General features: G+C 39.9%; 5 protein-coding genes, 2 long non-coding RNA genes and 1 pseudogene across 8 annotated transcripts; 1 reads left to right on the forward strand and 7 right to left on the reverse strand.

Annotated features, from left to right (window-relative positions):
* Nucleotides 1–17,404: 17,404 nt before the first annotated feature.
* Nucleotides 17,405–18,868, reverse strand: LOC147482711 (uncharacterized). The gene is made up of 2 exons (XM_086579392.1): nt 17,957–18,868; nt 17,405–17,902 (listed from the first exon to the last, which is right to left on the reverse strand). Exons 1-2 carry the CDS (start codon nt 18,866–18,868, stop codon nt 17,405–17,407), a joined length of 1,410 nt encoding a protein of 469 aa, XP_086435518.1.
* Nucleotides 18,869–20,491: 1,623 nt separating this feature from the next.
* LOC147482712 (uncharacterized) lies at nt 20,492–22,637 on the reverse strand. The gene is made up of 3 exons (XR_015205667.1): nt 22,572–22,637; nt 21,100–21,547; nt 20,492–20,833 (listed from the first exon to the last, which is right to left on the reverse strand). It is a non-coding gene; the product is annotated as an uncharacterized LOC147482712 (long non-coding RNA).
* Nucleotides 22,638–23,115: 478 nt separating this feature from the next.
* LOC147482713 (uncharacterized) lies at nt 23,116–23,440 on the reverse strand. The gene is made up of 2 exons (XR_015206386.1): nt 23,329–23,440; nt 23,116–23,214 (listed from the first exon to the last, which is right to left on the reverse strand). It is a non-coding gene; the product is annotated as an uncharacterized LOC147482713 (long non-coding RNA).
* Nucleotides 23,441–27,425: 3,985 nt separating this feature from the next.
* On the reverse strand, nt 27,426–28,507 carry LOC147482714 (uncharacterized). Of its 2 annotated transcripts, none has more exons than XM_086581156.1 (2): nt 28,227–28,507; nt 27,426–27,702 (listed from the first exon to the last, which is right to left on the reverse strand). In XM_086581156.1, exons 1-2 carry the CDS (start codon nt 28,482–28,484, stop codon nt 27,535–27,537), a joined length of 426 nt encoding a protein of 141 aa, XP_086437282.1. In that variant the 5' UTR covers nt 28,485–28,507; the 3' UTR covers nt 27,426–27,534. The 2 variants fall into 2 exon arrangements, 1 of the variants encoding a protein (XP_086437282.1); XR_015206640.1 differs by lacking the exon at nt 28,227–28,507 and adding an exon at nt 27,785–27,989 and having other exon boundaries at nt 27,564–27,702.
* A 106-nt stretch (nt 28,508–28,613) lies between these two features.
* Nucleotides 28,614–30,036, reverse strand: LOC147482715 (uncharacterized; annotated as a pseudogene).
* A 277-nt stretch (nt 30,037–30,313) lies between these two features.
* Nucleotides 30,314–33,169, reverse strand: LOC147482716 (uncharacterized). The gene is made up of 6 exons (XM_086579394.1): nt 32,289–33,169; nt 31,399–31,783; nt 31,063–31,321; nt 30,941–30,963; nt 30,686–30,861; nt 30,314–30,605 (listed from the first exon to the last, which is right to left on the reverse strand). Exons 1-6 carry the CDS (start codon nt 33,167–33,169, stop codon nt 30,314–30,316), a joined length of 2,016 nt encoding a protein of 671 aa, XP_086435520.1.
* Nucleotides 33,170–35,543: 2,374 nt separating this feature from the next.
* LOC147482717 (uncharacterized) lies at nt 35,544–37,148 on the reverse strand. Its single transcript, XM_086579395.1, has one exon. It carries the CDS (start codon nt 37,146–37,148, stop codon nt 35,544–35,546), a length of 1,605 nt encoding a protein of 534 aa, XP_086435521.1.
* Nucleotides 37,149–61,502: 24,354 nt separating this feature from the next.
* LOC147482718 (uncharacterized) lies at nt 61,503–62,013 on the forward strand. Its single transcript, XM_086579396.1, has 2 exons — nt 61,503–61,596; nt 61,685–62,013. Exons 1-2 carry the CDS (start codon nt 61,503–61,505, stop codon nt 62,011–62,013), a joined length of 423 nt encoding a protein of 140 aa, XP_086435522.1.
* Nucleotides 62,014–71,756: the final 9,743 nt, after the last annotated feature.

Consider the following 71,756-nt stretch of genomic DNA (forward strand, 5'->3'; position numbering starts at 1 on the left):
GAATTCTTCTTCGATTTCGTCTACTACCAGGGAGTCATTGTTAAAGTCGGAATTTCGAAGGAAAGGAATTTGTTAATCTGTTTCTCCGGAAACATGTTTTTGAAGTAATCTTGAGCTAAGCTCTCGATCATGCTAACCTCGCCATTTGTAGATGAATCGATCGCGGTCCTCGTTTTGAAAACATTTACCTCAACAGAAAGATGGCCAAAGGACAAGGACATCGAACCATCGCGGCAGTTTATAAGCGCATTGGCAATAGCCAAGAAGGGACGCCCTAAAATGATAGGTACAGAGTCGTTAGTGACTTCTGTGTCGAGGATAACGAAGTCGGCTGGGTAGTAAAAATTTTGGACTTTAACCCAAGACGTTTTCAACCACACCCTTAGGATACTTAATAGACCGATCGCCTAATTGTAATGTCATTTTAGTAGGTTGCATCTCCTCTAGACCTATTTGTTTATACAAATAAAACGGAGTAAGTTAACACTAGCCCCCGTGTCTAGTAAGCGCGGGTCGTCGTGTGAGAATCTCCTAAGGTGCATTGTACAGTGGATGACCAAGGGTCCTTGTACTTAACAATTCCATTATTTTCGGATAAAGTTGGGAACTGTTCAGTTAGAAAGGCATCTTTAGGTATGTTGGTCTTACGCCTAGTAGTGCACAACTCCTTAAGAAACTTAGCGTGGTTAGGTAGCTTTTTTATAGCTTCGAGAAAAGGAAGGTTTATCGTTAGATTTTTGAAAACGTTCCTAATCTCCTCAAAGTTAGTATCCTTGGTTAGCATGACTAATTTCTGAGGGAACGGTGGTTTCGCTCTATATTTAGCGTATGGCTTGACTTGATGTGTAACCTTGGCTTTCTGTTTCTTAGGTTGTGGTTTAACTGGTACCTCTACAGTGGTAGGTTCGGGTTTCAATTTCGTATCTAGTTCGATATCGGTGTAGGGAGTATTGATGGGGTAACTATAGGCATAGTTACTTTGTTATCAACCACTCTTCCAGAGCGAGAGTGGTGATGGCATTTAGCTCACCTACGGTTGTAGTTTCGTACTAGTATTACCGTTTACCTCAAAGGTCGTGGTTTGCCGTTCTAGGGTTGGGTATCGCTTTGGCCTCGAAACACTTTGGTTGGGCTTTCTCTTGGGCTAACTGTTGGTTTAAATTATTAACGGATTGTAGAATGTGTTGGTTAGATTGAGCCATGGTTTGGAAAAGTTGTTGGCTCACTTGTATGAAGGTGTCAAGACGATCCGGTTGTGTGGGTATAGTAGTCACGGGTGGTGGACCGAACTATCTCGTTGATTATTTATGGGCTGATTGTGATAGTTATTATTTACCGGAACGATACCTCTATTAGCATTATAATTATTATAACTACATTGACCTTGTGCTTGACTTTGTCGAGGTTGGCGCTTTGGTTGTTATAATTATTATAATTACCCCGATCCGCCCCTTGTTGTGGTGGAGCTTGGTTATAACCGTAAGGCGTTGGCCTAACATATTGATTATCACACCGTAGGTGTGACTTGTTGGTTATTTCTCCAACCGAAGTTGGGATTTTGTCTCCAAGGGGCGTTAGGTTCACTATTAATGGAACAAGAATGTTCATAGGCTATAGGAGGGCGAGGGAGTCGGGATGCTCGGGACTCAAACGAAACTACATGGATTTGAATTTACATTCATGACGGGGATAGGCTTTTGTTGTACGAAATGGCCTCTACCTTTTTTGTGAGGGATTCAATTAGAGTTTTAAGCTCAGGATCTAATTTAACCTCAAACATACTGGTAGCCTTAACTGTTGAGAAGAACTAGCGAGCGGGAGTAATCGCCACTACCCCCAATTATTATTACGCTTTAGTCCGATCTTCCAAAAATTTATATGCCCTCGAGGCTCCTTTACTTAGGAAACTACCCCATTCATTATGTCTAGGACTTCTTTATGGTGGTGTAGAAGTCCTTTGAAAAGGCACGAACTAACGTGTCTTTTGCTAGGTGATGGTGTGGACACTCTATAAGGAGATCGGTGAAACGATTCCAAGCCTCTGAAAATGATTCATGAGGATTAAGCCGAAGAAGTGAATCTTGGAAAGCATTTCATCCGTCTTAAGGGGTGGGTAAAAATGTTCCATAAACAGTGAACAAGTTTGGCCCACGAGTCCATTGAGAATTAGGCTTGGGCGCTTAACCAAGACGCGCCTTTATCGCCTAAGGTGAAAGGGAATACCCTCAATTTAATTTGTTCCGCACCAACCGTAGGATGGTGGAATGTTGTAAGGACTTGTTCAATCCTACTCATGAAAAACGGGTAACAAATTAAATATATTTGGGGGGATGCGGAAATCCCCCACTGGGTCTGCTAGAACGATGCAAGATTTAGGGCTATCGCCAAGGCTTTATAAAAGTCGAGAGAGGAGTCTCTTTCTTCACCATAATATCAGGTGGTGTGTGTGAAATAGTAGCTAGAGGTGTAGTGGGTGGGAAACTAGATAGACTTGTTTGTTGACGTAGCCGTGTAATTATGTTAGTTGTTTTTCTTCGACCAGACCTTAATCTCATGCAAGACTAAGTCGAACTTAACTAAACATGCAACACTCCAAACAATTCTGATATACTAGTAGAAACCTCTAACTAGAGATGCGAGGTGTAGAAGAAAGGAATACCTGACAAGGTCCTTGCTTCGGCTTTATGAATAACGCCTTTGTTCTGGCGTGTTCGGTGTATATAACAAGTTAAAACACTGAAAAACTTGAAAAATTGAAGTTCGAAACAAACCTGTGGAAATCCGGCAAATTTCAGCTTAGCTGGCGCTCTCATAGAAGCGTGATGCGGCTCCTTGTTCCGATGACTTAGCGCTGGTCGCTTCGGTATGGGGCTGGTCGTGCTCTATGTTCCAAGAACTTAGCTGGTCGCTCGATCGAAGTGGTCGGTCAGCCATTATATTTTAAGCGGAACTTTTCAATGCTAAACGGACAACCACAGTATGAATCAAACAAGGGTGGGTGGGTTTAATGGGACTTAAAAGTGACTAATTATACTATGAAAACAATGCTAAAGGGAAACTAAGATGGCAGCGGCGCCATTTGATAAATGGGAAAAATTGAATAGCTTACCTACGAAATGAACGATGAACTTAAAACGTAAGTAAACTAAAACTATTTATGATCCTATATGCTTATCAAAGATTTCTCTACTCTCAATTCTATCGAATATAGTGGAGTAGGAAGTTCGTTCCACTCCTAGTTCTCTAGCATGGAATGTTTCCTAATCTAATTAATCGGTCTTAAGTCTAATGAGAGCTTTACGAAGGGTGTTATACTACGATACAATATGAAATTGATTATTTGAATTTAACTACGAATGCTATGGAAATACGATTGTTTTTGAATCTAGATAAAGGATTAGAGGGGAATTGAATCCACCTCGAATCCAACTTAATAACCTAGTATAGATTCTTGTATCTCGATTCTCACGTTCTACGGCAAGAATTGAAGTTCTAATCCCTAGTGTTCATGGCATTTCTACCAAATACTAAACTATGTGTGAGGTCGTCCACCCATTTTCATGGGCGAATCCGACCTTCTAGATTGGAATAGATTCTACAATGCTTCTACACTATACCACTAAGTTTTCATCAAGGCTTCATCAACCCCTCTAATGGAGGTTTTAGCCTTGAATCATTCCGCAATCATTCCCATATGAATTTAAACTAAACATATTATCAAAATTCTAACTTTACTAATCTAAATTAAACAATAATTGAAATCTAATTAATTAACTAAGAATGAAATAAGAACAAGAATTTAAACTAGATCTATAAATGCAAATGACAAAAATCGAAATTGAATAATAATAACTATTTTATTTATCTAATTAAATGACGAACAATCATTCAAGGAATTAAATAAAAACAAGATGAAAACCGATTAAATTAAACTAATTAAATCTAAGGAAAACTAGATCTAGAATTAATTAATGGAGGCTACTAATCTAATCTTTAATCTAGGTCTAACTATCTACCATTAACAAAGAGTGAAGCTTTGGTTTTTATACATTCAGATCCAAAAATCATGCATGGGCTTGGAGCCATGTTTTGGGCAAGAAAATCAGGCCCAAAACCCAATTCTTTCAGTCCAAAAATGCCTCTTCAGCTGCAGTTGGCTTCAATAGACTTTTCGTCTACTTCTACTCCTCTGATTGGGTCAAGGCTTGAACCATTGGAAAGCTCTTTCCGAGCCGGTCGTTATGACATAAGGTAGGCCCCATTCCAAGGTCTGAGTCCAAAGATACGGCCTTCGGAAGTTCTGCTGACTTGTGTGCTGTTTCTGCCCGCGTCAACTTTTCAGCTTTTGACCGGGCTTTAGAAAGGCTTTATCTTCTTGAATCTTGGCCTTTAATCACGAAACTCCTTAGTAACCGACCTTTGCTCCTTTATCTCGCTAAAGTGGCACATTTCTGCACATAATGGACTTTGAAGCCTGAAATGCATAAAAACACGTAATCAGTGTTAACTCTTAATTATTATTCACATAATTGGTCTAAAAGTATGATTATTAAGGGGTTAAAACTACAGTTTTGGGCTCTTATCACGCACTAGAGTAGCGAAACTTGAGCGGAAAAATCAGAGTATTTTTGTCTTGACATTTATGTGAGGACCTACTTAAGGACGCTATTCCGAGTTTTCAGAAATGAACCTGCTAGTGCATTTCATAGTAGTACTCATTATATATATGTTTATTCGTAGATGATTGATTATTATGCATATATTAGCTTAGGTTTCGACTTGATTATTCTGTATTCATTGCTAGTGAGATGTATAGATAATTGAGACATAAATAAAGAAACAATAGTTTTATTTCTTAGTCATTGTAGTATAGATGAAGTTTGTGAGTACCTTCACTGGAAAACTCTCATGAGGCTATAACTTATCCACTAGGAAATTCATAGTGGTTTAAGGCCTTGTTGCATAGGGGTCAATGCAATCGCACTCGGCGAAACGAGAGTAGTTAGAACTCCATTTTTGGTCACTTATTCTAATTTCTCATATTTGCTTGAGGACAATCAAAATGCTGTTTGGGGGTGGTTTGATAAGAGCCCAAAACTGTAGTTTAAACCCCCTAACAATAATACTTTTAGACCAATTATGTGAGTAATAAATAAGAGTTAATGCTGATAACGTGCTTTTATGTATTTCAGGCATTAGAGCCAATTATGTCCAGAAATGTGTTACTTTTTCGAGATAAAGGAGTAAGGGTTGGTTGCTAAGAAGTTCTGTGATTAAAGGCCAAGATTCAAGGAGAAAAAGCCTTTTTAAAGCCCGGTCAAAGCTGAAAAGTCAAAGTCAACGCGAGAAGAAACAGAGCACAAAATTTAGTAGAACTTCCAAAGGACGTATCTTTGGACTCAGACCTCGAAATTGGGCCTACCTTATGTTAAAACTACCGGCTCGGAAAGATATTTCCAATGGTTCAAACCTTGACCCAATCACATGAGCAGAAGTGGACTAAAAGTCTTTTGAAGCAAAATCCAGCTGAAAAGGCCTCTATGGACTGAAGAAATTGGGTTTTGGGCTCGATTTTCCAGCCCAAAACATGTCTCCTCAGCCCATGCACAAAAATGTAGATCTTGTCTCCTCTTTTTCAACACACAAGACTTAATTCTTAAGCAAGTAGAAAATTAGGGAGGAAGTAGCCATTAGAGAATAGTTTAGATCTAGATTTAGTCTCCATTTAATTAATTAGTTTTTTATCTTGTTTTAAATCCAGTTATTGAATTATTATTATTGCTATTCATTAGATCAATGAAGTTAATTAGTTCTTGATAATCTAGTTTCATTTTCATTAAATCAATATAGTTTCAATTCATAGATTTAGTTATTTATCATTATTAGTTTCAATTAAATCTAGCAAATTTAGATTTCCATTCGAGTTGAAATAAGCAAAGTTATAATATTTATATCATGTCTTGCTTAAATTTATATAATAATGACAGCATAATGATTCTAGGCTAAACCTCCATTAGAGGGGGTTGAAGAAGCCTTGATGAAGCTTGATTTTTGTTAAGCGTAAAATAGTCATGATTTCCCATTCCATTCTAGAAAACAATTAGTTCACCATGAGAATGGGTTTGATTGTTTCACATGCTAGATGTTAGTTTGTAGAGATTACCATGAACAACTAGGGATTAGGAAGAACTAATTGTTATGCGAAAGCATACAAATTTAGATTACGATGATTCTTCGTTAGTAAATTAAGTCGAGTTAAGGTGGACTCAATCCCCCTTAATTCCTTATCATAGTATCAATTTAGCATTTCGTAGTTGAATTATCGTATCTCGTTAGTATAATTTGCATCGTAGTATAATTCTATCGTATATACTCTCATTAACTTTGGATAGATCGATAATCTTTGAAAATGCCAATTCTAAAGAACTAGGAGTGGAACAAATCTTCTACTCCAACTCTATTGCGATAACATCGATAGTAGAAATCTTTGATGACACAAGTTAAGTCTTAGTTTTAGTTTTACTTGCGTTTGAGTTTCGTTACTTATTCGTGGGTAAAACTAGCGTTTTCCTTTTTATCACCCACCACATTGTGTCCTAATATAACCAATGGAGCACGGTTCGTTGATTCTGTTTCAAAGAGCACTGAAGAACAATGTGGTTCCAGTTTCCGAGTTTGCCATGTGATATAGTGGCCTTCAATAATTGTTTGATGGTATCAAATGGTGACTCCTGAAAATGCATCTCCGGGTTCGTCATTGGAATTTGAAGGATGTCGGAAATGATTTATGTAGTTAATTCAAAACGTTGGCCATGGGCATGGAAATAGAATTTACCATGGTCAGGTCTGCTAAATTGGTAGAACATGAAAACTAATTCTCTAGAATAAATAGCTACCGAATGATATAGAAGAGGCATCTGTCCTCAACGTACAATTTCTGTGTCAAAATATGGAGCAAACAAGCCTTCATGAAAAAATTTCAAATAATTTTTCTCGAGCACTATTTTTCTGGGTCGATCCATTTGAAAATATAACTGAGGGTAGAAAAGTGAAGAATGAGAGAAATGAAGATGGCTGAAAGGAAGAGATTTATTGCCAAGATATGAACATTTACGGATCAGGATGACAAGTGCAGTTAGATCCAGAATTAATATGTGGAAAAACACAGATAAAACATGTGCTCTTGTCGTATCACATTTATATGGTAGCATGTTCAAATGAAAAATTCCCTGGTGGGTCTTTTAACTTAAGATTCCCAAGACGATTAAGAGGTGTTAATAAGGATTAGAGAATACGGAGGAAGGTTTCACAGGGCAGTTAGACCAACACATATTTTATATCTTGAGTTGTCAAATAGGGCATGTAAAATCACGTCTCTAAGACTGTTATCATGGTATGCAAAGATATAGAACATACAGAGGAAGGGGCCACAGGGTAGTTAGACCTATACGTATATTCTGAATTTATGTAGCAAACCTCAGTAATAGAAGCTGGTTAGAGCTTATAGAGTGGTGGGTGGGACATAATGAGTTGAGATTGTGTGTGTGTGTGTGTGTGTGTGTGTGTGTGTGTGTGTGTGTGTGTGTGTGTTTTGTTTATTAGGAAGTAAAAATACAAATTATACATACAAACATATCATAGGCAATTTCTCCATTTAATACGTAAACCGTACAAATGTGTGAGAATTATTTAACACACCACGCTAATGTACAAAAACATTAAACAAAAGGAAAGATGTACGCTACATAGATCTAGATATTTTGAAGGATGTTATGCATAATCAAAAGTATGACAACGATAAACACCCCTATCATGAAAACCTTGAATACATCGCCATGTTGCTGCTTTTCAAATTTTTCGATCTGATTGATCATGCGATAAAAGAGTAGAGTGTGGAAGAATTAATTTTTGGAAAGGTAGAGAATGGGATGAGTGAAGTAATGGGAGGGGGGTCGATATTTATAGGGAGAGATAGGACCGTTGGGGAAAGCGTGCGGAATAGTAGAGAGCACGTGGGCTAAAAATCTCAAGCACGTGCAGTGGATCGGGTCAAAATTTTTGGTCAAAGCCCAAAAAACATGCTGAATAGTAGTGATCGCGTGGGCAAAAAACTCAAGTATGTGACTTGGATCTCATTTATTTTATTTTATTAGGAACTATATACAAATGTACGAGGGGAGATTAACGTGTTAGCAACACTGGACGGCCAGAAGACTCTCCACATAAAATCCTAGGCAACTGTCATGTCGGCTCTGGAGCGAACCCAATCCAGCCAGACTGTGGCTTAACCTTTATGTTTTGGGGGACTAGGGTGCAGGACGGTACCATCCTTGACTGTGTGAGGGTCGCAACGGTATAATAATATTACTCTTATTACATATGGTATAGCCTCAAACTACCCTGAGAGGAAATCAAATAGCAAACATCTAGGGGTTGGTCTAGCGAAATCCATTGCCCGTGTTCCGAGTAGGCAACATCCGATGTTGAACACGAATCTCTTTTTGCACAGTGCTAGTGCAAAGGTGAATTGTAAAAGACATGAGTATATATATGTTGAGTCTTTTAATGTCAGATCCTCAAGACGAATCGAGTCTTTTAACGTCAAATCCTCAAGACGATTCCCAACCCGTGGGAGATCAAAATGGCGCGGCGATGAAGTTTATCCTGCTCAGTTGGTGTTAGACAAAAGTATACCTTATACCGGCTAGTATTAGATAGGAAGTCAAGACCTGGATAGAAAGGTGTTTGACAATGCATACACCACCCCATCCTTCGCGCACGTTGTTTTCGAGCAAAAGTACTACGACCATTACCTATTCATGATAAGTGAGACTTAAACTAAATGATTAGCTGAAGTTCGCGAGGCAGAAAGTAGAAAAGGGAAGAGAAGGAAGGAGGGGAAATTTTTGGTACCCATCGTTTACCAGATGGCATATTTGCTCGATTATTAGAAAACATTTATACTCAGGTCTGAAATAGAGTTGTTGTGGACTACGGTTCCGACGCGTGCAACCACACACTCCAGGTGATATGAGAGAAGAATAAAAGAAAAGAGGGCCCAACTACCAAAATGGTGTACTCCCTTTTTAAAACACATGAAATGAAGTACACAAGCAAATCTATCAGTCGGTGTAGACTGGATCTTGTAGAGGAGTCTTGTCGACATCTGGAGACCGTAACTCGTGGTAATGTTTGAGACGTTGACCATTTACTTGAAATTCGTTGTTATCATTTAAATTTTTCAAAGAGATTATCCCATAAGGGGTTACAGCAGGGACAATGAAAGGACCAGACCATTGTGTTTTCAATTTTCTTGAAAAAATATCTAATCTGGAGTTGTAAAGCAAAACTTTTTGACCAATTTTGAAATCTTTCCGCAAAATGTTCTTGTCGTGCACTCTTTTCATGTTGGCTTTATAGGATTTCGAGAGATCATATGCATCACTCCGAATTTCCTCAAGCTCATTAATTTGCAATTTCCTCTTTTTGCCTGCCACATTAATTGATATTATAATTGAGGCTTTTGATGACCCATAGAGCGCGATGCTCAAGTTCAACTAGCAGATGACAAAGTTTTTCAAAAGCGAGATGGTAATGAGACATCCCTATAGGTGTCTTAAAGGCCGTTCTATATGCCCACAAGGCATCGGATAATCGGAGAGACCAGTCTTTCCTAGATGGATTAACTATTTTATCTAGAATGGACTTTATCTTTCTATTAGATATTTCCACTTGGCCACTGGTCTGAGGATGATACGGAGTTACCACCTTGTGGGTAACTCCGTATTTCTTTACTAATGACTCAAAATTTTTATTACAAAAATGTTTTCCTCCATCACTGATGATAGCTCTGGGGATACCAAAACTTGAGAAAATATTTTCTTTTACGAAACATACGACAGTCTTATGGTCATTAGCACGACATGCTATTGCCTCAATCCATTTTGATATGTAGTCACCAATTTCTAGGATGTAGAGAAATCCATGAGAATTTGGGAAAGGGCCCATAAAATCGATGCCCCAGGCATAAAAAATTTCCACAATTAGAATTGGATTTAAGGGCATCATATTGCGTTGGGTAATGTGGCTCAGCTACTGGAAGCGAATGCATGCTTTGCAATACTCATGTACATCTCGAAAAAGTGTGGGCCAGTAAAACCCACATTGGAGAACCTTTGCCGCAGTTTTCTTACCATTAAAATGACCACCACAAGATTGTTCATGACAGAAGGATAGAATGTCATTGTGTTCTCAGTCGGGAATGTAACGGCGTATGAGTTGGTCTGAACAATACTTGAAAAGGTAGGGGGTCATCCCATAAATAATATTTCACAGTGGATAAGAACTTTTTTCAGTCAGCACGAGACCAAGAGGAAAGGACTTCCTCGGTAACAAGGTAGTTTACTATATCAGCATACCAAGGAGACGAAAAGATTGAGTACAAGTGCTCATCAGGGAAGGAATAATAGATGAGGTCTGAGTCGGTATCAACATCACTGACGATCCGTGATAAATGGTCGGCAACAATATTCTTGCAACTTTTTTTATCTCTAATTTCCAAAGTAAACTCTTGCAAGAGAAGGATCCATCAGATTAATCTCTATTTCACATCCTTTTTTGCTAGTAGGTAACGAAATGTCGCATCGTCAGTGTAAACAATTGTCAAAGATCCAACTAGGTATGGACAAAACTTATACAATGCATATACCACAGCTTAGGAACTCTTTCTCAGTTATGGTATAATTACGTTGAGCTTCATTAAGAGTTTTACTAGCGTAGTAAATGACAATGGGTTTGTCATTTCGACGTTGGCCTAGGACAACTCCAATAGCATAGTCGCTAGCGCCACACATGAGTTCAAATGGTTTAGACCAATCTGGTGGTTGGATGATAAGAGCAGTAGTCAGGGCAGTTTTCAGAGTCTCAAAAGCTTGTTTGCAATTGAAATTGAAATCGAATATTGCATCCTTAATGAGGAGATTGGTTAAAGGTCTAGCAACCTTTGAGAAATTTTGAATGAATCTCTTGTAGAATCCAGCGTGGCCTAAGAAGGCACGGATGTCACGAACTGTTCGTGGAATAGGAAGAGATGAAATTTTATCAAATTTTGCTTTATCAACCTCTATTCCATCTTTTGAAACAATAAGTCCTAGAAGATTCCTTTGGTAACCATAAAATGACATTTTTCCCAGTTAAGGACTAGATTTTTCTCTTCACAACGTTGAAAAACCTGGGAAAGATTTGATAGGCATCTATCAAAAGAGTTACCATATATGGAGAAATCATCCATGAAAACTTCCGTAAAACGTTAAACCATATCACTGAAAATGTGAAGCATACAACGTTGGAATGTACCAGGGGCATTACAAAGGCCGAAAGGCATTCTTTTATATGCAAAGGTGCCAAAGGGACAAGTGAATGTTATTTTTTCTTGATCAGCCAAATCGATGACAATTTGAAAATAGGCTGAATATCCATCAAGAAAATAGTAATATGCATGACCTGCTAAACGTTCAAGCAGCTGGTCGATGAAGGGAAGAGGGAAATGATCTTTTTGTGTCATCGCATTAAGTTTGCGATAGTCAATGCAAATTCTCCATTTCACTGGGATGAGAGTAGAGATGCATTCATCCTTTTTATTTCGCACAACTGTAATGCCAGACTTTTTGGGGACACGTGAACTGAACTCACCTAAACACTATCAGAGATAGGGTATATAATACTAACATCAAGTAATCTTAAAACTTCCTCCCATACCACATCCTTCATGGTGGGGTTCAGACGACGTTGCGGTTCACGCAACGTCTTATCCTTCTTAAAGATGCATGTGATAGGTGCACACACTAGGGTTACTTGATGTCATCTAAAGACCATCCAAGCGCAGGACGGTGTTCTTGAATGACATCAATTAAATGGCCTTCCTGATCGGCAGTCAACTTGGATGAAATGATAATTGGGTGATTGCCATCTAGATCCGATCCATATGTACGTACTTCAAATCCGAAGGAAGAGGCTTTAAATCCGAAGTGGGAGGAGTGGGAATCAAAGATTCTTGTGGAAAGTTGTCTTCAACAAAGAAGACGGGTTGAGGTTGTTCAAAATTGTCAGACAACGCTATAGTAGGGTCAAATAGTGGTATTGACTCTAATAACGTGGTGACGTCTTTAGTGTATGAGTCAACATCAAATTCTAAAACACCAAAAGAAAGAAATTGGTGCACTTCATCGTTAGGATTTTTTTTTGTTAAATACCCTTACATGAGACTATCAACTATGCTAATCTCACCATCAATGTTAGCATCTGGAATTTGTTTCACTAACTTGAAAACATTTACCTCGATAGAAAGATTTCCGAAGGACATGGTCATGGAACCATCCCTACAGTTTATGAGGGCATTTGCAGTTGCAAGGAAAGGATGTCCTAAGATGATATGAATGGAGTCACAGGCAACTTCTGTGTCTAGAATGACAAAATTGAAGGGATAGTAAAAGTCTTGGACTTTTATGAGGATATTTTCCACAATGCCTTTGGGATACTTGATGGAGTAATCGGCTAACTGCAGAGTCATGGTGGTAGGTTTTAGTTCATGTAGACCTAGTTGTTTGAATAGGTAATATGGAAGTAAGTTTACACTTGCGCCTAGGTCTAGTAATGCAGTAAAAGTATATTTGTCTCCCAATGTGCATGGAACGGTGGGTCTGCTTGGGTCATTGTATTTGACAATACCATTCGTTACCGTGATGCATGGAACGCTTGTTGAGGAACATTGATTCTCTTTTTGGTGGTGCACTTATCTTTCAAAAACTTTGCATGTTTTGGCAATTGTTTGAGGACCTCGAGAAATGGTAAGCTTATGGTCAAATTTTTGAACGTTTCTCGAATCTCATCAAAAATTTTATTAGGTTTGTTCTTTGCCAAACGTGCAGGAAACGGTGCCTTTGGTCATAATTTGGCATACTGATCAGCTTGATTGTTACCCAGTATTATGGATGGTGACTTGGTTATAAGTGCTACGACCTGTGTAGGTTCAACATCAGAAACAGGTACATTGGGAGATTCAGCAGTGTTTGGGTGATCCTCTGGCATACATATTTGATTATCTACTATTTTGCCAGAACGAAGAGTAGTGACTGTAACTACAAGAATTACACCCTAAGAAATTACTAGTCTCCTTCTCTTACTCTTCTCTCATCCTTTTTTTTTTCTCCTTTTTCTTTCTCTCTCTTTGTCCTTATACTTTTCTTCTTTCTAACCGCTCTCTCTTGTTCGTCCATCCACCCTGATCCTACGTGCATCAACTTGCCACCTGTCCCACAACATACACCGCAGTTCTCGGCAGTTAGGGTTCCGTGGCTCCTATCCGATGCACCCTGTAGTATCTTCATTACTCTGACTACTGCCCACTTACCACCCCTGCCATTCCCCGCAGTTCTCGACGGGTATGGTGCCGCGGCTCAGATCTGCAGCACCCGGTCTTCTTTTCACTATTCTGTATATGGACCCTTCGCCACCAAAGATGTCACATGTCACGAATTTGGCCCCTACAGATGCCCTCTCTCGGTCCTATTGGTAGTCCGCAGACAACCGATGGGGCCGAGACCTAACGATCTCAAAGCATGGTTTATCTCCATTATTTTAAGATGTTCCATCTGTTGAATGACACGTGTTCCATCATTATTGTCGCGTGAGAATGACAAATGCGCCGTACAAAATCTGACCTCTCGATTCTCGAGGCCCACGTGTCCCATTCCCCTGGTCCCTCTTTTTGCAATTACTCTTTTGCCCCCTGTCTTTTGAAATCCTGCCCAAACCCTTTATTTTCCTCAACACCTATAAACCCCCAATTACCCTTTTCATTTTTCATTTTTCCTTTCCCCACCTCTTCAACTTCTACCCGCTGTTCCTCTTTCTCAAGGTTCCCTCCTGCTCCGTTTGCGTCTGTTTTGGTCCCTCCACCCCCTTGGCTGCTGTTGCATCTCAAGTTTGTCCTCCACCCTCTCACCCCCTTTGTTTATTGCTATACTCAAATTTCAATACTGTTTCCGCATTCTTTTCTCTCTCATAACTTGTGTTCTTCCCCCATTCTTCACTGTCCCCTCTTAGTGTCCATTGCGACATGTCGGGATCTGATTCAGCGGATTCCTCCGCCACCAGATCCATCGGATCTGGTGCTTCTCCATCCAGATCTAGCCACTCTACCGCGGATAGGTCGGACTCTCCGACATCTCGCTCTTCCAGTCCAACCGCTATACCATCTACCTTTGGGAGGAAGGCTTCTCTTCTTCCCCCTACATCATACTACCGCCACCCTAATTTAGAAGCAGTTAAAACTGCCTATGGCATCCCAGATGACGTGTTACTAGAGCACACGGACTGGCGATACCCATTTTCCACACTTGGTAGCACCACGGCCAAGATGTCTTGTCGCGACTATTGGCCAGATAGCGGCCGGCTTGCGCTTCCCTTTAACTCTTTTAGATATCAAGGTATGCAACCATTTTAATATTCTGCCTTGTCAAGGCATAGGCAACTTTTGGCGAGTGATGTACGCCGCTAACCATTACAATGAAACCCACACCCCTAAAATCCAACTCCACGACATAATCGCTCATTTTTATTTGAAAAAGAGCACTAAATTCGGAAGCGTAGGGTACCACTCCTTTTGTACACGTCCGCGAAAAAAGTCTTTTGTTCTCCACCTTACAACTTCAGACAAGGTGTGGCACCATTATCCCTTGTATGTGTCTGGAAGTTTTATTTCCGTAGACCTCCCTTTAGAAGTTTCTCTAAGGCATGCCAATTTCCTTACCAGTGGTAAGTAAAACACTTTGGTCCCCTAATCTCTTGCATATCCTTCTTTCTAATGTGTCTTCTTTCTGTGGCCCAGGTTGGAAACCAGACTCTCGTTCTTAATTCTACGCCGGCATCTCCTCTGCAATTTTTCAAAAACTCCAGAATCTAGGGAGTAACCAGTGCGAGGTCCTCGGCATAGACCCCGACAAAGGCAACCCTCTTTTGCTTGACCCCTCTCTTAAAGATATAGGGAAATACCAAGGTCCCCTCTACCGCTTGCCGCCACCCAAAGAGGCGCCAAACCTAAACCTCTCCTTCGCCAAAAGAAGACGCTTAACTCACCGATCCTTCGGCTATATAACCAAGATCTCAAGACTCCAAGACCGGCTGCCGAACGAAGAGCAAGAATCCGCATCCTAATCTACCCCTACAAATACCGCCCCTTCTTCTCCCGCCGCGGGCATGGCTTCTAACAAACTCAAACTCTGGGACAGTGACTCCGAAGGTGATGATCCCATTGAAGCCACGGCCAAGAGCCCGCCAGCCAAAAAAGCCCGGACTGCTCCTCCGCCTCCACCAGAGCCACCAACCCAAATACCGCGGCCCACAGTTACATCCCGCCGCCCTGGAAAAGAACAGTCTTCGGCAGTCCCTCCTTCACCCGGCGCTGTGGAGATATGGCACTCGCGATTTAAGGCTCGAGACCACGATGTAAATATACGCGACTCCGCCCTTGACAATCCCGCGGTCGTTGCTTCTTTGTTTTTCAGCTCTCATCTCCCCCGAGACCAAGTATACGGCGACTCAGGCTCCTTCTCCTCTCACCGAACATCCATTTATACTGGCTGGGAAAAGGTATTCAATTTTTTTTTATTTTTTTTTAATTGTTTTTTCTAACAAATACCTCCTCAGCTGAGTCTGGACATCGTCTCTGTGGTGCGTGGGCAGACCAACACTTTGGACTGTCTGGAAGTCACAAACCAAGAGATCAATGGTCCCAACGGGTGGAAAGCCAAGCATGCCCAGTTGGAGAAGGACCGCGATGATCTTCGGATGGTTGCCCTGAAGGCTTAAAAAGCTCTCCAACAAGCAGAGGACAAGCACCGCACCTACGTCGCTGGGGTCACCTCCAAAATGGAGAGCCAAAGGGAGGTGGAGAAGCTTGCTACTCAGGCTGCGGTGGACAAAGCTGTGAAGGATGCGGCTGATCGATTCCGAGACATAGCTGAGAAGAAAATTGCTCGTGAATTGAAGAGCCAACTCGAAGAGCTTGCTACATCTGGTCGTCTGCTGCCCATTCCGCCTCTAGCCCCAGTCGTTGATGCTAAAATTGCCTCACCCTCTATTGCTGACCCTGAGGCTGCTACCGCTGTGCTTCCTGCTGGTACTTCCAACGCGGTCACCTCCCCCATTGATGTGGATGTTGACTCAAACACCGCGGTGGAAGGGGCCGAAGTTTCTTCCCCGCATGGGGTGGTTGCAGGGCCGCAGTAGCTTGTTTGAAATATATTTTTGTACCCTTGTTATTCTGATGTTCACTCTCTAACAGTATATTTTGCAATATGTAACTTGCCTGTTTTTCTGGGTATGCCCAGCAGGTATTCAATCAAATGTAGTGTGTCTTTTGTTATCATCTTTACTCATTTTGTGCAATCATATTCCTTGATTCATATGCACCCATCTGACTTTATTTTACTCTCTTGACAAAAGTGGGATCTCTTCATTGGTGCTTATATTATGTCCTTGCAAATAATTTTTAATTGGCTGTGAAGCCTGTGGGGCCAGCTCAATTTGACCCTATGTTGATTCAGACATATAGTCCGCGAAGGGCTCTTCCACCCCTTTGTCTTTGGTCGGCTGTGAAGTCTGTTGGGGCAACTAACTTTGCCACCAGGTTGATTTGGACTTATAGTCCGCGAAGGGCTCTTCCCCCCCCGCTGTCTTTGTTCGGCTGTGAAGCTTGTTGGGGCAACTAAATTTGCCCCCATGTTGATTTGGACTTAAAGTCCGCGAAGGGATCTCCCCCCCACCCGCTATCTTTGATTGTGGAAGCCTATTGGGGCAGCTCAATTTGCACCCAGGTTGATTTGGACTTATAGTCCGCGAATGGCTCTCCCCCCCCCCCCCGCTGTCTTTGATCGGCTGTGAAGCCTATTAGGGCAGCTCAATTTGCCCCCAGGTTGTTGTTCTTCATTCAATATCTTATTTGTTTGGGGAATCAACACACTCCTTCTATTCAAGGAACTAAAATAACCAAAAGACAATATTTCAGGTTCTCTCACATAACTATTCATTAGCATTTCTATTTTTACTCCTCTACAAATAGAAATAAAACTAACTAGAGACTGCCTCCGCTATGGAATTTTTTCAACATTCTGATATTCCATGGTTTCTCTATCATTTCTCCTGCCAAAGTCTTTAACCTGTAAGTTCCCGAAGTACCCTTCTCTGTCACGACATAGGGTCCCTCCTAGTTGGGACCCAATTTACCATCATTCTTTTTCTTAGTGGCCAGTGTAACACGCCGCAGTACCAAATCCCCCACCCGGAAAGTCCGCGGCTTCACTCGCTTTTCATACTGTCTCTGCAACTTTCGGTGATATTCCTCCAGTCATATGCACGTTATTTCTCTTTTTTCCTCTATGAGATTCAACTCGGTGGCCAAGATCCTCTCATTTATTCCCAATTCCACAGCTTTGGTTCTTGTCGTTTTCTCTATCATCTCCACCGGGATGACTGCTTCTACTCCATATGCCATTGCAAATGGTAATTCCTTAGTAGACGTCCGTGGTGTGGTGTGATAAGCCCATAACACGTGATTCAACTCGTCCGCCCACGCACCTTTATGATCCTCCAATTTTCTCTTTAAGTTATCCATTATAATTTTGTTCGACGCCTCGGCTTGACCATTTCCGTTAGGATTATAGGGGGCTGAGAACCCCTGCTTCACCCTAAATGCCTGAAGAAACTCTCGCACTTTTCCTCCAGTAAACTGAGTTCCATTATCCGAGATGATTGTATGGGGCAGCCCGAACCTGCAGATGATATTCTCCCATAAGAATTTCTTCACATTCTCTTCCTTAACCTGTTGCAGAGCCACATCCTCCACCTATTTGGTAAAATAATCCGTAGCAACCAACATAAACCTCATTTTTCCGCTTGCCATTGGCAGAGGCCCAACAATATCCAGCCCCCACATGGAGAATGGCCAAGGGATGGACACATTGTGCAAGGGCTCAGTTGGAGAATGTATGAACGGTGCAAACCTTTGGCATTTCTCACATTTCTTGGCGTACTCTGTGGCGTCTCTCTTCATATGAGGCCAAAAATACCCCTGTGATATCAACCTGTGGGTAGTTGTTCGCCTTGCGGAATGACTCCCGCAATCGCCTTCATGAACCTCTGCCAAAAACTCCTGCGCCTGCCGCGGCCCTATACATCTTAGTAATGGGCCGTTGAAATTTCTCCTGTATAGGTCACCCTCCAGCAATGTGTACCTCTGACTCCACTGTTCCATTCTTCGCCTCTCCTGTTTATTCTCTATCTCTACTCCCCTCAAGAAAGCCTTTATCGGTTCTATCCAACCCTGATCCCACTCGGTGGTGAGCCAAACTCTAGCCTCATCTGATGTACTTGGCTTGCTCAACACTCTAACTTCGATAGACCGACCCTCTGATCCAGGAAGAACCGCCGCTACATAAGCCAAAGCATCGGTATGTCTATTCTCTCCGCGGCCTAGGTGGGTAAACTTTATTTTGTTGAACTTTCTTGCCCTTCGCTGTAGGACTTCCAGGTATCTCGCCATCCGGGGGCAGCGAGCTGCAAACCCTTCATTCACCTGAAAAACTACCAAATTGGAATCTGAGAACACAGATAACTCACTCACCCCCAGATCTTTGGCCAAGTCTAATCCAGCTATCACAGCTTCATATTCAGATTCGTTATTTGAAGCCGCAAACCCTAGTTTCATTGATAGCTCAAGGCGATTGTTCTCAAGAGTTACTAACACAACCCCAATTCCATTCCCGGTATCCGTAGCAGAACCATCCGTGAAAACTTTCCACCCATTGCGCATATCCTAAGGATCTAAAGGGTCGCGACTGACCTCCCCCTCAGATTCCATTACCATTTCCTCTCCCCAAGTGGGATCCTTTGCTGGGAATTCGGCTAGAAACTCCGCCATGGCTTGCGCCTTTTCAGCTGTCCTGATCTGGTATGTAATCTCATAAGAAATTAGTAATACCGCCCACTTCAGCATGTGACCTGACTTCTCGGCCCTCAACGCCTGTTTGAGAGGCAAATTCGTCACTACCACCATAGAATGAGCTTCGAAGTAAGGCTTTAACTTAAGGGTTGAAAATATCAAAGCCAAAGCATACTTCTCAATCCTACTGTACCGGGTCTCTGCATCCAGTAGGGTTTTACTTTGAAAGTAAACTGGCTTTTCTATCTTGTCGATCACTCTCACCAGAACTGAACTTATTGCGTACTCGCTAACTCCCAGATATAAATGCAACTTCTCGCCCTGTTCCGGTTGTGATAACAATGGTGCCTTCCCTAAGTAATCTTTCAACTCCTGGAAGGCTCCTTCACACTCCGCGGACCAATGGAAATCAGGAGTTTTCCTCAGCAAACGATATAGAGGGCGGCATTTGTCCGAAGACTTGGAAATGAATCTGTTAAGTGTCGCGACCCTACCAGCCAATCTTTGTACTTCCTTCACATTCTGCGGAGATGGCATCTCAATCAACGACCGAATCAGCTTTGGATTCGCCTCTATTCCAAGGTGGGTGACTATGTAGCCCAGAAACTTTCCTGAAGTTACCCTAAATGTGCATTTCTCGGGATTGAGTTTCAGTTTATGCTTGCACAGTATGCCAAAAGTCTCATGGAAACCTTCTAAGTGTTCCTTTTCCGACATACTTTTTTCTACCATGTCATCAATGTATATCTCGATCCCCCTTCGAATCTTGCCTTCGAACATCTTTTCTCCCAACCGCTGAAAGGTAGCACCCGCATTTTTCAGGCCGAAGGGCATCCTGGTGTAACAGTAGGTACCACCTTCTACCACGAAGGTGGTTTTCTCTTGGTCTGGCCCATACATCACGACTTGATTGTACCCCATCGATGCATCCATGAAGGAAAACAACTTATATCCTGCCGTTCTATCCACTAACTCATCCACCCGGGGCATGGGGTAACAATCTTTTGGGCATTCACTACACCAGAAAAGGCCAAAAACGACGGTAATTGTCGTCCTAAATCGAGATTTACGACGGGAAATGGTGTCCCAGAGTTCGTCGCAAAAAGCTCTGTCGTTAATATTAACGATGGGAAAGCGCGTGGTAACTTGAATTAGAAATGCGACGGGTGTGAGACATTTATTGCCGTCGTTAATTATACGACATTCAAAGCCGTCGCAAATCTCCTTTCTACGGCAACTTCATATTTCAAATCTAGAACGTACCAACCCGTCGTAAATTTGTGTCCTAAATTTAGGACACACATTTCCATGATACATTGTTGTTGGGAAGGCAATTAACGACACTATGCCCCGTCGTATTTGTTTAAATTAATGTTTTTTTTAATAATATTTTTTTTGGTAAAACCTATTTTTCCCCGACATCGCTACTAAATACTACCTAATTCTCATTCTTAAATCATAAAATCAATTACACAAACATACTAAAACAACACATTTCAAAAATTGATATATTATACATTGGTTTTTCAAAATTTACAATGTTTTCGAGTTGTTGATTGCCCATAAATAACTAGGCTTTCAAAGTACACAAGGCATCATAAGAACATAATGGAAAAAACAATTTGTGCTTTGAAATTCCTATCTTCATCACCTTTACGCAATTTGTTCTTCCATTGAGTCGCACAACCTTTCATGAGGGTAAAGAGCCTCGAGAATTTATTTTCTAGAGATGGGACAAACAGCTAGCCAAAGCAGAGGCAAACGTACAACACGGCAGGAGCATTATCAATGCAGCGCCACTCCAGCAAGAGTAGATTACGGTTCGTCCGAATGAACCTGGAAGTTAATGTACAAGACTACTAATTATGGCCAGATACTTAATAATAACATTCATATATTAAACACTAAAATCAAATAATTAACACAAAGGGCACTACTGAAAACATCAAGGTTTAAGTATCTAGTAGACTATTTATCATTAAAACTATCATGTAAGATAAGAGTTGTCATGAAAGCGAGTTTAACACTATCATATGACGGACTCAAGAAAAAAAAATGTACAGATTCAAGATGATATAATTCTCATGTTCGTAGAAACTTACCCGTTCAAACTTGTGAGTCTGCAAAGATATGAAACCTCTAAACTGTGCATGGGCTAGTTGTTTGTTCCTACTTGAATGGGTTTAAGGTGCACCCCGCCTTCAGAAGGAAGTGGTAGTATCCTCAAACTGAATAACTTAAAAAACCAAACATATATAGGGGCCAAGGAAGCACAAAAAGCATATAAATGAATTTATATTCTAAAAGGAACCAAAGCAAAGATATGTGATGTTATAAGCAAATTCCTAACTATAAATCAAGAATTGTTCAAGTCATTCAACTTTAAGTACCTGAGAAATACTTCCAAACATATCATTCCTCTTGTATGTTGAGCTAGTTTCTCTTTAAAATGAAGAATGCAGGAAAAGCACAAGACCCATCCATACTTGTATAAGCAGCCACAAATAGCTACGACGTTCTTGTGACCTTACCATCAGAACTTTCCTTAATCTAAAATAAATACACAAACCCAATAAGCGTAAAATAGTACTGTAGTGAATCTAGAAGATATACTAGCAAAGAATAGACAAAACCAAATTATCTTGAAGTTAGACAATACGAAAAATGGGAACTGAAATCTTAAAGTTAGGCAAAGACGGGGATGCATTGAGTATCACAAAAACTATGAAAGAACTTCGGGAATATAATATATCATATTCTACTTTTCGACTGCCTTTATGCAAAAAGGGTGTTGTCAACTGTGAAGACAAATGTGGAACTCCCTTCAGAGAAAAGACTCACTTTATTCCTAAACCTGGATCAGCTTTGCTCAGTGTACCCTCTGCTCATCTTTCTTTATAGTATATAAAGAAAGTAGCTGACCGAAAGCATAGCTTACAGGAGTTACCTTCAGAACTAACAACTGGATTTCTCTTTGGCTACAGCTTTGCTAGTAAAGGATTCTATCCGAAACTTAATTTCTATGTGCAAAATCACATGTTTAACCATGCCCGGGGTAGGTTTAACCTAGAAAGAGTCCTATACAGGCGTTCTTGTCTACAAGAAACAGCTAATCTTGTAGATTCCTTTGTATCGGATAGGCAATTGCTTAGAAGAGTCAGCTTTGTCTTCTGCCCGGAAAGTAGGCTTCTTACGCGATCTTTCCGAAGTAAGCGAAACCTCATATAGTTGAGTTTCGAACTTAATTCTAGTCTGACTTATCGAAAACAGGATGCGAACTAATTCTGATCTGAAAAGACCGAGGAAAGAAAGTAAGATTTTCTATTCCGGGATCGGCTTAGCTTTAGACCCGTCCGATTAGACCCTGGCTTAGCTGACTTACTACAGAGTAGCGCACTTATGTTCTTATCTTAGCTGACTTCTAGAAAGCTGAAAGTAGAGACTAGTAGTTTGTAAATGGTATTTTCTTTTTACTTAGCAACAAAAAGTTCAATGATTAATATATGGATAGCCTAGCAGAGCAGCATGTGCCAAAATATATAACAAGAATGTATCTTATATATTTGAGAACGACATATTGCAATGTTGAGAGTAGAGCCATAAAAATTCCTTGTTTCCCTGCAGACCACCGCTTTTTATCTCAAGATCCGGTGTCTCCAATCCTCTGAACAAACAACAAAGTAAGATTTGAGAAGTGATGTTTATTTCAAGTGCTCAATAGAAGGCGCATACATAAGAAACACAACTCCTTTATAAGTGCTAAGCATCTAAAAAACTGATTGGATGGAAGTGTTAATATCTGGCCAGAGACATTTTTAGATATAAACTCATAACAGCGAGGAGCAAACAGTAATGATGTTGATCTGCAAAACTTACATGTCTCTGTCGATCTCTCGAGTTTGGCCGGTCACGCTCATTCTTTTTCTGCCAATGCTTTTGCCCGAGGGACGAGACTCCATAAAAACTTGACAACAATTTTCATAAAAAGAGAAATAATATTGATGAATAATTTAGTATGAAACTAGTTAATGCACTTGAATAGGTTTTCTACATTTATAAGATGACAAGTAAAGATAATCATAAACACAAACAAATAGAGAAAAGCTAATCTCCATAGACCGCGCGCTCCTGTGTACGTTGGTGGCGATCCAGTCTCACTCTTCGTCTTTCTTCAGTTTCCCCCTCAACGTCCTGGAATTCTCCGGATGACGAAGCACCTTTAACAAAGTAGAATTTAAGCAATTAGCATACTTTCTGGGAGCTCTCTTGATTACTATTGCCAGGAAGGCTTCTTACTCGCACAAGAGAAAGTGTAAAATCAACAAGATTACCTCCAAAGATTGAAGTGAGATCATCAACAATATTTGTAGTTGAGGATGCCTTTCGCATGGTCGACGAGGTTCGTAAGATGTCCGAAGGGCTGTTTCAGGTGCTGGTTTTTTTTAAAATTGGGACTCAAAAGTAGACTCGATGCAGAAAGCAAAGACGAAAATAATAGTCTGCTAATATTTCAGAAAAAAAAAACAATATCTTGCTTCTAATCTTATTCCCCTAAAGCGTGCGAAGTTGTGGTTCTGTTAGGCCTTGGTGCACTGCTAGCTCTACCGCCAAAGAAAGACTCCAGATCATTCTCATTCTTTTGTTAACTCTCTCTCGAAGTAGCCCCTCTCACGAGCCTCTCAGAGCAGCCCTCTCATGAGCCTCTGCGGTTGCCCTCTCAGCGAAGCTTGCTATGCTCTTTTCGTTAAATGCGTCTGCGTCTGCCCAGCTCTTGCAACAACAGCTCTCTCTTTTTATACGTAGCTACCTTCTCTGCTCTTTCCTTAGCGTCGGCTGCTGCCCTTCTGCGCTTCCGCGTGCGAGCTTGTATTCTCTGCACAAAGACGCGTCAAAGACACACTCCGTGCCCTCGGCATTAACCTTATCAACAGCAGCCTTTTACACCCTTAGGCGAGCAGCATCGCACCGCTGCTCTCTCCGTGCCTCCCTTTGTAGCCTCCGGCCTCCTTCGCTCTCTCTCTTTCTCCTCCCTTTCTCTCTGCTCCCGTTCACGATCTAATCTCTCCTATTTTTGTCTTATTTCTTGCTCTTGAACCTCGTGCAAAGCTTTCCCATCACCTCTTCCGCCTCGACCACGGCCCCGGCCACGCCCTCCTGGATTGTAGTACTTTTCCCCTTCAGCGGGCTTCAGAAACTCATTTATGCTGACACACTACAAGAACAAAAGCATTTAGAAAAATGATACACAGAAAACACCAACTAGAAAACAAAAAGAACCAAATAATCACTGTTAACAATACTAGAAGCAATAGTCACATAGTTACAGTAGCATACAACATTAGTTGCAGTTCTAGGAATCAAGCACTTCAAAAACAAGGAAATAGACGTTTGATAAATGCGGCAAATTAGCTTTAACATGAAACTTGCATATAAATGACATGAATTCGCACCGACTACAGAATATTACACATGATGTAATCTTAAATTTGTGAAATTTATGCAGTTTACAAATTTAGAGATCAATAAATGCAAGTGTAGAACCAACCATCCACACCTTTTGTTGTAAATTACCAGAAAAAAAAAAAAAAACACATTATTGTCAAAAACTCAAAATTTCAGTGTCGGGACATTGTCGATTCATAACAATGTAATGGAACACGTAAAGAAACAACATACAATATTAATAAAGTTAACTGTACAGATTTACAAAAAAAAAATAAAGTAAATTTGCTCCGAATGTTCTCCAAAATTAAACAAAAAGTAGATAAATCAGCACTTAACAAACTATGGGTTAACTTGTACCAAAAATCAGCACTTAACAAACTTCAATTCAATTCTAAAGCAACTAGAACATAAATCAATTATTGAGTAAATTCTCTAGCAAGCTCCTAACATGGTGGGAATAAAGGGGGAGGAGGACACCTACCTCAAACCTTGAGCAACCCAAGCTATAAGGAACTAAAGACTCCAATCTTCAAGAGTGAATTCCCCCAAATGCCATTCCCCACAAAAGTTTCAAACCAAACTATTTTGAGTTTCCAATTGATTGTTAATAGTTTTAATGGGGGATGAGAACGATTAGAGGATGAGTTTCTAGCAGTAAAACGCCCATACTTGTGTGAAGAACGAAACCAATATAGCACACAAGAAAACTCTACCAAGGATTTTCAACTACTCATGAGAAAGTGAAATTTTAAATCTTCAAAGACCAAGTGTTTTCACCAAACTCAAGTCCCACCATAATTAATTTGGTTACTTATCAAAACCGCAGAGCTCGACTCTCTATTAAGAGTGTTATTACCAATCAAGACCGGAGAAGCACCAAAGAAACACCAATACACCAACAATGAAGTGCAGTCAATCAATGGACGTTTACCACCATTAATCAGTAGATCATATAAACCCAAAAATGATGATAGAACAATAAAAGCTCAGAACTTTAAACGATATTCTTATTTAGACAACGATAATTAATTGAAAATGAGATAAAAGAACCTTTAAGAGATGCAAATCGACTGAAGCAACTAGTTTCATTCTCATTGTTTCAATAAGGGGAGCTGTAGTATCACCCAACCCTGCACAAATCACATTGTTTCAGCTTTTAAAACTAGAGAAGCATTTCCACTGGATTAGATATCTCTATTGTTAAAAGCTATTCTTCGTTTGAGATTTTGGTGAAAGTCAAATCTAGCTTGCTTGTTCAACTAGAACACCAAAATCAAGAGCAATATGCGGGCTGCAAGCTGCAAAGTGATGAAAAAAGCTCAATGCAAATAAGCCATTATAAAAATAAAAAGTGAAAGAATGAAATATACCTTAGGCCGTAGAAGCCTATCTATCTCTGTGCATAATTCAGCCGCGTACACCTCTTTGCTTGGTTGGTTTCAAGCGATAGGAGTCCATCTGTGTGTACCAGATCGTAGGTTCTAGGGTATGTTGGGTAGGCTACTTTCCATCCAAACTATAATCATCAAGTCCTTCTAAACTTTAGGAAGCAACTAGTTTCAGTCTCATTCTTGGTCTTGCAAGGCTGGAACACACCAAATTAGTCTTAAAGCATAATTAGATATAAAGGTTGAAAGAAATCCAATACCTGCTTGATTGCCCCAACATCATTGGTCTCGTTCCCTCCATTGACTTACAACAACGCAAGCTACCAAAACTTGTTCACAATCCATATACTATTAACCAATATAGAAACAAATATTCCAATCATTGAGCTACATCAACCATCGCCAGCTTCAACTTTTGAAACATAAATATACATGGAAATAGAAACAAACAATCGCACACATTGTCAAACATAAAGAAATACTGAGATTCATTTTGAACTTAAAACCAGTAGGCTAGTAACTTCAAATTCGTGTGTTATATATGATCGACTTCATACAAAAAAAGACATATACGATCGACTTCATACATATATCAACATCGGTATACACAAAATATAATAGGTTTTTCTAACCATTCACATCCTGCCTAAGCACTGATATACAAAAAAACATGAGACTTATACGAGCATCTTCGATGACCTCCATTAATAGTTTAATACCGATGTACAAAAAGAGAAGCATCATGAAAAACATCCACATCTTGCAAAATGAGTATCTTCTGTTAGTTTAACTCTTTTGAGTAGTAGATGCTTCACAAAAAGATTTTACATGTTTAGATAATCATACCCTTAACGATCAAATATAGTTAGAGCTTTGGGCCAATCGATAACTGATCCTATATCCTCCTCCCCAAGAGTTGTGCGGTTTGTACTTTGAGCATGAGGCACAAGCACGCTATTCAGGATAACATCATAACTTTCAATAAGATCTCCACCAGCTTCTTCTCCTATAATAGCCCTTCCATTAGCCACATGTTCACGGCGCATTGAGTATAACTTACAACTCGCTGAGCGTAACTCAGGTGGAAATCCCTGGGGTGCTGGTCCCATTCGATTCAACTACAAACAACAAACAGATATAACTTAAATCCTAGGCTGCTATAGGCCATCCCCCATGCCAGTGCAGGCCATCCCCCAGGCCACTGCAAGCCATTAACAGTCCTCTGACATATCACTAGCAGTAATCAATAAGACTTCTTTGCATATGGAACATTAAAAATCTTCTATCCACATCCAACTACTAAAATAAGGACTACCATCTCCAAATATATCATTTAGTCGTACCTACATAATAACCAATCACTTAAAACCCCCACATACAATAGTCCAAGCATTTACAGATGGTAGAGAAGCCTATATGGCAGAACCATATAACAGCCACAATATTGGCATACAAATACAATTAGAAAGTACCCATTCACTAAAACAAATGGAGGGTATAATGTTTCTAACTAATAAGTTGGAACACTTGTATGCAAGGTGCGCTCGACCATACATGAGAAGAACTAGAACCAGGGGAGAATGCTGCATTCGAACCTTGACCATATTTCATCATTGCAATGTCCTTTTGCAGTTCTCCAACTACCAACTTCAAATCATGGACCTCCCCCGTAAGAGCTGATGTTATATCCTTCTGTATTTTAAGTTAATTTTTTGCTGGGGCTGAAGCCTCAAGTCCTTTTCTACTAACTCCACTACCCAAGCCACGATAACGACCCTTGGTATCACGCCCCATTACTTGTGCAACAGGATCATGATCCATATCCAACATAGTGCTTGAGGGAGTATTGGCTGCAATTTCCTTTATACGTACCTATATAACGAATAAGAATGTGTACATTCAACAACAACATCAAAATGATTATCAAATAAATCGTATCTAGTAAAAGTTTCACCATTTTGTCACTATGCTCTTGTGTGGGGAAAGTACCGTCGCTGGTGGTATGTAAAGCCACATATACATGCGTTCTCATGACAGGGGTGTTAGGGTTCTTTTCTTTCTGAAAAATCATACAAAGATATTCAAAGGGATAAAAATCTTTATGTAATGCCATTAATTTATATTGGTATGCAGTTCAGGTCCTTATGTAGTGATGACATTATAAAACTTCTTGCAGGTCAAGTGATTCACTTAAATGCATGTTTAATCACATCTTTAGATGTTCATAGCTTAATCTAAAATAAAACAAAATAGCATCAGACATAAATGGCAGGGAACCTAAAGAACAATGCACAACTAGACATGTTCATGCATATAATCAAACCACCAAAACATGCCAAATGTGCAACCTGAAAATGACACCAAAGAAAAATGACACAACAGTTACATGATATTACCAATTCATGAGCAATTCTAGCTGAAGCTTTTCTTCTAGATCTCTGTTGTGCTACCGCTACCTCTCTAGAACGTTTTCCATTTACTCGTCGAGCTTTTGCTTCTTCAGTGGATTCATTGTCTACAAAATTTTCCCAATCTTCTTTTCTAACAGAATTTGGGCAATGTCTTTTCCTTTCTTCATCTGTTCTATACTTGTCATAAACCTTCCTAAGGGTGTTGCTCTTGTACTTCCTCCAATATTCATTTGCTTTATCCATGACTTTTTCTTTCGTTATTCCAGACAGATCATATTCATCCTACAATTATGAAATGGTGATAAAATATTAGTTAGCATAGTTAAACAATAAAATAGAACTATAATATAATTGTAAAGAAGTTTACCGAGATTCGTTTCCATATGAGTTTTTTGTCATCATCTGACACATCCTTCCATCTGTGATGGGTTATTGAAGCATGTGCCCGACTATATTCACCAAGATGACTAGAATATTCAGCAGCTTTGTCTCCAACTGGTCTGCCATCATCATCAAATAGTACAAAGATCTTTTGCCGAGGGGCTAAAATGACCCAAACATTAGTTAGGAATACTTCAGTACATCTCACATAGAAAAATAACTCACGTCAAAAACTAATAATATACTAGTATTCACAGCTTCAGTTTCAGATTGTCCGGATCCATTACCACCCTTAGATTGTTCGGATCCATTCCCACCTTCAGATTGTCGAGATACATTCCCACCCTCAAATTGTCGAGATCCAATCCCAACCTCAGATTGTCCAGAAGTCATTGTGCAGAAAACTAATAATAGTACGCAAAATAAGCAAAACAACTTATTTCCATAATAAAACAAGTCATTTTCATATATTTCATCATCCATTACAATTCAGTAGCTAACAATTACAAAATGCACACAACCAAAGAAAGCAAATCAATTACAAGAAGAATTCCCATGTTGAACCAATACATACAAACATTAACAGTTACTAAAAATGAAATATGAAGATATGTTTGCCCAATCGAATCAAATGTTCCACCCTTTCAAGTTATGATTGGGAACTTCATTCCAAAAGCACTGTTCACATTAAGAAAAAATGACATGTATAAGACAATCAGGCATACTAAAATAAGTAAACAAAATTGTAGATGAAAAACAACAATGTGTAAAATCTTTAACTGTGTTAGCGCACCTTCAAAACATAATTAACTTCAAACCCATGATCCTTCGTTAATATCTTCTTCTACAACCTCGGCTACTAATCTAGATCTAAAAGCATCTGCTTTCAATCTTGCCTCAAAAACTAAAGGATCTTCATATGCATCTACATCTCGAGTTAACTTTTTAGGAGCATCTAAAACAACATGCCAATCATCTCTTTTAGGATCTTTGCAATAAAAGACTTGGCGTGCTTGAGAAGCAAGAATAAAAGGCTCGTTGACTTCCCTTGAATTGTTCATGAACCTTCTAAAATTCACAAAAGTTAACTTCGTTTCTGGATCAACCGAACATCTGTTTACTTTATCTCCTACACGGACCCAATCACAATAGAAAACAATTTGTTTGAATTCAATATAGTCCAGCTCAAGAATCAGTTTGACAACACCATAATAAGTCGCATCTCTATCAACCAAGTTCTTATCTCTTGCACTGGCTCGAAAGCTTGTCATAGCATTCATAGCAACCCCACTATTCTGTGTGGTCTCGTACTGTCACATTTGGCTGTGCAAAACGTATATCCATTCACTGAATATCGATTATACGAAGTAGCTTTAAAAGACGGGCCTTCAACAAGCCTTTTCAAAGTGGACATCTCTTCATTTTCCAACTAGTTTGGTCAAAACGCATAATGTTAGTATTATTGTACAAATTAAATGAAACAACCCAATATACAACTAAATATAATTAGTATAAACCTGTTCTCGTAGCCAAGGAATAAAATCCATAACTTTCCCAACTGATTTTCCCTTTCGCCCTCTTTTCTTACTTGGGTGGTTTTGCTGGTAGACATGGTACTTTCTGGTAGGAACATAAATGAATACTTAATATGGTATGTAGGAGCCTATGGTCATGGATTTAATAAATTGTACTTACTCTCTCCAACTAGTAGCGTCTTTAGAGCACTCTAAAACCCATCTTCGCACTTGCTCATGCTGCAAATTTGTAAGTTTATGCACCTTGCCTTTACCAATAAGTTGTTCGCTAGAACATCCTTTATCTTCATCAAAGAAATTATTCCTTGCTCGTTTGTGGCTTCCACTCCCACCTTTTGGCATGTATTCATTACAATATAGAATTGATTCTTCAATAAGGTAGCGCTCAGCGATACACCCTTCCGGAAACCTTTTATTCCTAACATAGGTTTTGAACGTTCTCATCATCCTAAAACAAGGCATTAGTTAAGTTTCTTAACTGATAATCAGCACTTGAATAATTACCACTTGAATAATTAAGGATCATACCGTTCGAAAGGATACATCCAACGGAATCTAACAGGACCACAAATCCGTGCTTCCTCCGCCAAATGCACTACGAGGCGTGTCATTGAAACAAAAAAAGGTGGAAAATACTTCTCGAATACACATAATACTTCCACAATTTGTCGGCTAGCAGGATCAAGCTCCTTACGGCAAATAACCTTGGAACAAAGAACATTAAAAAATATAAACAATTGTCTAATTGCACCAGCCAAAGGCTTTTGCTCCTTATAGGCATACATCAACAGCACCGGCAATAATTGCTGAATTACAATGTGATAATCATGTGATTTAGGACACCTAATCTGAAGATCCTCCATGCTAACATTATACTTCCAATTAGAGCTATATCCTATAGGAACCTTTAATGTTTGCAAGGTTTGACAAAATAATTTTTTTCTCTTCTTTGGAAAGTAAAAAAGGAGCCTTTGGCAAAAAGGTTTTACTCCCATCTTGTACAGGCCACAAATTTTTCTTAATATTCATTTCCTTTAAGTCCAAACGAGCTTGAAGACCATCCTTATTGTTCTTACCTTTTGTGCCCATTATTGTGCCTATGAGATTCTCAGCCACATTTTTCTCTACATGCATCACGTCTAAATTGTTACGGACGTCCAAATTCTGTAAAAACATAGGATATATTATAAGTGATACACATATTAAACTATAATAGACAATCACACATTTTAAAGTTGTACCTTCCAATAAGGCAACCGAAATAGGATCGATTCCTTTGACCATGCAGTGTCATCCTCCTCCCCACACTTCTTTTTTTTCCTAGATGGTACTTTTCCAAATACTCTTTGAAGGTTCTTAAAATTTTCAAGTACTTTCTCACCAGTTAGCCGCTTGGGAGCCTTCCCATGTTCTTCTTTCCCATTGAACTGAGATTTTTGAGTTCTAAAGGGATGGTCGTCGGGTAAAAAGCACCTATGACCCATATAAGCTTGTTTACTCCCGTGTTTAAGTCTAATTGAGGATATATCTTCACCACAGATCGGACACGCATACTTTCCAGCAGTTTTGCAACCCGAAATGATACCCCCAGCCGGGAAATCTTGTATGGTCCACAAAAAGTACAGCCTTCATTGTGAAAGAAGACTTGCTATGGGAGTCAAAGACATCGATCCAATGTTCCCTGGATCCCTCGGCTCATCTACCAATGGTTCGGATACACATCAATGTTTTTTCCAGGACTGTTCTTCCCAGGAATTAACAATGATAGGATAGTAAACTCTTTTAGCATGCAAAATGAAGGTGGAAGATTGTAAGGGACAATCATTACAGGCTAGCAACTGTGAGAAAGACTCTTGTTACCAAATGGATTGAATCCATCGGTTGAAAGGCCTAACCGAACATTACGTGGTTCGGCAGCAAATTCAGGATACATGGTATGAATTCCCCTCCAACAGGAAGAATCTGATGGATGGCGCATATATCCAATTGGGGAAGCTGATTTTGAATGCCATGCCATCATCTCAGACTATCCATGGAATGCTACACAAAGATAAGCAATGAAAAAAAAACATAAACTGGTTTGATATGGGAACAACATAAATCAAGCTTAGCCACAAACAAGAAGACTAACCTGTATAGCCTACGCAGGCTTGGGGTTAAAGGAAAGTATCTCAATACTTTCTTTGGTACAAGCGAGACCTTATTAAACTCAACCTTGTACCTACCTTCTCCACATATAGTACAATGCTTAAGATCTTTATTATGTTTCCAATATAACATACAATCGTTGGGACATGCATGGATTGATATGTAATTCATACCCAAAGACTTGATCATTTCCAAACAATCGGTTGTACTTTCTACCAAGGTGTTGCCACTAGGAAAAACTCTTTTAAGCGTCTTAAGCAACTCATTAAAACTATTATTGGACCAATTATGCGTAGATTTCAATCCTACCAACTCAACTATAACAGATAACTTTGTGTCGTCAACTCCACATGAAGGATACAAAGGTTGTGTCGCATCTTCCCATAACTTTTTAGCTTTTGCGACCTCACGTGAATTGTTTTCAGAATGATTAGCTTCTCTGAGTTCAGCGTGAGTATCTCTATCTGAACCCAATTCATTCATGCATGCATCGAGGCCCTCAGGCCGAGCACACATAAGAGCATCATTAACCAAATCCAGCATTCGTGGTTGCTCTTCTATAGTTTTGCCACTAGCAGATGCACTACTACGCTCCTGATCAAGCTCAACATCATTAATGGGTTCGCCATGACAATACCAAGTTGTATAGGATATCATTATACCAACACAAATTAAATGTTCCTCGACCACTTTGTAAGTTTTTCCACCACCAACATTACGACAGTTTAAACACGGACAAAGATACCAATCTAAACCCCCCGAATGGCCTTTAGCAAATTCCATAAAAGAGTCAACACCCGCCAGATACTTAGGACATGGACTTATTTCTTTCATCCATGCCTTGCTTGGAGCAATAGTAGACATTTACCTTGCAAGTATTAGATCACCGACCTACTTCTATTTCACAAAAACAAGCCAAATATAAGAAACATTTTGCAACCCCAAATGCAAATAAGATATAATGAAAAACAATTGCATAAATAATAAGACGAAAAGGAAAGGCAATAATTAACATGCTAAGATTCAGAGCCAATAATTAAAGACGAGCATGCACAAAAGACAAGTATCATAAAGACTCATACTTAACATGCTAAGATTCAGAGCCAATATTCTATTTACAACCAAATGAAGAGACTTGAAACTTAAAACCAAACGGTTCTTTCTCTTTTATCGTGGCCGCACATAGATGGAATTTCCTCATGAGATCAATGAGACTTGATAGTTAAATAGCAAGTCTTCAAATAGTGTCTAAGAAAAGAGTCTCGAGTCACCTAATCTCAACATTATACAATGTTTTCAAGTCCAAACTTAAAACCCCTTTACGTTTCCTCAATTTTCTCAAAAACCCAAGTCAGAAAACAAGAAAGCAAAGCAAACCACACAACCCCTTTAATCTTCCTCACATAAACTTACTAACCAAGCATAAAACAGTAGCTCAAAATCACAAAAAGAGAAAGCTAACTAACTACAACTCATATCCCATTTCAAAAGAAAATAATGTAAATCACAAAAAACCAAAAAAAACATGAAATGTAACAAGAAAAAAATGACATACCCTCTCTGCCAACACAAGGATTATTATTTTTTTCGATGATATAAACAACACAAGGAATCTTACCCACAACTCTATATGAATAATCCTCAACTGTATAGTTAAGTGTAAAAACTTTAGGATCTAAGACAAAGGGAGTTCTCTAAATAAATTAAAAAGGGAACTAATGATTTAAATCACTTGTATTTCTAGCTCTAGACGTAAACCTAGCACATATTACCATTAAGCAAACCAACTTACTAAATAGGCTTCAACAAATATTCAAACTTGATAGTTATCAACAGAGAAAAACTTTTAGCTCGCAAGCTTGTATCGTCGGTTTCGATATCTAAAGAAAAACGATATCTTTAACATTCAATTATTATTCTTACAAAACCCATGACGATTTAATTTGGTCCAATAAAATTATCATATGAACAATCACATCAAAATACTACAACAAAGACACAAGCTGTATACAAATTGCTTTACAATTCTCAAACAAAAAACACAAATAGTAGAACATACCAATTTAATTGACACCTCCTCTCCACTTTGTATGTTTACAATAATGCACAACCCTAGAAATTGGGGTTCCTAAATGACTATTGAAACAAAAAAAAATGAGGTTCAGAAATTGAGGTACTGAACAAAAACGAAAATTGATGAAAGAGAGAGATACAAAAAATTGAGAGAGATATGAGGGGGGTTACCAAACTTGAGAGAGAGATACAACTCTTGCCGATTTTGAGAGAGATGCAGCTCTGAACGTCAAATCTTTACCTTTTTTTTTGATAGGAAAAGCCTCTTCACTTTCCTTTTACAAGAAAGAAAGAAATATTGGGCGGGATAGTGAAATATGAAATATTAGCCCGACAATACTTCTCTATGCCAAAATCATCTACGATGGTGGCCAAACCCAGGAAAGATAACTTGTCTCGTCTCGTATTTGGGACAAAAACTAATGTCCCAGAGTCAACCTTAGTCAACCTAAAAAGCAACTACGACGGGGTCAAGACAATTTAAGACAGCAATTATCGTTTTTAAATTAAGACGGGGTATATAGTCCTAAGAGTGTGTCCTATTTCTTGAATTCTGGTGTAGTGATTCCTTGTTTACATCTGTGAAGTCCACACACATTCTAACCTTGCCGTTCTTTTTTGGTACCGCGACCACATTCGACAACCACTCCGTAAGCTCTACCTCCTTTATTATCCCCGCCCCCTTCAGCTGTACCACCTCTTCGCGAATACCTTCTGCGTATTTGGCTCTTATGCTCCTCATCTTTTGTCTTACTGGCTTAACATCTTCATTCATATGCAAATGATGACAGGCGTATTCTAGGTCTAAACCAGTGATATCCTCGATTACCCATGCAAATACATCAGTATTGTCCATCAAAAACTGCACCAGCTTGCATTTCCATTCTTCTGGCAAGTCAGCTCCAACCGATGTAAACTTTTCTTCCTCTCCCACCCCAAGGTTCACCACTTCCAACTCATCCACAATTTTCGTTCCCAGTGGAGGCTCGTACACTTCTGTTTCCGCTGCCTCCTGTAATTGCTATGTTGATCCTGGTTCGAGTGACGGCCCCTCCCCTTTGGTACCGCAGACCATATTTTTTACTGTAACTTGATGGATGTTCTGTGCTGCCACTTGATCCCCCCTTATTTCGTACGTTCCCCCATTAGCTGGGAAGTGGACCACCTAGTAAAATGTCGATGGGATGGCCTTCATTTCCTGGACCCATTTTCTCCCTAGGATGGCATTATACTGGGAGCTAGAATCCACCACCATAAATCTGGTGAATATCGTTGTCGGGCCGGCTATAACTGGTAACATCAATTCCCCCATGGGCTCTGTCATGCTGCCATTGAACCCATACAGATTGGTTTGAAGAGCTTTCAACTGATCTCTACCGATATTCATCTCCTCCATGGCCCCCTTAAACAACAAATCTACTGAACTTCCGCAGTCTATACCTATCAACACTCTCTTTACCAGATAATTACCTATCGCTATAGTAATCACCAATGCATCCTCATGCGGGGAAATTACTAACTCCAAGTCTTTTAGGGTGAACATTATGCCTTCCTCACCTTTCGCGGTTCCCTTAACTAACCGCGGTATGCTGACGACCTCGTTCACCTGTTGTAAACTCGCTGTCTTTCTCACCTTTTCTCTGTGTGCATTTCTTCCCAGGGTTTCTCCACTAAAGATGACATTGATGGTACCTAGAATTCTAGTCGGAGCAGGCACTCTCTTGGCTTGGCGAACCTCTGTGACAAACTCCCTGAGCATCCCCTTTTCAATCATTCTCTCTACTAACCACTTCAAAGCATAACATTCATTCGTGGCATGATTCCTGATTTGATGATATGCACAGAATGACTTCCCTTCTATTGCCACCGTTGTGCTCCGCGGACCTTCAAAGTATTGTTGCCCCTTAATTAGAGGCAAGATTTCCTCTAAGGGTCTGTTAAGCGGTGTCTGTTCGATTTCTCGGTATGACTTCCTCTCTCGGATATCCCTTCTGCCACGGTCTCCCATCTTATCTGGACCTCGGCTCTCCCCTCTGTACGCTCCTTTCTCTCTTTCTTCCATTCTGCTTTTTCCCTTCCGATCATCTCGGTCAACAGCCTGCACTGCCTTTCCCGCTCTCTTTTGTTCCTTCACGTTCCTCTGCATTATATCTTCGTAGCGTATGTATTTTTCTACCTTGGGATACAAAGCATGCAACGAAGTGATTTCGATTTTGGAAACCGACTCATGAACCCTGGTTCCCGCCCTCAAGCCGTGTTGGAAGGCTATTACCACGGTATGTTCATCCAAATTTTCCACTCTCAATGTCTCCTCTTTGAACCTGCACAGAAACTCTCTCAATGATTCAGCGGACCTTTGTTTTATGTTGAACAGAGCCGCAATATCAACCAGCCTTCTTTTCTGGTGTATGAAGTGGTCAACAAACGCGCGCTCCAGTTCTTCAAACCTTTTGATGATCCGCGAAGCCAACCAATAATACCAATCCGAGGCTCCCCCCTTTAAACTTGCGGGGAACATCATGCAGCGAAGCCTATCATACTTATCGTCCTGCCACAACGGCATCTGCTGCCGGAAATGGTGCAAATGATCCGTCGGGTCTCCCTTCCCATCATACCTCTCAAACTTGGGTTGGGAGAACCTCTTAGGCACTTCTGAATTCCATATCGAATCTACAAGTGGATTTTTGTTGAGGCTTGCAACCTCCTTTTGCGTAGCACTCTGGTTTGCTTTTTCTGCTGCGCGGGTTATCTCCCTATCCTTCTCAATCATAGCCTGTACTACCTCCAATGTGATACCCACCGTTTATTCTGCGTCTGGTGGTGGGTACTCCTCATTTTCCCCCTCCACTTCGCTGCTCGATGATCATTCCGGCTCCATTTCACCATGTGTAATCTCTCTCCTTTCTCAACTTGTCATTCTCATTTTCAGAGCTTTGACTATCTCCTCTTGAGAAGTCTGGTAGCGTCCGCCGCCACGTCAGATATTTCTTCCTCTCCTACTCTTTCTTCCTCTCCTACCCTTTCCACCTCGGTGCTCTCTGTTTCCTCCACCACTTCTCTAACTGTTGCTTTCTTAGGTCTTCCTACTCCTTTTTTCACTACAGTAGCCATTTTGCTTTCGGGTCCCCACAGACGGCGCCAAATGTAACTACAAGAATTACACCCTAAGAAATTACTAGTCTCCTTCTCTTACTCTTCTCTCGTCCTTTCTTTTTTTCTCCTTTTTCTTTCTCTCTCTTTGTCCTTATACTTTTCTTCTTTCTAACCGCTCTCTCTTGTTCGTCCATCCACCCTGATCCTACGTGCATCAGCTTGCCACCTGTCCCACAACATACACCGCAGTTTTCGGCAATTAGGGTTCCGCGGCTCCTATTCAATGCACCCTGTAGTATTTTCATTACTCTGACTACTGCCCACTCACCACCCCTACAATTCCCCGCAGTTCTTGAAGGGTATGGTGCCGCGGCTCAGATCCGCTGCACCTAGTCTTCTCTTCACTATTCTGTATACGGACCCTTTGCCACCAAAGATGTCACATGCCACGAATTTGACCCCTACAGTGACTACATTCACTTCACCTTGGTTTGGATTACTTGTACCTGGGGCATTGTTGAGTTAAAAGGCAGTGTTTGCTGGCTTAGGGTTTGGAACTGCTTGTCCAGGAAACACGCCCTTTTGACTTTTATCCTGAGCTAAAAGTTGAAGAGATTGTTGGATAGATGTCAGGATTTGAGACTGTTGATTCATGTATGCCAGGAAGGTCTCAGTCGTCTTATTAGTAGAAGGTTGCACAGGTGGAGCAGCAGGAACTAGTTCACGGTTATTGTTGGTGGGCTAAGGATGATATCCATAATTTTGATTCAAGGGAACAAGGCTGCTGTTGTTTTGGTAGGTAGGATTTGAATTGCAAGGAACCTGATTTTGACTTTGTTGGTACAGTTGATTATTCCCTTGATGGTATGGAATATAGTTGGTGGATGGTCGAATAGGCGGATTGGTGAAACTTGGAGGAGCCATCTACTATGTATTTGGTCGCCAAGTGAGATTCGGATGTTGTCTCCACGGTGCATTAGGGATGATGAATGCATAAGTTTCTTCAGATGTTTGGGCAGTGGAGTCATATAACAAGGGACAATATGCATCATGATGGTCAGGACTTAGGCAAAGAAAACACGGGGAAGTGTTAACGTTCATTCTTGTTTTAGTTTTTGATCGTTCACTTGAACTGTGAGAGCATCTACCTTCTTGGTTAGGGACTCAATCAAAGTTTTTAATTCAAGATCAAGTTTGACCTCAAACATTGATGTAACTTTAGGAGAAGTATCTTGAGATGATTGATAAATTGTAAAACAATAGTTTTACCAACTCTTAACTATTTATGCTATGAATAAGAAAAACTAAAGCTTATTTACTATTAGATTATCAAAGTTCTCTACGCTCGGTTATCATGAAATATACGGAGTAGAGAATTCATTCCACTCCTAGTTGTTTAGACATAAGTTTCCAAGGTTTAAACGATTCTAACAAAACATATGAGAGTAATGGATTTAATTATACTAATGTGGTGATTATAATTATGATAACTAGATTATACTAATGACAATTTAATACTAAGATGTGAATATGGAGAAGGGATTAGGGGAATTTGATTCTACTTGATGTATATCTAATATGTTAGTGTAGATTATTGCAATCCTGACCAATTAAGATTAAGTGTTTGATCCCTAATTATTCATGTCAATCTCTGCCAACTAATAATTAGCATGTGAGGAAGTTCAACCCATTCTCATGGCGAATCAACTAACCTGCTAGAGTGAAACTCTTAAGAAGCAATAATCCTAACTAACACATCAAGTCTCCATCAAACCCCTCTAACGAAGGTTTAGCTAGAAGTCATTAGACTATCATTGATATATGAATAAGAAGAAGACATAATGAAGAACAATAACTTGGATTTTAATTTATTAATCTAATGGAATAATAAAGAACAAACAACTAACTTAAAACTAATGAAAAGCTATATGAATTAAAACCTAGATATCTAATTAAGTATATCTTGAGTTATGCCTTAGTACTCTTTATATAAGAGAGGGCTAGGTTTACAATTCCGTGCATGGGCCTTGGAGCTATGTTTTGGGCCCTTAAATCAAGCCTAAAACCTAATTACTTAAGTCTAAAAAAGTTTCTTTGCTGGAAATTATTGCAATAGCCTTTTCGTCTACTTTTGCTTTTCTGATTGGGTCAATGCCTAGACCATTAGAAATCTATTTTTGAACCGGTCGTTTTGACATATAATAGGCCCAATTCCGAGGTCTGAGTCCAAAGATACGGCCTGCGGAAGTTCTGTTGATGTTTCCGCTCTATTTCTGCCCGCGTTGACTTTGACTTTTTAGCTTTGATCGGGATTTAAAAAGGCTTTTTCTCCTTGAATCTTGGCCTTTAAGCATTGAACTTCTTAGCAACCAACCTTTGCTATTTTATCTCGCAAAAGTGACATATTTCTTCTCATATTCGACTCCAAAACCTGAAATACACAAAAGCACGTAAACAGTACTAACTCTTATTTATTATACACATAATTGGTTTAAATGTAATATTATTAAGGGGTTAAAACTACAGGTTTGGGCTCTTATCAAACCACCCCCAAACAGCATTTTGCTTGTCCTCAAGCAAATATGAGAAATTAAAATATGTGACCAAAAATGGAGTTCTAACTAATCTCGTTTCGCTGAGTGCAATTGCATTTAACATATGTAATAAGGCCTGAAACCACTAGGAATTCCTTAGTGGACGAGTTATAGCCTCGTGAGAGTTTTCCAGAGAATGTACTCACAAACTTCTTCTATACTACAACGACTAAGAAATAAAATTATTGTTTCCTACTTTATTCTCATATATCTATACATCTCACTAGCAATGAATACAAAATAATCAATTTGAAATCTAAGCTAATACGTGTATAATAATCAATCATTTACGGATAAACATATATATAATGAACTATGCTATGAAATGTAATAACAGGTCCGTTTCTAAAACTTTGGAATAGCGTCCTTAAGTAGGTCCTCACATATATGTTAAGACAAAAATACTCTGATTTTTCAACTCAAGTTTTGCTCACTCCAGTGCGCAGTGGGCACAATTTACCTTACAATCTCAATGACACACAAGGAAGCCAAAGTCAATCAAACACATCTTCCACTTACTATCACACTAACCTATTCCTAATTGAGCTAGAGGTCTTTATTAGGTGTTGTGGGGATTAGGTGATGGTTTAAGAATAAAGGAAATGGATATTCAAAAAGGACAAGTATGAGAAGATAGAGTCTTCATATTATGTAACTAGAGAAAACCTTGTTCTTACTTTGCTTCTACACTTTGTTTCCATCCTTAGCTATTTTTTTCTTTTTCTTTTGGCTTTTGATTCCTTTGATTATGTTTTTGGAGTTCTAACTTTTTATTTTATTTACTTTTTATTTATGAATTTTAACTATCAAACAAGTGCATATTATACATATATTATCCTAATAGGTGCCTTAAATTACGCGTGTTTCTATGCCACTCCCAAACAAGAACATGCTTTGACCTCAAAATATTAAAATAAGAAGGGTAGGAAATACCATGGAAATACGTAAAAATTGAAGAACATCTGCAAAACAAATTTAGAACATACTAATATAGATAAATAAAAACAGACGCAACTCTATATGAGTTTCAGCCGTTATGGGGATAACAAAAAATGAAATTGCTTGAGACATAAGCAGACACTAGCAAAACTTAAAACTTACCTCATATCCCGCATTTACACGTTGTCGTCCTCCTCAATAAAGAATTGAGGTTCCTTGGCATCCTGCCACGCCATGATAATTTGCCAGGCCTCACGCCATTTATCATTTACAATCGCTAACCTGTTAAGCACCACTTGGTCGGATGGGGTGTAATGGGCAACCCAATTAGGTTGTAGCCTCCACCCCAGCCAAGTCATTGCATGGAAAGAATGTATAATGCAGTTGGTGGGTCATACAATGTCAACCCCAACCCAATCCGTGAAACGGGCTGGAAAAAAACATAGCATGATTCGACAAACTAAGATAGGCATAAGAAGATGCTTATGCCCTCATACTATGGGCTCGTGCTAAACTAGAAACTAAGGTCCGGGGAAGGTCATAGAGCATACGTCCCGTAGTTAGAGCAAGGAAGACGTTACAAGTGGTGTCATTCGCAGAAGAAAAATGTCATTCCCCTAATATGTTTAGCATTATAAAGAAAATCACCGTGCCCACGTTTATGGATAGGCTACCAAGGGCTACGTTATATTGCCCTTGGTCCTCGACACGAAAAATCCCCGCCCCATAGGTCTCATGCAAAAACTTATAGGTGTAGACATACATATTATCTACCCAATAACCCCAAGGATTTTGGAATTCAGCAGGCATATACAGTGCAAGAGCAAAAGCCAACAAGAACTTGGTTATGTCCATTGTTTCATCGCCAATGGTGACAAAGAACACTTGTTCTCTATCCGGTCTTTCAAAGATCTAACAATGCTCTTAAAAATAAGTTGTAAATGCAGGAGAATATAGTTCATCCGAGCTTACCATTAGAGGCTGCCATCCTGCCTGCATAATCACATCGCGGAACCAATATCCATACGTGTCACTTGCGAACAAGTCTTCGAATGATTGCTCCGGAATGATCTGAGGAGACTTCATATCACACACACACACACACTCTAGAACTGCTGGAAACAACCTCAGAATAACCCACAAAAAATTAGAACTGGAATTGGCTACGGAGGTGAAGGGCGCGGGCGCACTCGAGATTGCCGGTGGAAGGGTGCGGGCGCGCTCTTACCTTACGAGAGGTCCCAATATTTTGAGGGCGGGCGCACTCTGACTTTAGGCAAAGTAGAAGGCATGCGCGCACTGTGTATGATGAGTGCTATGAAGTGAAAATCAAAGGTAAAGTGAAAGATGCAAAGTGAGAGGTGTGATGTGAAGTTGAGAGTGAACCAAAGATTTATAGAGAACTAGTTTCTAAGTTCCACAAGTTTCCCGGCTAGATAAGGCAACATGATGGAATAAGATAGTTCTAAATCCAAAAATAGAAACAGACAAGAGGCATACTCTTAAACCAAACCAATAGCTTTTTGGCTAGAATTAAAATAACAATCATCTAATTATGACTCCTTGAGGTTGCACCAAACAACACTAGCTAATTCTAGCTACACTAATTTAGCAACATACTCACACAATTCAATCATAATCAAGCAGGCAATAAATTTTGACAAAAATACGTGGATATGATTAAAGGCATTGCTAAATTAATAATTCCACACACAAACAAGTTGGAAGGGTGGGATTCACGATACAAAACATAACATAAACCAGAAATTAAAACAACTTCAAATTTAAAAAAAAAAAAACAATTATAGAATTCAAATATTAACTACTTAACTAAACAATTCGGAATCAAAATCTACGAAAAACAAGAAAACAAGTCTTAACACCACAATAATACAAAAAACAACTGGCCACGAGATGAGGATGGGCCAGAGTCATCTGTCCTACGTCGATGACGCTCGTGCCTCACAGAGTCATCAGAAGAAGAACCCTCATGAGGTGGAAAATATCGTAGAACTTCTACTTGGAATCTACGTTGTTGCTCCATAAATGCATTCATAGCTCCCCAACACTCATTCTCATGCTGGACGAGAGTCTCCATGTTAGCCTGGAGATCCCGGTGACTATCATTGATCTTCCTAAAATTCTCATGAATGGTAACCTGCCTAATCTGAAGATCCTCACAAATGGTATTAAGAGAACGCATGCCACGATATAGTAAGGAGGCATGGGCTTCATCCGTAGTAGCCTTTTCCCAAACTCCGGCATCAAAACACGACGTCTCATCCTCATCCTCCTCACTCGATTCCGTCTCAACACCCCTATCCTCAGGGAACTTCCACTTCCTCTAAATACATTCCTTATAAATATGTAGATTTACATGCAACTTCAACATAATTCTATCGGTTTTCAGAACACAGCCCCAATGCATCATAATCTTTGTAATCAAAGTAGGGAAGGGTGCATTATTTATACCAACGCATCTAATCTCAGCTATTAAGAAGTCGAGGATGCAAAAATCATACCTCTTCTCCTGAAAAACCCAGAGAACATGCAGACAGTTCGAATTGATGTCACTGACTTTCATAGTGCAAATGACATTCCGACCAACCTATTGAGCTACAGCCAGCTGGTTGGTTCGCAGAGACGATTGCCGAACACAATGTGATTTCGCATTGTATGGCCCTTCCAATACAGTCTTCCTCATCAAAGCCTCAATTCCTCCTAACTGAGATTCCTGCAATGTAAGTGTGAGGTGTTTTGCCTCAATGCCAAGAATCCTAGACAACACACCTGTAAACAATTCCCTCCTCCTACAATTCACTTTCACAAAAATCTTCCGACCCTCAATCTCCCCTTCTTATAAAAACTCAACACCAAATCGGTGTGATAAAAATCATTCGCCGAATACCACAACTTTTTCCACCTCCTACTAATCATCTCGGTATCATAACAGGGGGAAAATTGGTTGGAAGTAAAAGCTTGTTCCGGAAGAATTTTTTGGTTTTGAGAAGCCATTGAGGTTTTGATTTCGAATTTGTGGTGAATGCAAGGTGGGGAAGAGTTTTAATTGAAACTCTATTGAAAATCTGGAGTGGGTTGTGGTGGGTAATGTAGATTTATTTTTTATTTTTTATTTATTTATTTTGAATGGTAATGGAGGTGTGGAGAAGATGAAGAACGCGAAGGGTTTTTAGCTCTTGAGGTTTTGGGAATCACGTGCGAGACACGTGCGTATGTAAGGAAACCTTTTTGGGCCCAAGCCCAAAACAAATTCCAAAATACCCATTCTGTCCTATGTCGCGTAAAATTAAAACTTAAATTCCCGATTCGTTAACGGTCTGATTTTTGCGAATGAGCTATGAAAACGATCATCAAAGAGAGTACAATCTAATGATATATAAAAACACTCAAATCTAACTATAGTTGACATATCAGAAAATAGAAAACACCTCGAAGTGTGTGCATGACTTAAGTTATGTGAGCAAAAGGAATCTAAATTCATAGATAGTGTCAAACCGAATTAAAATACGACTCAATGACATAAACAACAAGAATAGGAAGTTGAGCGATCAAGAATGGAAAGACCAACACCCCATCCCCAAACAAATTTTTGTAAACATAGTTTAGAAAATTTGTTTTAAAAATGTGGGTCTTTTAAAGTCAGATTCCCAAGACTTGCTAGATTAATATTTTTATTTCATAATATGGTTTACTTTCATGAATAAGGTTTAATATAAAGGGAAAAAAATAGAGCAATAAAGACATAATTCACACCATGGAGAAACATGACTCAAAAATCGAGAAAACATGCAAGAGTGGAAAATGTGAATTATGTTAAACGTAGACTTAGGATCCGGTACTTACAACCACACACTCCAAAGGGAGGGTGGTTACCTGAATGGTGCACTCACCAAAATATGAAAATGAAAGGAAGTACACCAAACATCAAAGGTCACTCCTCATAGACAGGGTCCTGTAAAAGGACATCCTCCACATTTGAGGACATTAACTGATGAAAATATTTTAACCGTTGGCCATTAACTTGAAAGGTACTGTTGTCCTTGGGATTTACCAAGGTAATTCCCCGTAAGGGGTGACTTTAGCAACCAGAAAAGGACCAGACCAACGGGTTTTTAATTTTCCAGGGAAAATGTGCAAACGGGAGTTGTAAAGCAAGACCTTTTGACCAACTACAAACTCTTTACGCAAAATTTGTTTATCATGAACACGTTTCATGTTAGCTTTATAATCTTTCGCGAGATCATAAGAATCATTACGGATTTCTTCAAGCTCATTTAATTGCAATTTGCGCCTAACACCTACCTCATCATAATTGAAGTTAAGGCTCTTTATAACCCACATACCACAGTGCTCTAATTCAACGAGCAAGTGACAAGGTTTTCCAAACACAAGTCTAAAGGGAGACATACCTATAGGAGTTTTAAAAGCAGTCCGATATGCCCATAAGGCATCAATAAGACGCTTAGACCAATCTTTCCTATCAAGATTTACTGTTGTTTCTAATATTTTATTTATTTTCCTATTAGAGACTTCTATCTGGCCACTAGTTTGTGGATGATAAGGAATTGCCACCTTATGGGTAACTCCATACTTTTTAACTAAAGAAGCAACAACTATGTTATAAAAATACGTTTCACCATCACTGATGATGGCTTTAAGAATGCCAAAATGACAGAAAATGTATTCCTTAACAAAATACACAACTGTCTTATGGTCATTGCTACGGCAAACCATGACCTCTATCAATTTCACTACAAGAATACTGAGCATTTGGGGGGATGCGGAAATCCCCCACTGGGTCTGCTAGAACGATGCAAGATTTAGGGCTATCGCTCAAGGTTTTATAAAAGTCAGAGAGAGGAGTCTCTCTTTCTTCATCCATAATATCAGGTGGTGTGTGTGAAATAGTAGCTAGAGGTGTAGTGGGTGGGAAACTAGATAGACTTGTTTGTTGACGTTGCCGTGTAATTACGTTAGTTGTTTTTCTTCGACCAGACCTTAATCTCATGCAAGACTAAGTCAAACTTAACTTAACATGCAACACTCTAAACAATTCTGATATACTAGTAGAAACCTCTAACCGGAGACGCGAGGTGTGGAAGAAAGGAATATCTGATCAAGCGTCCTTGCTTCGCTTTTATGAATAGCGTCTTGTTTCTGGCGTGTTCAGTGTATATAACAAGTTAAAACACGAAAAACTGAAAAATCGAAATTGAAACAAACTGTGGAAATCCGCAAATTTCAGCTTAGGGATAGTCTTTCGCTTTGAAGCGTGATCGCTCCGTGTTCCATAGCTTTAGCTGGTCACGCTTCGGTATGGGGAATTGGTCGCTCTATGTTCCAGCGTTTGAAAGGCGCCGCTTCGCTTTGGGTCGCGACTCCGTGTAATTTTTCGCGGAACTTTTCAATGTTGAAACGAACAACCACAATATGAATCAAACAAGGGTGGGTGGGTGAAATGGGACTTAAAAATGACTAATTATACTATGAAAACAATGCTAAAGTGAAACTAAGATGGCAGCGGCGCCATTTGATAAACATAAAAAATAAATAGTTTACCTACGAAATGAACGATGAAACTCAAAACGTAAGTAAACTAAAACTTATTACGAGTCTATATTTATCAAAGTTTCTACTCTCTTTCTATTGAACAGATATAGTGGAGTAGGAAGTTCGTTCCACTCCTAGTTCTTTAGCATGTGATGTTTTCTAGTTAACTAATCGGTATTAAGTCTAATGAGAGTTTTACGAGGGGGAATTATACTACGATGCAACTACCCACAAGGTACAAACTATAATTGATTCAACTACGGAAATACTACGTTGATTCTATAATAAGGAATTAGGGGGGATTGATTCCACCTTAACTCAACTTAACTCACTAACGAATTAATCGTAATCCGAATTGAATCGCTACGAGAACAATTGGTTCTTCCTAATCCCTAATTACACATGACATTTCTACCAATTCATAACTAGCATGTGAACGATTAAACCCATTCTCATGGCGAATTAATTGTTTCTAGAGTGGAATAGAAATTATGATGACTCTACGATAATCGGAATCAAGCTTTCATCAAGGCTTCTCAACCCCCTCTAATGGAGGTTTAGCCGAGAATCATTTCGCAATCATTTCCATATGAATTATAGCTACACATCATATTAAAATTCTAACTTAACTAATTTAACTAACAATAATTAAAATATAATTAACAACTAAGAAATGATAATCAACAAGAATTAAAACTAGATCTAATAGATTGAAATAACAAAAACCGAAATGACAAGAATAATCACTATTTTATTTATCTAATGAATGATATTCAATGATTCAAGAAATTAATCTAAAACAAGAAAATGAAATTCTAAAACTAAGTTCTAAAACTCATTAATGGAGGCTAACTAATCTAATTCTAATCTAGGTCTAACTATCTACCATTAACCAAGAGCTAAGCTTTTGTTTTTATACTTTCAGATCCAAAAATCATGCATGGGCTTGGAGCCATGTTTTGGGCCAGAGAATCAGGCCCAAAACCCAATTCTTTCAGTCTAAAAAGGCATCTTCAGCTGCAGTTGGCTTCAACAGACTTTTCTTCCACTTTTGCTTCTCTGATTGGATCAAGGCTTGGACCATTGGAAAGCTCTTTCCGAGTCGGTCATTTTGACATAAGGTAGGCCCCATTCCGAGGTCTGAGTCCAAAGATATGGCCTTCGGAAGTTCACGACTTGTGTGTTCCCCTTACGCCCGGCGTCGACTTTTCAGCTTTTGACTGGGCTTTAGAAAGGCTTTGTCTTCTTGAATCTTGGCCTTTAGTCACAGAACTCCTTAGTAACCGACCTTTTCTCCTTTATCTCACTAAAGTGGCACATTTCTGCACATAATGGACTTTGAAGCCTGAAATGCATAAAAACACGTAATCAGTGTTAACTCTTAATTATTACTCACATAATTGGTCTAAAAGTATGACTGTTACAGGGTTAAAACTACATTTTTGGGCTCTTATCACTAGTATACCACTCACTACACCTCTAGCTACTATTTCACACACACCACCTGATATAATGCCTGAAGAAGGAGAGACTCCTCTCTCTGACTTCCATAAAGCCTTGAGCGATAGCCCCAAATCTTGCATCGTTTTAGCAAACCTAGTGGGGGATTTCCGAATCCCCCCAAATATTTTTAATTTGTTACCCGTTTTTCATGGTTTAGACCATGAAAAACCTTATCAGCACATGCGTAGGATTGAACAAGTCATAACAACATTCCACCATCCTACGGTTGGTGCGGAACAAATTAAACTGAGGGTATTCCCTTTCACCTTAGCCCGATATAAGGCGTCTTGTTAAGCGCCCAAAGCCTAATTTTGTGGACTCATGGGCTAAACTTGTTCATTTGTTTATGGAACATTTTACCCACCCCTAAAGACGGATGAGATGCTTTCCAAGATTCATTTCTTTTCGACAAAATCCTCATGAATCATTTTCGAGGCTTGGAATCATTTTACCGATCTCCTTATAGAGTGTCCACATCATAACCTAGCTTAAAGACACGTTAGTTCGTGCCTTTTCAAAAGACTTCTACACCACCATAAAGAAGTCCTTGACATAATGAATGGGGTAGTTTCTTAAGCAAAGGAGCCTCGGAGGCTTATAAATTTATAAAGGATCAAACTAAAGCGAAATAACAACGGGGGGTAGTGGACGATATCCCGCGGGTTCGCTAGTTCTTCTAATACTGATTAAGGACGCCGGTATGTTTGAAATTAAACACTCCATCCCGAGCTTAAAACTCTAATCGAATCACTCACTAAAAGGTAGAGGATATTTCGTTCAACAAAAGCCTATCCCCCGTCATGAATGTAAATTCAAATCCATGTAGTTTCTGTTGAGCCACGAAGGCATCCCGACTTCCATCGGTCCTATAGCCTATGAACAGGCTTCTTCCATTAATAGTGAACCTAACGCCCCTTGGAGACAAAATCCCAACTTCGGTTGGAGAAATAACCAACACGTCACACCTCCAGGGTACAATAATCAATATGTTAGGCCAACGCACAATTTTATCCAATCTCCACCACGACAAGGACAATGTCAGGGTAATTATAATAATTATAGCAACCAAGTGCAACCTCGACAAGGTCAAGCACAAGGTAAAGGTAGTTATAATAATTATAATGCTAATAGAGGTATCGTTCCGGTAAATAATAACTATCAAAATCCGCCCATAAATAATTTACGCAAGATAGTTCCAGTCACACCACCCGTGACTACTACACCCACACAACCGGATCGTCTTGACACCTTCATACAAGTGAGCCAAAAACTTTTCCAAACCATGGCTCAATCTAACCAACAACTTTTACAATCCGTTAATAATTTAATCCAACAGTTGGCCCAAGATAAAGCCCAACCCAAAGGTGTGTTTCCAGGTCACGCAATACCTAATCCTAAAACAACAAACACAGCCTTTGAGGTAACCGATAATACTAGTAATGAATATGAAAATGTAGGTGAGCTAAATGCCATCACCACTCTGGATTCGGCAGAGTGGTTGATAACAAAGTAACTATGCCTATAGTTACCCCACCAGTAGCCCCTACACCTGCTATTTTACTAGATACCGAAATAGAAACTGAAGAGCCTACTACTGTAGAGGTACCAGTTACAACACAACCTAAGAAATAGAAAGCCAAGGTTAAACATCCAGGTGATACTATTGCTAAATATAGAGAGAAACCACCGTTTCCACAAAAATTACCCATGTTAACTAGGGATACAAATTATGAGGAGATTAGGGACGTTTTCAAGAATCTAACTATAAACCTTCCCTTCCTCAAAGCAATTAAAAAGCTACCACACCATGCTAAGTTTCTTAAGGAGTTGTGTACTACTAGGCTTAAGACCAATATACCAAAAGACGCCTTTTTAACAGAACAATTCCCAACACTATCTGAACATAATGGAATTGTTAAGTACAAGGACCACGGTCGATCCCATCGCACAATGCACCTTAGGAGATTCCTATACGACGACCGCGTTATTAGACCTGGGGGCTAGTGTTAACTTACTCCTGTTTTATTTGTATAGACAAATAGGTCTAGACGAGATGCAACCCACTAAAATGACGTTGCAATTAGCTAATTGGTCTATTAAGTATCCTAAGAGTGTGGTCGAAAATGTGCTGGTAAAAGTTCAGGATTTCTACTATCCGGCTGATTTTGTCAACGACTCTGTCCCGATCATCTTAGGGCGTCCTTTCCTGGCAACTGCTAATGCGCTCATTAATTGCCGCAATGGTTCGATGTCCATGTCTTTTGGCCATCTTGCTGTTGAAGTAAATGTTTTTAAAACAAAGACACATTTACCCGATTCGTCTATGGATGGAGAGGTTAGCATGATTGAGAGCTTCGCTCGAGATTATTTCAACAACACGTTCCCTGATAATCATATGCCCAAATTTCTTTCCTTTGGAAGTTCAGACTCCAACATTTTCATCCCTACACTAGTCGATACACATATTATGGATGAGGATGAGATAGATGACTTTCTCATAGATATAGAGGACTACCATAGTAATGTGGATATGACCAATCTAGATGAGGAATTCGAGGAGTTTCTTAGAGCAGGTGATGATTCACCCTATCAAAAACTACTTTGCACAACATCCACCTCGACTCCCCTCCTTCCACCCTTTCAAAGGAATCTCGAGTTTGCACTCGATCGTTTTGTTTCTCCTGCGGCTTCATAATTTTTAAATCCACCTAGTAAAAAAATACTTGGAAGGACAAACCATTTGACACCTTCATTTTCAGACTTGAGACAGTCCCTACCTACACCATGAATGAGTTTTGTGCTAAACCCACATCCTCATTGTTTACATGCTTTCCTTCTACAACTTATCCATATCCACCATATCTTCCATAACCATTCACTTTTCCACACTTATTTACTAGGACACCCTCTCATTCAAAGATGAAAAAGAAGGTGCATGCTAGGTTACGTTACAGGTCTATCCGACTTCGCTTTCAGTTCATTAGGTTGCGTCATAGGAAATCTTGGTGCTTGATTGTGTTTGAATATGTTTTTTGTGATATTTATTTATGGAATGATCCCCAACTATTTCGTTTGTTGATATATGAAAAACTGCATGTTCATACATATGTTTAGATAAAGTCTCGAGTATCTGACTATAAACGACTCAACTTTTGTGTTTGGTGCATTTTCTTTCATTTCCATATATTGGTGAGTGCACCATTAAGGTAACCGGGCCCTCCCTATGGAGTGTGTGGCTGTAAGTACCGGATCTTAAGTCCACATTTAACATAATTCACGTTTTCCACTCTTGCATGTTTTCTCGGATTTTTGAGTCATGTTTCTCTATGGGGTGAATTATGTCCTTATTCATTATTGTTTTTCCTTATAAAAGTAATATATATATATTATATTATTATTTTTATATATATATAAATATATATATATATATTAAATAATAAACATAGTAATCTAGGAAGTCTCGGGAATCTGACTTTAAAAGACCCACTTAAAAAATAAATTTTCTAAACTCTGTTGTAAAAAATTTGTTTGGGGGTGGGGTGTTCGTGTTTCCGTCCTAGAATATTTTATGTCCCATTAGAGTTGCTTAGGCTGTTTAATTGTATTTCGATTCGGGTTGACATAATCTATGAATTTAGAGTTCATTCGTTCGCATAACGTACGTCATGCACGCACTTTGAGGTGTTTTCCAATATCTTATATGTCATCCAAGGTTGGAATAAAGTGTTTTATGGATCATTGGATTGGAAATTCTCTCCTGATCATTTCCATATCTCATTAAAAAAATCGGACCCGAGAACGGCGGCAATATTAGTTTGAAGTCGCGCTAAAAATCGAAAAATTCGAATTGGGCTTGGGCCCAACCCGAGCGCACCGGCAATGCACCTGCGCCCCTTACCTTCGCACCAACAGTCGCGTTCTTCACTTCCAAACCGCCATTAACGACCACAAAGCTTCAAACCCAAACCTAAAAAATAAAATTAAAAAGAAAACCAAACTAACCCACGCCCACAGTTCAAATCAACTTCCAATCTTCTCTAAAATCTTTCCACCACCACCTCCACCAATTTAAATCATCAAAAACCATCGAAAAATAAAATAAAAATTTGAACTGCCGATCCACCACCGCACCACCACCATTGTTGTTCCAGTGAGGTTGTTCCTCATTGCTTCCTACACCTTCTACAAACCCCAAATCAGTTCAAACTCCAATGGCTCAACAACGTCGAATTTTGCCGGAGCAAGCATTTACTGGTGACCACTTCGCGCCATTTTACGGTGACAAAATGATTAGTAGAGACTGGAATAGCTTGTGGTACTTGACCAAAGCCTTTTACCATGAAGATTTAGTCCGACGGTTTTACAACACGAGGGAGTTGGAGGGGAGTAGAATTTTTGTTACGGTGGCGAAGAGGAGGAAAGAAGTAACTGCTGGGTTGTTGGCTGAGATTCTAGGAATTCGCCTAGAATCCATCCGATGCCAAGTTACAGGAGTCCCAATATAATGGGGTCGAGCCGTTGATAAACGGCGATTATACGGAAGGAACTACAATGTGAGCTTCGCATTGTGTTCGCCAGCATCCTCGAACCAACCAACCGGGGCCGCAGCTCGATGGATTGGTCGGAACGTCCTAGGGAAGGAGAAGGTCAGCGACATCGGTCTGAACTGCCTCCACATTTTATGGATACTCCAGAGCGTAATACGAAGTTCTCAGATCTTGGAGTTTTTGCTTAACATGATTAGGGGAGTAGGGAAGTCTATTGCACCTCTTCCTATTTTGATAACCAAGATCATGCTGAAGTGGAGAGCAGCTCCGACGTCTGATAGGATTTACCTCACCCTACACCGAAATCCTCATATTTATAAGGATTATGTCCAACGAGTTTAGAGGTTGCCTGAGGATAGGGTAGAGGACGAGGAGGATGGTGGAAATGAGAATGACTCGGAGGATGAGGAGGACTTGACTTGTTTTGATGCTGATGCCTTGGAGAGGTGTTGGTCAGATGCAGAATGCATGGCTGTGATTCATCGTGGTATGCGTTCACTCAACACTATCTGCGAAGACCTCCGGACTCGACAGGCCCACCATAACTTCGAGATCCATACCCAGCGAGAGGATGAGCAGTGGGAATAGATGAGGACTGAGCTAAAAGCTCAGCGCAAGTTCCGAGCCGATATGCTTGCACGCTTCCCACCTCACGGGGATTCTCCTTCTGAGGATACAACATCGAGACACGAGCGTCGTTGCCGAAAGACGAATGGTGTTGGCCAATCGAGAGCTCAGGAGCCATCTCCTGAGCGTGTGCCCTCCGCTACTCAGTACCGACGTGTTTAGGGATAGTATAGCTTGACGATGTTTATTTGTAGTTTTATTATTGTTAGTTATTTTAATGTAAGTTTTAAATTCCGAATTTGGATTTTGTAGTAAAAGGGCATTTAATGCCAATATTAATATAATGTCATTATTTTCATTGTGCGTGGTTGTTTAATATTGATCCCACCTTCCCAAATTGTTTGGGGGTGGTGTTATCTATTCCAGCATGATTTTTATATGACCCGCGATTTTTAGAAGTTATTTCGGAGTCAGGGTGAGAATATGGCCGATTAGGCATATCTATGAATAAATATCATGGTAGGATGAAATCTCGATAAAATAGGTAGATTCTATCCTAAATTCAACCTAAAAGATACTAGGGTTGTTTTAGAATCAAGAATATGAGTTGTTTCCGTTTTCGGGTTTGGAAATTTTAGTATTTCTAAACCGCTGCCGAAAATTTTTGGCAACTTCCCGATCGGTTTTAGCAACTTAAAACCTATATAAACTTCATTCATTATACACTCACAACCCACACTACACCTAACTTCCATCACTCCCCTTTCACTCCCACGTTTCCCACGTTTCGTCTCATTTTTAACGAATCAAGACCTCGGGGGACTCCGCGCTTGAGAGGAGCCTTTTCGCGCCCTACTCATTTGTCAGAAATTTTGCACAGAGCGCACCCACTCCCAAGGTGAGCGTGACTCGGCCGGCTCTTTGGAACTCAAAAATCATCGAGGCACTGCGCCAAGTGGAAGCGCACTGCGCCCCGACCTCCGTAAACACAAAAATTTCCAGTTTTCTGCGGGTTGTTCCCAGATCATTTGCAGCTGTTCCAAAGCATCATTTTGAGATGACATCTCCTACAATAATACCGGAACAGTCTTTCAAAGATTTGTTCCAAAGCACTACTTATGGTGCTTGGTTTCGCGAGGCGATCACATACGTAGGCTGGGAACCGCTTATGATAAGACCTGCTGAACTTTATTCTCTAACACTAGCATCTTATTTTTTCGATAACTGCATTTTCTTTGAGAGACCAGATGGAGAACAAGTGTTCTCCATCAACATTGATGATGAACCAATGGAAATTACCAGGTTCTTGCTAGCATTTGTTCTTGGACTTGCTATGCCCGAGCTGAAATACAAGACCTATGGTGCTATTGGGTAGATAATATGTATGTCTACACTTATGAGTTTTTGCATGAGTCGTATGGGGCAGGCATTTTCCGTATCGAGGACCAAGGGGACTATAACGTCGCCTTTGGTAGCCTGTCCATGAACATAGGAACTGTTTTATTTTGGATCATGCTAAACATTTTAGGGGAATGACGTTTTTCTTCTGTGAATTATGCCACTTGTAGCGTCTTCCTTGTTTTAGCCACGGGACGTATGTGCCATGACCTTCCTAGAAACTTGATGTCTAGTTTAGCTCGAGCCAATAGCATGAGGCATAAGTACCTTCTTATGCCTGTTCTAATTTCCCGTATTATGCTATGTTTCTTTCCTGTTTTTTGTACATGTTTCACGGATTGGATTACGGCCCATTAATCGTGATGACCCACCAATAGTATTATTCGATCTTTCCGCGTAATGATTTTGGCAAGGGTGGAGGATACAACCTCATCAGTTGCACCCTACACCCGTCGCCGTAATTCAAGTGGCCCTTAATAGGTTAGCAATAATAGATGATAAATGGCGGGAAGCCTGACAAATTATCATGGCATGGCAGGACGCGAAGGAACCTCACTTCTTTATAGAAGAAGAGGATGAGCAGGATGATGAATAAAGCGGGAGATAAGGTAAGTTGTAATTCTAGTTAGTGTCTGGTTATGTCCTAAACAATTTGATTCTTGTTAACCCCATAATGGGTGGAACTCTTATAGAGTTGCGTAAGTTTTTATATTAGTATGTTTTAACCTTGTTTTGCAGATGTTCCAGAATTTCACGCGTTTCCATGGTATTTTTTTTTCTACCCTCTTTATTTAACTGCCTTGAGGACAAACCATGCTTCTTGTTTGGGGGCATAGAAACACGTGTAATTAAGACATCTGTTAGAATATAGATAGGTATAATATGCACTTGTTTTTTAGTTAAAATTTCAAAAATTCAAAAATATAAATAAATAAGTTCATGCTATACACTTAGGAATATTGGTTTTTAGAAACTTAGGTTAATATGTAGGTAATAATCTTTGCATCTATCTATAAATAGATTACATGAGTATCTATGATTGTTAGCAGTAAGTTTCTGAAATCTATGCTAGAGTACTTATTCTACAAATCTGCGGATAATATAGCCTAAAGCCTTATATGAGCGAAACATTTGAGAAATGACACAAGGGAGAAGTAAAATCCGGATAGAGATATCACACGTCCACTTGCTTGATCACTATGCCATATCATAAGCGAGAATTTAGGCCCTCTTTGGATCGATATAGCCAGAAATTCAAAGTTATGAATTATTTTCCGCTAGTCGCCCCTCTGAGCCTTTCTTTAGCCTTTCATAAACCACAAATCCTTTACCCTGTTACAAAACAAAACAAAATAAAAAATTCAGCCTACCCAATTTAGATAAGTCTGAGAATAGAATGAGGAAGAAAGAAGAAGAGAAAAACCTGTGTAAACAAAAGTTAGTTAATTGCTCCAGAAAATAAAGAAAATAAGTTTCCATCCAAAGGAAAGAAAAAAAATAGAAATAAATAAAAAGTCCAAAAATAGAATAAAAGGGAGTCAAAAGCCAAAGAAAAGAAAAAGTAAAATATGGCTAAGGATGGAAACAAAGTGTAGAAGCAAAAGTAAATAACAAGGTTTTCTCTAGTTACATAATATGAAGACTCTATTATCTCAGACTTTTCCTTTTTGAATATCCATTTCCTTCCTTCTTAAACCATCTCATAATCCCCGCAACACCTAATAAATACCTCTAGCTCAATTAGGAATAGGTTAGTGTGATAGTAAGTGGCAGATGTGTTTGATCAACTCTGGCTTCCTTGTTGTCATTGATATTGTAAGGTAAAGTGTGCCCACCGCAACCGGAGTAGATGTTAAACTTGAGTGGAAAAATCAGAGTGTTGTCTTGACATTTGTGTGAGGACCTAGTTAAGGACGCTATTCCGAGTTTTCAGAAACGAACCTGCTAGGCATTTCATAGTATTACTCATTGTATATATGTTTATTGTAGATGATTGATTATTATGCATATATTAGCTTAGGTTTCGACTTGATTACTCTATATGCATTGCTAGTGAGAGGTATAGTTAATTTAGAGCATGAATAAGGAAACAATAGTTTTATTTCAGAGTCGTTGTAGTATAGATGAAGTTTGTGAGTACCTTCATCTGGAAAACTCTCACGAGGTTATAACTTCGGCCCACTAGGGAATTCCTAGTGGTTTAAGCGCCTTGTTGCATATGGTCAATGCAATCGCGACTCAAATAAACGAGAGGAGATAGAACTCCATTTTTGGTCACTTATTCTAATTTCTCATCTTTGCTTGAGGACAAGCAAAATGCTGTTTTGGGGTGGTTTGATAAAAGCCCAAAATTGTAGTTTTAACCCCGTAGAATCGTACTTTTAGACCAATTATGTGAGTAATAATTAAGAGTTAATATCGACACGTGTTTTATGCATTCGGGCTTCAAAGTCCATTATGTGCAGAAATGTGCCACTTTAGCGAGATAAAGGAGCAAAGGTCAGTTGCTAAGGAGTTCTATGATTAAAGGCCAAGATTCAAGAAGACAAAGCCTTTCTAAAGCCCGATCAAAAGCTGAAAAGTAGACGCGGGTAGAAACAGTACTCAAAGTCAGCAGAACTTCCATAGGCCGTATCTTTGGACTCAGACCTCGAAATTGGGCCTACCTTATGTCAAAACGACCAGCTCGGAAAGAGATTTCCAATGGTTTAAGCCTTGACCCAATCAGAGGAGAAAAAGTGGACGAAAAGTCTATTGAAGCCAACTGCACCTGAAGAGGCCTTTTTGGACTGAAAGAATTGGGTTTTGGGCCTGATTCTCTGGCCCAAAACATGGCTCCAAGCCTATGCACGATTTTTGGATCTGAAAGTATAAAAACAAGAGCTTGACTCTTTGTTAATGGTAGATAGTTAGACCTAGATTAGTTAGCCTCCATTAATTAGTTTTAGAAGTTCAGTTAGTTAACTAATTAGTTTTTCATATCTTGTTTTAGATCTAGTTTCATGTTTAATTAATTACTTTAGAACAAAGTAGATTATTAATTTAGTATTTGAATCATTGTTTTATTATTCATTAGATTAATAAAATAGTGTTATTGGTAATCTAGTTTCATGTTCCATTTACTTATTTAGTTAAATTCTTAGATTCAATTATTTGTCATTATTAGTTTAATTCAATTATTGCATGAGTAGTTTTGAATTGAGTTTAAACAAGCAAAGTTTCAATCTTTATATAATGTCTTGTTCGAATTCCATTGGGAATGATAGCGTGATGATTCTCGGCTAAGCTTCCATTAGAGGGGGTTGAGAAGCCTTGATGAAAGCTTGATTCCGATTATCGTAGAGTCGTCGTAATTTCCTTTCCACTCTAGAAATGATTAGTTCACCATGAGAATGGGTGTAATCGCGTTCACATGCTAGTTATGAATTTGGTAGAAATGCCATGTGTAATTAGGGATTAGGAGTAACCAGATTATTCTGCGAAGCAGTTCAATTCTGATTACGACGATTTGTCGTTAGTGGATTAAGTTGAGCTAAGGTGGAATCAATCCCCCTCTAACTCCTTATCACAGAATCGACGTAGTATTCTCATAGTTGTTCAAATAGTCGACTAGTTGTATCTTGTGGGTAGTTGCATCGTAGTCTAGTTATCATTCGAAAATCTCTCATTAGACTTTAGTTAAGATTACTTATACGTAGAGAACACAGCATGCGGAAGGACTAGGAGTGGAACGAATCATCTACTCCACTATATCTCATAGGATTGAGAGTAGAAATCTTTGATAAATAAGGCACGTAAGAAGTTTTCGTTTACTTACGTTTTGAGTTTCATCGTTCATTTCGTAGGTAAACTATCTTTTTATGATTTATCAAGCCACTCATCAATTTCGATGATGACGACCTTCCAGAAGGTGGTCGTGTTATGAACCCAAGGCCTGGGGATTCAGTTTGATGCGAGCCATCTAAGTCAGAATACATCAACTCAGATGGGGACTCAGGAACAACCTCAGAACTGGAGTCCACTGCCCAAGATTGCAATGTCAACCCTCGACACCGAAAAAGAACTCAGAACAGGAAACTTTCTACCAAAGAAGGTGCATGGAAAACTGAGATGTATGACCTGATCCATCAGATGCATCAGATGACTGGCAAGGGGAGAAAAATGCAAGACTCCCTTGTTCAATCTGCCATAATGGGGGCAGGCAGATCTCCTTTCATGTCATGGGTGATAAGGAAGCCATATCCCCGTGGTTACAGACAACCGAAGTTCAGTGTCTTTAGTGGCAAGTTAGATCCAGTGGATCACGTATTCAGGTATCATGCCACTATGGGACAATATGAGAGATATGACCATGTCATGTGTCAGGAGTTCAAAGCCTCCCTATTTGGATCTACACTCTAGTGGAACCACAGGTTACCTACGCGTCAGATCAGGTCCTCAGAAGAACTCTTTAGGACCTTCATAGACAGGTACTCATGCAACAAGCATCAGCCAAAACAGATCGATGCACTGTTCAACATCAAGAAAAAGGATGGAGAGGTATTGAGATCTTAATGCAATGGTTCATGGAAATTTCAATCCAAATAGAGTCTTGTGACAAATAGACTGCTATAATAGCTTTCAAACAAGGCTTAGATGAAAACAACGCCTTATTCGGATCTCTCTCTAGGAAACCACCCCGCGATTTAGAGGAACTCCTTGACAGGGTTGAAACTTATGCGGGGTAGGAGGAGGATGTCCTGAATAGACGTTAGGAAGCGAAGAAGACTAATTAGACAGTTCCTGATTCTTCCCCTCAAAAATCAAAGAGAGATCGTAATCATGGTCGCCAAAGGGCCGAATCCCCATCAAAGGGACGAATGCCCAAAGGGCAATACCAAAATGTAGCCAGTGGTGCAGATGGAAAACCACATAAGAAGCCACGTGTGGAAGGAGCTGAAGAAGTTATTCCCTCAATGGACAGAAACTTCGCCCCTTTGAACAAAATGCCAGATGAGGTTTCAGACTCGATCAAAAATCAGAGTTACCTTAAATGGCCAGCTCCACTAAAGCCAGGCTCCTTGGGTACCAGAGACCAAAGGACCTACTATAAGTTCCATAAGAGTAAGGGTCACAGCACTAGAGCCTGCAGGACCCTGAAAAATGAACTACAGGATCTGATTGAAAGGGGGTATTTGAAGCAGTTTGTGGCACAAGAACAAGTTTAATGCAATCTGACTGAGGAGATCAAACGTCGATTCGGGATCCCAGTCTTGGACCGCTCAATGGCCGACTCCAGATAAATATGATTTCCGAAAAAGCAAGTAAACAAAGTGGATAGATCACTGAAAAAGGTGTGCGATATCTGACACGCGCTCCTTTTGTGTGTGAGATGTGGTATGGGTGATGTTCGTTGAAAAAGAAGCATATCAAAACCTAATTATCCCTCAATAAGTAAAGGATGAGTAGGGTATCGTTCCACTTTTAAGTGTATGTTTATATGAAGGACAGGACTGGAAAGGGGGTTTGAGGGATTAAAAACTATGATTATAGATATTGTATATTCTAATGCTAAACTAAACTAAACTAACTAAACTTATACTAAAGCTAAGAATTGGAAATAAGGAGAGAATGTGAGAGAGATAGATTCAAGAGATTCAAATCCACCAATGCTTTTGATTCAATGACCTTTTTCTTCATGTTGTTCTCCAAGTAGACTACAATCGGGCAATCGAAAAAGCCGATGCCTTTTGGGTGAAACATCGTTAAACAATTAACTCTACTTAAGGTTGTTCCTATGTTCATGTTACTAGTATCTTCTTTCCTTTTATGTGAGCTTGGGCAGCTATTCAATGAATCACCATCTAAGGCAAACACAAAGAATACTTCCCTTACTCTAAAACACTACACAATTAGAAGAAAAGTAGAGAATAATAGTATTCAATTACAATAAATAAAACTCTATTCTAGCATTATATTCAATTGCAATAAATAAAACCCTAAACTAGCATGATATTCAATTGTAATAAATAAAAACCTTAATCTATACTTCCATCCCCTGGTGTGGGCAATGAAACTAATAACTAAAAACATAAAGAACTAACCTGATTGAAGAACATCATGAACCAGAAGAATCATTAAACCTTAAGCACTGGCTTCATCTCCTCCCTTGAAGGAGAAGATTAGTCTTCCATATAGAAGGAAGAACACGAAGAACGAAAAGAAGAAGAGTTGAAGAACATAAGACTAGAAAGACTAATTTATTAAGACTCAGCTAGTTAAAACCGATCTTTTATTATTAATCTCTCTCTGCCTCAAGTTTTGGAGACAAGAATATAAGTGAATTGGCCAATTACATGAGGCACTTAGGTCCTTTATTTATAGGGGTTACAATGAGCTCTAGAAGCATGCCAAACCATCATTTGTTTCCTAATACAAATAGACTTCTTCCAGAGTCCAACTTCATGTCCAAAACTGAGAAGGAATTGGCTACGATTAATCGATTCATCGATGCCCGGATTCATTATCCATGCGTCTCAGACTCAAGCAATGCGTCTGGACTCACGATCTATGCGTCCCAGACGCGAGCATTGAGTCCAGACTCACAATCCATGAGTCTCAGACTCAGAAGTCTATTTTCCATTTTCTGCTCTATCCTTCTATCCTCTTTTGCGGGCTTTGGTCCAAGCAACGAATCCTTTGGCCTTGGGCTTCCAAATAGGCTTTAAAATAGGTCCAAGTCGCATCTTTAATAGCTCCATTTTACCCCTTTTTCTCTAATATTCTACAAAACTCTCTTTTTCACCTGTAGAATCTTAAAACACAACTTATAAACACTATTAGTCCACTAAGATGGCTAAACAAAAGGCATAATCGAGGGTTAAATAGCACTTTTTGAGCACTTATCAATATCAAATGCGCATCGCCAAGTAGATGAGGATCATGAACAACAAGCTGACTACAGGAGCTCAGGTTAACGCGGTACCCCACAAAGATCCTCTCATCTTTTTCACTGAGGCTGACTGTTGTAACATCCAGAGCCCCCCATGAGGATGCGCTTGTTTTGACACTTCCTTTTGGAGATTATGATTTGCATCGCATATTGGTTGATCTAGGCAGCTTAGCAGATGTGCTATACTATGACGCATTCAAGAAGCTGCAGATTCTTGATTCTGAAATGGTCACCACCAACTCCAACCTATATAGATTCAGTGGTGACAAAGCTCTGACAGTTGGGGAGATCCAATTACTTGTAGCTACTGGTCCAGTAACTCTCATAATAAACTTTGTTGTGGTAAAAGCTAACACACCCTATCATATGATCTTTGGGGGACTCGCCGCATGGACTCGAAATGTTCCTAGCACCTATCACCAATGTCTGAAGTTCTCGCATAACGGGACAATTGAGACGATCAGAGGGGATCAGGTGGCTTCCAAAGCATGATACACATTGGCGATGAAGCAATCCCCACTCCCTTTTGAACCAATGGAGGTGGGGCGACCCGCCAAATAGCAATTATAGTTGGATCCACCTCTCCCTGACCTGGTCCCATGAGAGAGGGAGGATCCCTCCTCACTGGAGCTATTAGAGAAAGTAGAAATTGTAGGAGGTAGCTCGCCAAAAACCACTTTCATCGGCACCTTGTTGAGTTCTAAAGAGCGCTAGACTCTGATACAGTTCCTCTGAGAGCACAGAGATGTGTTTGGTTGGTCACTAGAAGAAATGCCAGGAATTGACCCCCACGTGGCATGCCACCAGCTCAATGTCCACAGTGATGTAGTAGTAGTCAAGCAGAAACCGAGAAGGATAGGTGCTGACAAATCCAAAATGGTAAAAGCTGAAGTTGAAAAACTAAAGGCAGCTAATTTTGTCAGGGAAATCAATTTCCCCATCTGGATTTGTAATATTGTCCTAGTAAGAAAGAAGAATGGGTCATGGAGAATCTGTATTGACTTCACAGCTCTGAACTGTGCATGTCTGAAAGACAACTACCTTCTGCCATGAATTGACAAGTTAGTAGATGCAACGGCTGGACATGAACTATTATCTTTCACAGATGGGTCGTTTGGCTATAACCAGATCCAACTGCATGAGGAGGACCACAAGCATGCCAGTTCCACAATCGAGGATGGCTTGTACTGTTATCAGGTCATGCCATTCGGACTGAAAAATGCAGGAGCCACATACCAGCATTTGGTAAACAAAATGTTTGAAAGATTGATAAGAGACTTTGTGGAGGTGTATGTGGACGATCTCCTGATCAAGAGTCTGAAACGGGGAGATCATCTCTCCCACTTGAAACGTGCATTTGACGTTCTCTGAGAGTATCGCATCAAACTTAACCCTGCAAAATGTGCTTTCGCTTGATCATCAGGGAAGTTTTTAGGGTGCCTAGTTACTAAGAGAGGGATTGAGGCAAACCCAGATCAGATTTGGGCACTCATAGAAATACCCTCACCTAAAAACATGAAAGAGGTTCAAAAAGTTACAGGCAGGTTAGCAGCTCTGAATAGGTTCATCTCCAAGAGTTTAGATAAGCGCAAACCTCTCTTTTAGTTAGTGCGAAAGAACACCACACCTCCTTCATATGGACAGAAGAATGCCAAAAAGCATTCGATCAACTTAAAACATATCTGGGGGCACCGCCAATCCTTTCAAAGTCCGTTGAGGGAGAAGTCCTGGGTCTTTATCTCTGTTCATCTGAATACGACATCAGTTATGTACTAATACGCGTGGATAAAAAGAAGGTTGAAAAATATGTTTATTTCTTAAGCCAGACGCTCCTACCAGTAGAAACAAAGTACCCTAAACTTGAAAGAGTCGCTTTAGCACTTGTTTTTTGCCGCAGTGAAATTACGACCGTACTTCCAGTCCCACACTATCAGAGTGATCACGGAGTACTAATTGCGATCAGTTTTGGAATGATCGAATAGGTTGGGAAGGCTAGCTAAATGGTCTGTGCAACTGTCAGAATATGATATTATTTATGTCCCCAGAATCTCAGAGAAAGGTCAGGCACTAGCAGAATTCTTAGGAGATTTCCCAATGACCTACACGGGGTACGACTCAACCACCCCCAGTTTTGATGATGACATCCTGCCTGAATCTCCAAATACCCATCCAGGCCCATGGAGTCGAGCTCCGGATGGCAGCTATTTGTCGATGGATCTTCAAATGATAGAGGCGCAGGAGTTGGAGCTATGTTAGTTACTCCTGATAATATGCATTTGGAGAAATCCATCCGATTAGGTTGGAATGCCTCTAACAATGAGGCAGAGTATGAGGCGACACTTGCTGGCCTCATAATGGCCCTCGACCTGGGCCTAACACACCTCACAGTTTTTAGTGACTCACAGTTGGTTGTGTTCCAAGTTGATGGACGGTATGAGGCCAGGGACGAACGAATGGTCAAATACCTGGAACTGGTGAGGGGTCTTCAAGGAAAGTTTGAGAACATTCAAATCTATCAGCTACCTTGATCCAAAAATCGACACGCAGATGTTTTGTTATATGTTGCCTCGATGTTGGGCAACAACGAGTCACGTTCCATCCCTATAGAGTTCTAGGAGAAATCTAGCATTCAGGTCCCAGTTACAACAGTTTGTGTTATTCCAGCCATTACTCTAAGTTGGATGGATCCATATAAGTCCTACCTCAAAGACGGGACACTCCCTGAGGATAAGAATATGTAGTAAGGTGTCTGCTTGCAAAGATACAAAGATTCACCCTCGTTGGAGACGATCTATATAGGAAGTCCTTCATGGGACCTTATCTCATATGTCTCTCCCCATACCTCGCTAAACAGGTTATACGAGAAGTTCATGATGGAATTTGTGGCAACCATGCTGAGGGCAGAACACTAGCTCTCAAGATCCTAAGGCAAGGGTACTTTTGGCCTTATATGTAAAATGATGCACAGGTTTTTGCACGCAAATATGAAAAATGTCAACGATATGCTCTGCTAATCCATGCTTTAATAACAGAACTGCACCCATTGGCTAGCCCATGGCCATTTGCACAGTGGGGAACTAACATCATAGGACCTTTACCACCTGCTCCTGGCAATGTCAGATTCTTACTAGTTGCGACGGATTACTTTACCAAGTGGATAGAAGTAGTTCCCCTTGTCTTCATTCGAGAACAGGACGTCAGAAAGTTCATTTGAAACAACATTATCTGCGGGTTTGGCATACCCAAACTTATCATCTCAGATAATGGGCAAAAGTTCACTGGAGGATTGGTCGTTGAACTATGTGAGGAGTTTCACATTACCCATCTGTTCTTAACTCCAAGGTATCCACAAGGCAATGGCCAAACTGAAGCCTCTAGCAGGGTCATCTTGGATAATATGAAGTGTAAATTAGACGATGCGAAAGGTTTATGGGTCGAGGAACTACCTAAGGTCCTATGGGCATATCGAACTACACCCAGACGGTTAACTGGTGAGTCTCCATTTTCACTGACCTACAGAACTGAAGCTGTTAACCTCCAGAACTGGTAGCTCCCATTTAGAAGTCAAATGTTATGCACACTCTGGACAATAAGGAGTTGTTATGTAGAGAAATGGATCTCCTAGATGAAAAGTGAGATGGTGCCACACTTCGCTTAGCTGTTAACTAGCAGATTCTGAAGAGATCATACGACAAGAGAGTTCGAATTCAATCTTTCAAATCTGGAGATCTGGTTTTGCACGAGATCGCAGAGCCCAACAGCAAACTTGGTCCCAACTGGGAAGGACCATACATCATCAACAAGGTTGGTCGAACTGGTTTTTATTATCTATGCACTGTTGAAGGGGACGTTCTTGTCAAACCATGGAACACGCAGCACCTTCGCAAATACTATCAGTAAATTGTTATTCTATGCTTTTTTATGCATTGTTTACTCCTTTCCAACTCATCAATAAAGTTCTCCACATTACCATCGAATGTATTCCTTGAGTTAGTTCTTTATTTATGATCCATAATGGATTAAGCCTTTAGGAAATTATCTTCTGACTATCTGTTCAAGAATATTGTATGCCAATTTGCTTTAGAACCAGTAATGCTGAGTATGGGAAAGTTGAACTATATGCCAGATCTTTTCTCATTTCCACGCAGCTGGAACTGTACGACAGTTCTTTCAAACTAAGATTATCCTTGATGGGTTAAGCCTTTAGGGAATCGGACCACACTAAATGTTCAGTAAACTGTATGCCAATTTGACTTGGAGCAAGAGATAGTGTTCTTGAGAGCCTGAATTGTATGCTAGTTCCTGGTGCCCTCGAAACATCAACATAGGAGTTGCTAGGAAGATCTGGGTTGGATCCAAATCCTAGCACGCAAATCATGGGACTGGAAATGTATCGGCATGATATCGCTGAGGAAGACTCCCCCACTGCGGTTCTGGCGATACCCTTTTTATTTTTTAAATAAATAGAACCTATCGTTATTAAACACAGTGTCATGCTCATGGCACCAAGTTACTTTCGCAAAGACATATGACTTTATTGCGATCGAACTCCTAATTACAGTTAACTTGAATGGTTTCCATGATATCCTGATCAGATTCTGGTCATGCCTTATTTTAATCTGTTTAGCCTACTAGGGTCACATATTGTTGTTCAAAATGAACTTTGGGGGCATTAGAGGTAGAGTATGCATAGTAACATATGTCATATAACATAAAACGCTTATAATGTATACATAATTAAACTAGAAGAGCTGCAGAGCTCAGTAAGTAAATAGTGTGCATGCATAAAATAGAAGAGTTGCAGAGCTCAGTAAGTAAATTGTATGTGAGCTACACAGCTCAACATTACAAACCTATATAGAATAATTGTTTATGTGAATCATCAACTAAAAGGCTTATGAAGTAGGGGTATAATCAAACTTTGGTTCACCATCAGTGCTTGCTGCTGCACCATCATCAAGAACTCTTGTTTCACTCTCAAGAATAGACTGTGTGGTTGGATTAGCTGGAACGGTTGAAGGCTAAACAGAACACTCACCAGAAGCTGGAACTAGCAGAAAAGGAAGTTGAACTAGAGGCATGTCATCATCAGTGCCTTCTTCAGAAGATGAGGAGGCATCAGGCATAAGTTCAGTTTGAATAGTAGAGATACTAGTGTCTAGATCAGGAAACAAGACAAAAGGGTTAGTTACCCGCCCTTGATCATCTAGCTTAGAAACGTACCCAGTTGCCTCAATAGCCTCCTCGAACTTAACATGTTTGGTAGCGTTGAAGGACTCTTCAGAAATATCCAGTACTCTCAGAGCAAAACGAATGGCATTTTTAGCTAATCTCTTCTTCACCTCTTGTACTATCTTGGAATAAAACTCGGAGGTTTCATCCATAAGGTCATCAGCCTTCTTATCAGAACGAAGACGTTTCTCTTTTAGAGCTCTCTCATAGCTTGACATGACCTCATTTGCATGGGCAATGGCTTGACCAAGGGTTCTCATCTCGGTGTTCTTACGGTGAAGTTCCCCTTGGACCTGGTCATGCTTTGCTTGCAGGGTGGTGAAATGGGAGCACGGTTCCAAGAACTTCACCTTCCAAGTAGCAGCATCAGCAGCTCCTTTCTGGGCTTTTTCCAGAGAGCCCAGAAGGTAAAAGATCATATCTCTCATGTTTTTGAAACCAGTATCAGATTTCCTCTCTCTAGCCAAGAGTTGTTCAACCTGGATCTGTAGCTCCTCAGCTGCCTCTTTCGCCTAGATCAGCTTGCCAGTAGCCATGTCATAAGTGGTTGTACCGGCTGAGGCTGCGAAGATAGGCTCTTTCATGGGTAAAAAGTCATTCACTAACTGGGAAAGGATACAGAGTGCGTAAGTGACACAATGAGAGAAACATAACATTGAACAAAGAGGGAAATTTATACCTTAGCAAGATGAATATCAGATCGATGAAAGGACAGGTCCAAGCTCCCAGCCATGCTGGCCTTAGCCTTATCAACAGGAAGTCGCGCAGCTTCCAGAACTCCAAACATGATGTCAACATCATTAATAGAATGCTTGTTAGTAAAAGGTAGTTCATCAGTTCGTCTCTAATGCCTCATCTCCACAATCATCTCCCTTTCAGGGGAATCTGGAGATCTTGACGAGAAGGGGATGTCGTCACTCACCCCCCTCCTATCAATAAATCGAGGAGGAGGGAGAGCAATAGTTATAGCAGTTGTTTCAGCAATGTCTTTCCCCTTGCAATTGTCAGGGAGGGAAGGGTCAACAGTCAGAGGGACATTGTCACCAGTTTGTTCAGAACTTATGCGAAGATCTGGAACTGATAGGGGTACATCTACTTTCTCAAAACCAGAACGAGGAATAGTCACAAGAACCTTAAAAAGTGTTTCTTCACTAATAGAGAGCGGGCAAAACTTCATTTTCTTACCAGATGGGGCAACATCAGAAACAGAAGCAGCATCAGTTCTCTTCAGTTGATGACGGTTGGACGCACGCACTTCCCTTTTAAAATTACTAGCCACCAGCAGTTCATGAGGCAGTTCAGGGCCTCTCATGCCAGTGATCACACTATCATCACTGATAGCAGGCTCCTGAACTGGGCCCGATGTCGTAGCATCGCTTGAGGCGGCCACATAACTTTTCTCCTTACGATTTCCTCTCCTTCTAGTAATCAAGGAGGATTCGTCCTAAACTGGAGGAGGAAGAAGTCCCGCATCCTGATCCACAGGAGGGGGAAGTACGGTGTGCCTAGAATTCACAGTATTTATCCCAAAAGGAGAAAAGCTAGGGGCAAGTTGCAGCAATTCTTCAGTAGACATGTTGAAATATTCAAAAAGACAGGTGGGATTAGGAACTATCACCCAAGGCATCCTCTATTCCTTGGGGGTCTTTTTGATGAAGTCCACCGTAGTAGCATCAGTTGCAGTTAGTTGATTCCAGGGGGAAGAGTCATCTAAGGAATAATAGCAAAGAAATTCAGGCGAAAGACTATTATATCAAATTATAAAGTTTCTGAGTAAGAAGAATTACTGGTTGGAGCATAGGTGTGTTTTCTGGGGACATGAATTCCCATTGGCTCACCATCACCATCAGAAGGACGAACATCCCACGCATCACCCAACACACGAATATGGTGATCAGCCCATCTTTCGTTACTCTGCTTCCCCTAAAAAAAGACGATTGGAGAGTTCTTGTCCTGGTCATGAGATAATAGTATGATTGGTCTCGAATACTCCAGACCTCATAAAAGTAACCAAACACCTAACGGTTTAGAGCGAACCCATGTCTCTTGGCAAGAAGGGCAAAATACACGACAGTTCTGTAAAATAGCGGTGTTGCCTGACCAAGAGCAAGATTGAAGTGAATCAGACACTCTCTCAGTAATGGGTGAAGAGGAAGAGTGAGTCCGGCCCTAAGCTAACCAATGGTGATAAGTGCCACTTCCTTATAGGCCAACTCATCAGATAACCTCCCCCAGTCTAGGCCGATATTCTCAGGGATATGAAATTTCTCTCGGATTAGTTCTAGGGAGAAAAGATCTCCAAAGTTTACAAGTGACCAGTTGGGATTCATGATCGGAAAAGGGAGAAAGTTTTAAGTTTTGGTTAAACCCTAATGGGAGATCAAAAGATTCAGTATGCAAAAAAAAGTAGCAGAAGAGATAATGAGAGTTCTCTCACCAGATCTTTTTATATACAGATAAGATGGACGGTTACGATTATCCCAAGCATTGCGTCTTTTTGGGATGGAACTGCCATCATTACCTTTTTGGGAAATGGCGTGTCTGTTCGAGCCGTCTTTTCAAAGCCTTAATTAGTTGGATACGTCAGTAGTTCCAGTAATAGTTTTGGAAAAAGATTCTCGCACCAAAACCAGTGTCGCTTCAAGCTCCAGGTGCTAGATGGCACGAGAGGGGGCATCTGTAGGGGGATTTCCCGTCATTGAATAGATGACACATGTATGGAAAATAATCTAAGCATATAGATGTCTAGAATGAGACAAGGACCATCAGATCAGTTCCATGAATAAGTGATCTCGTGCTTAGCATGAGTGTTTAGTGGACATGTGCTAGATACGTGGCTGACAGCCTCTAAGTATGACAGTTCTCCAAGTCGTTAGGAACTGATATAGATAGTACATGAACATAAGGAAACTGAAGATGACGATCTCTGATGATAAGGAAGGAATCGTAATGACATATCTTAGGAGTTACCTTTTAGATATAATCTTCCCATCCACGATGGGACATTATGATCAATAAAGAAACTTACCTCTCATAAGATATGGTCTAGATTCTAACTTCCATAAGAAGAGGAATCCTAATAGGAAGTTAGAGTCCAAAGATAGAAGGGAACTCACAAGCGGTGAGGATAGCCCTAACCCTAGGACTCTCGTAGCTCTTCCTATATAAATCATAGGGATTCGCTCTGAGGAACTACGCAAAATAGGGTTTAATTATCCGAGATAACAAAAGAGATACGTAGGCAGCCGTCAGACGGTTTTAGCCCTGAACTCACCATCATCTTATCCATTCTCTTTTCAGCAAAGGCTTCTAGATCACAAGGCACAAAGGAAGATCATGGGATACTCGGAATTTCCCCTATGGGGGGTTGGTTGTTGGCGGTCTAGTTCATTGCCGGCCTTCATGCTCTATGATACCTAACTCCTAACTTAACTAAGTGATCATGATACCTTGATAGTCTAGTTCACTGACTTCATACTTTATGACACTTTCATGCTCTCTGGCAATGTGACGTTGCTGCTAACCTTTTTGTTTTGGTCTGCTGGTCTTATTTGCCTTTGACAAATTGTTTATGTCAATGTCTTTTTTTATGATTACACTAGCGTCAATTGTCATAGGCACCCTGTAACTTTGCATGGGCACGGAGATCAAAGGAGTTTCCATTAACATGGCCAACTTTGTTACCTACACCAATACATATATACCTTGGTCTATTCGTTCTAGGTTCTTATATATTTCACATTCATTTATCATATTATGGCCACACTTTCTCAAAAATCATAAGAAATTTCTTATGTATAATAATATGTCCATGCATGCCTATTACCTGATTACTCTCTATTTCATATCTAGTTATAAGAATGTCACTACATTTTTTCAATTGCAGAATTCAAGTGGGTTATAATGTGTTAAAGACGTGGGGGAAATGTTATGAGTTTTCTTGAAGTGCAAATGCTATAAGTTGGTCAAAATGTCTGCAAGCAGTACATTTTGTATGTAGTTGATCTTTTTGTATGATATGACGGTGTATTTTGGACAAGTTTTTTTGTACTCAGATTTGGACAAGCTTTTTTTGTTGGATTTGATAAGTTTTGATGGTTTATTATCTTGTGTTGTTTAGCTATTACAAATTTTGAAGCAGGTCACATTTAAAACAGTACAAAATTATAAAAGTTTTTGTTGCGCTAAGAGTGTGGCCAATAACAAAAGCAATAACTAGCAGACCGCTTTTAGCCATGTGACCAGCTTCTTTTTGTGTATGTAGATGGTGTATGGTCGTTGAACAAAACAGAAGCGTATCAAAACCTAATTATCCCTCAATAAATAAAGAATGAGTAGGGTATCATTCCACTTTTAAGTGTATATTATGTGAAGGATAGGACTGGAAAGGGGGTTTAAGGGATTTAAAAACTATGACTGTAGAGATTTTAGATTCTAATGCTAAACTAAACTAAATTAACTAAACTATTGAGAATTTATAAGAGAGGGAATTCAAGAGATTAGAATCCACCAATACTTTTAATCTATGACTTCGCTTCTTATGGTTGTTCTTACAAGTAGACTACAATTAGGCAATCGGCGAGTGCCGATGCCCTCTGGATGAAACATCGTTAACAATTAACTCTACTTAAGGTTGTTCCTATGTTTATGCTATTAATATCTTCTTTTCGTTTTATGTAAGCTCGGGCAGCCATTCAATGTATTACCGAGAGTAACATCAAGGAGTACTTCCTAATAGTATGCCATTCAATGAATCACCACTTAAGGCAAACACAAAGAATACTTCCCCTAGGCAGCCACTCCCTGAGCTACCCCTTCTAAGGCAACACAAAGAATACTTCCCTAACTCTAAAGGACTATACTACTAGAAGAAAAGTAAAGAACACTAGCATGATATTAATATTGCAAAACATAAACCCTATTCTATTCTTCCATCCCCTGGTGTGGGCAATGGAACTAATAACTAAAAACATAAAGAACTAACATGATTGAATAACACCATG

The sequence above is a fragment of the Coptis chinensis genome, chromosome 8, assembly GCF_015680905.1.
Source record: "Coptis chinensis isolate HL-2020 chromosome 8, ASM1568090v1, whole genome shotgun sequence".
Taxonomy (NCBI): Eukaryota; Viridiplantae; Streptophyta; class Magnoliopsida; order Ranunculales; family Ranunculaceae; genus Coptis; species Coptis chinensis.

What these genes read in the sequence shown, in the direction of transcription:
- LOC147482711 (XM_086579392.1), bottom strand. Translation starts at nt 18,868, where the DNA reads ATGCGCAATGGGTGGAAAGTTTTCACGGATGGTTCTGCTACGGATACC. An exon ending in TTGTTGGGCCTCTGCCAATG is followed by an intron (nt 17,903 to 17,956) that starts GCAAGCGGAAAA and finishes TTTACCAAATAG; the next exon opens with GTGGAGGATGTGGCTCTGCA.
- LOC147482714 (XM_086581156.1), bottom strand. Translation starts at nt 28,484, where the DNA reads ATGGATAAAGCAAATGAATATTGGAGGAAGTACAAGAGCAACACCCTT. An exon ending in CTAGAATTGCTCATGAATTG is followed by an intron (nt 27,703 to 28,226) that starts GTAATATCATGT and finishes TTCGTTATATAG; the next exon opens with GTACGTATAAAGGAAATTGC.
- LOC147482716 (XM_086579394.1), bottom strand. Translation starts at nt 33,169, where the DNA reads ATGTCTACTATTGCTCCAAGCAAGGCATGGATGAAAGAAATAAGTCCA. An exon ending in AGCCTGCGTAGGCTATACAG is followed by an intron (nt 31,784 to 32,288) that starts GTTAGTCTTCTT and finishes TTCACAATGAAG; the next exon opens with GCTGTACTTTTTGTGGACCA. An exon ending in TGGATGTATCCTTTCGAACG is followed by an intron (nt 30,606 to 30,685) that starts GTATGATCCTTA and finishes GCCTTGTTTTAG; the next exon opens with GATGATGAGAACGTTCAAAA.
- LOC147482717 (XM_086579395.1), bottom strand. Translation starts at nt 37,148, where the DNA reads ATGATTGAGAAGGATAGGGAGATAACCCGCGCAGCAGAAAAAGCAAAC.
- LOC147482718 (XM_086579396.1), top strand. Translation starts at nt 61,503, where the DNA reads ATGAGGATCATGAACAACAAGCTGACTACAGGAGCTCAGGTTAACGCG. An exon ending in TTTCACTGAGGCTGACTGTT is followed by an intron (nt 61,597 to 61,684) that starts GTAACATCCAGA and finishes TGGTTGATCTAG; the next exon opens with GCAGCTTAGCAGATGTGCTA.